The following is a 72,089-nucleotide window of genomic DNA, read 5'->3' as shown; positions in this document are numbered from 1 at the left end:
GTAACTCTTGAGGCAGAATAGGGCATGTTGAAGATGTGAAATGGCTGGCCTATTGCCTGGCCTATCCATTCCTCTCAGCCTTTGAAGAATTCATTTGAGTTGCAGCCAGATCGATTTGGCTGTGGCGAATGGTATTGATTGTGTTGATGGGCAAAAACAATGGATTTGCCGTGTCACAGAATAGTTCATCGTAGATACTGTAGTAGGTCAGGGGAAACTGCACAGTGGTTAGAATCAGAAGATGAAACCTCTTATTCTGACCCTTCCTCATCTTGTCTCATGAGGTCATCAGCTGTACAGCTACATGTAGGTGCCTTATGGGTCATTTGAATATGATCCTGATTTAATCTTCTTTCCAAAAGGTCTCCTAATCATCCTTACAAATGTTATCACCCAAGCCTGAGTATTCAATATCTTCTTTAACTCTCCCCATTTCCTTTATTCTTCTGCTTCTCACCCCTATTTCCATTCTACTTCTGTGCTAACTTCACTGTGTACTTAGGATTCTAACTTAACCAGGGTTTTCCATTCCCACTCAGATCTCTTGTCTGAAAAGTATGTCTTCTACCCCAAATCCTTCTGGACACAACTGTGCATTCCCATTTTACAGTGCCCATTTGCTTGCTTTATTCTGTGACTTAGAAGCTTCCCATGTCCTTACAACTTAGCCAGTAGCACCTTTAAGCATCACCTTTTCCTAGGATAATTTTACATAAGATGACTCAACTTTCTGTTCCTTTTGGTATGGCAGAGAGAAGCCTATACAAATCATGGTTCTCTTTCAGAGCCCATACTTATCAGTGCAAAGTAGTGTAAACAGTGCTGTGTCTGACAAGATGCTTCAAAACTGAGTGTGTCTTCGCTAGACTTTTCTTTCTTCTGATGGTTAGAAGAAAAGAATCTGAGGCCTCAAGGAAGAGAGAAACTCCCAGATGGAATAATCACACTGAGGAAATACACCAAGCATGAATATGCATGCTCCATAAACCGGAAACATCTGATGGTTTGCACCACTGAAATTTTGAAAAATGGGAATTACCATTCCACTTTCTGTCTTTTTATCTTCCCAGAAAACTATTTATTTTTCTCCACTAATCTCAGATTTCCCATATTTATAGATTTAGTTCAAGCTTCATTGCTAATTAACCTTTCTTAATTACCCAAAACCAATTTGTTGTCTCTAGTATTTGAGTTTCTTCACTACTGGTTTTCTGTACTACTATTCAATTCTTTTATGGTAATTATCTTTCTGTGCCAACAATTATAGAAGTAAAAATCTGCTTGGCTTCTCATTACTATTAGACAAACTTGAAAGATGTATATGTCCCTTTCCCTTGAGGAGAGCACGGACCTGTTGAAGGAGAAATAAGGAGTCCGCTCCTTTATTGCATTCTCCAAATTGCTTCATGGGCAAGGTATTATTACACTGTATTGTTTGTATTTCTCAGAGTTGGGATTTTTCTGAGAATAAATGTGCTACTTAAATTAAATTAATAAAAGTTCCACAATGACTCTAAGACACTAGTGATCGATGAAAGGGCTACCTATTGAATTGTAGAGAGGGAACATTCATAACGATTGTGGGAAGCAGGCTTGGAAATCTTCCAGTCCATCTCCTGGCTGGAACTTAGTGGTGGATTGAAGATACACATAGCTAGGAAGCAAGAGATGCTATTCCCAGTCTTCACAGATAGGATCTTTTAAAAACGGAATATTTTGTTGTTTCATTAAATCATAGGAAATCCATATTTTTCTCTTTAAGATAAAATAGTCACTAAACACAGAGAAAAGTTGGATTTTAACTTAGACTTTTAAACTATCAGATTATTTCCTATTATTAAAAATGAAGTAGGTGGTAAGAAACTTGAGAATATGAAAGACGAATGCTTTCTTTATTTCCCTGTCTTATGATATTTGGATACCAATGCTCTCCCTTAAAATGACTAGATAATGACTGAAATTGCCTTTTTATCTTTAACAATATCAGTACTTTTCTCTTTCTTTTTTATAAGTTTTTCATTTTTACTTTTGTTGTTGGCTGACATTGAAGACCAATTTCGTTTTCTTAAAAAGAACAATTGGAACTTTAGTGGCACAAATGCTGTTAGAAAAATACAATTTAATAATGTGGAGCCTGCAACAGAGTCATGTAAGACTGAACAATGGAAACTCTGGCTCGAATCTGGAGAAACTTCATTTCCCAGTGTAGTATAAAGAGGTACAGAAATGTCAGAAAAATCTCTTCCCGATAAAACTGAATGCTGGTGACAGCGGATTAAAAAGTAGATCTAGCTTCAGTGAGGCCATGCTGCTTGGAAATTCTAGGAAAACTGGCAAAAAGAAGTCAAGTTTGATTGATGATTAAGTCATTAGGTTAAAAGGTAAATTTGAATTCCTCATATTTGATTAGGCTAATAAGGAACAGTGTGGGTAGAAATGGCAGAGCAGTTGAGTGAGTTTAATGATGAAATAAGAAAGAGATGAAGAGACAGCTAGATGCCCGCCTCAGAACTGGACTCAGTCCAAGGTGGGTTTTTATCTATTTTAAGAAAAGATGTGTCCCAAACATAAAAGGGAAAATTCAATTTGTTGTGGAGGGCATCATTTCTTTCTGAAATATACTGTGACTTGATTTAGTTTATGGCATGCTTTAATCAGAATGTTAAGGTACTGTTTGTACAGAATTTATGTGGCTGGTGCTATTTTGAATAAAATTGCTTTCCTGTTTAGCTTATAAAAACTTAAGAGTTAACAAGTTTAATCTTTGAAAATAAATGCCAAGACAGTTGCAGACAAATAGCCACTGGGAGTCCTGTCCGCTTCAAACTGCTGTTCTGAGACGGGGTGGAGAGCCACAGTGGCAGCTGAGACAGCAGTGTCCTTGGGACTCAGGCTGTCGTCATCACTTAGGAGGGATCATGCCAGTCCCTAACTGATCCTTGTGAAAATGAACCAATCTGCTCTGTTTGAAGAAAAAATAATAGCATTCAGGCCCAAAGCCATGTAGCTGCATCACTTTGCATATTTTCCAGAGGTTTTCAGTTAGGGACAATGTCTGCCTCTTGTTCTACCATTTATGGCAATGTCTCTGAATGGAAAGCTCAAGACAGAACAGTCAACTTCCATCTTCTTTTCTGAAAAATCTCTACTGCCATGAAAGGTGGACACACCATTCACTCCTGATCACCACTATCCCCAGAATGGTAATTTTAGGCTTGGATAGTCTTTATTCTTTTAAAAAATATCACACATTTTCAAACACTGCCACTCTGCTTCTTGGGTCATGTCTCTAACACCTCCTGGGATATCCTGTTGTGTAGTAAGAACTAGACTGGAAGTCCTCAGGATACCTCCATTTATCTTGAACATGAAATTATTCCAAGAGTGAAATACCACTAAAATATTCGGTAACAACTCTTTATCATTTAGGCAAAGGCTTCCAAATACTTTCCCAGAACCCTGAATCACACTGTTTGTCAAGTCAAGGTTTAATCACAACATTAATGTATACACAACACACATGTGTGTACACACATAATAAATGCATTTAATTGTTTTTGATATTGTTGCATACTGTTGTCTCTCTGTGTGTGACTGGAAGCTTTATACTCCCTGAACAGAAGCTAGCAAGGGGAGACCCTGAGCAGACTGAAACCCACAACATGAGCTGAAGTCACAAGGTTGGATGGAAACCTGTTGGTTTTGTGTTTCTGACCTCATTGTGAGGAGTGTCCTATAGAAGCTGTAGCCCTCTCTTGTGGAGTTAAATCCGACACCCAGACCAGGCCACAGGGAAGCTGATGGAGGAAGCATGGAAGGGAGAACGTTCATGAGTCCAATAGCTGCTTCACAAGATGAGTCACCATCAGCCACAACGGTGGTATCATGCCTTTTCTTCCTTTCTTCCCCCAATCCATAAGCCGTGATGAAGAAATTGGCCCTAAACTGGTCATGGAGGAATGGAGGTTAGGAACACAAAGGATGCAGCTGGATATGGTTAAAGTCTTACCACAGCTCTGAGAGAGGAGAGGTGCCCTTAGCATCCAATGCAATCTTGAGTTGCTCATGTGAAGGTTTTTTTTGTTTTGTTTTTGTGTTTTTGAGACGTGTACCTGCTCATTACTGGCTCACCTGTTGCTCTGTGACTCCACCCCTGTGCTTCATCCGGGGCCAAGCATGTGGATTCCAGCAGAGACCCGCGTCTTCTTGATGAGTGTGGTTTGAAATAGCTGACAGAAATTTTAAGTCAATAATGGAAATAGATTAATGACAATAAAATGTTGTGGTTGCCCTTTGTAATACAGCTTAAATTTAGTGGCTGATTTTCAGAGAGAGAAAATGGAATTAGGAAAAGTAGATGAGATTGATTTTTTTTTTAAGCATAAGGAATTGTGAAGAAAGACATGGCCTGACTGCTATAAATGCCACTTCCAGTAAATCTCATTTCTCTTAGCCGTAATTATGAAAATCCTCTTGAGCGTTTCAGTCTGCTGTAAGTTGCTTTGCTGTTTTTCACAACAGAGACAGTTTCGGTTATCTCAGAAATCTGAGGCTGTCTTCAGCCCTATGCCCAGAAGAACCTGCAAGTACTGCGCTCAGGGTCAATTGTTGCTTAAACTACTTTTAGAGTCTATTCAACATGACAAGCAGATCAATCTTTTCAATTCAGAACTGATGAAATTCTACATTTTAGAAAGCATCGCCTGGAGAGTAGGAATTCAATAGCTGCTTTTTAGGACCATTTGGTGTTTCTGTCGGCTCTCTTACTATGGCTTCTCTGGATGCAGAAAGCTAAACTCACCTGGGGTTTTAAACAGGCATCCTTCTCTCAACATTTACATACTACTGCAGAGCACAAAGATTCATTTTAGTGTATCATCACATAGTGCGACCAAGTGTTGAAACTGACTTCAAGTAGGATGTCTAGAGATGGAAATTGATATTGTAGGTGTGGGTATGCTTTATTTTTAAAATGTATCTTACCCTGAATGATGCATAAGAGAAAACTTTGTGAGGGCGACATCACTCTTTTCATGCCACGCCACGTAGCCGGGAAACTCACGCTGCTCAGATTTGCATTGGAATCAAAATGAATTCACGTTCTAGTCACACTAAGTGTGTCTGGAAATGTGGGTGTGATGGTTTATCGAGAAGTGTCCCTCAGAGGGTTGGCTACTTGAACACTTGGTTTCAGAGGACGGTGCTGTGTCGGTGGGTGGTGGTCCTCCGGAGTAAGTACTTTACGGGAACAGACTTGAGAGTTCACAGCCTCACCCTGATGCCAGCTTTTTGAGTGTGTTTGAAGATGTGATCTCACAGTGCAAAACAAAACCAACCAACCAACCAACCAACCAAACAAACAAACAAAAAGCTATATAATGAGTATAACAGCAGGTCTACTTTAGGCAAAAAATTGAAGGGAAAGAGGCAACTGTAAGAAAAATGATCTCAGTACTGTAATAAACTATAAAGACCAGCTTAGTACTGGGATGTAGCTCAATGGTGGGGCACTTGCCTAACATGCATGAAGTCCTGGCTGGGATTGGTCCTCAATCTCTCTCTGTCTTTGTCTCTCTGTCTCTGTCTCTCTCTCTCTCACACACACACACATACAAACACACACATGCACACACACATATACACACCCCTTCATTTTATGTATATGTAGCCAAAATAATTATTTATCCTAAATTGTGATGTATTTGATTTAATGAAAGAATTTAGGGAAATTGAATTTTTGGTGTGCCTGCTTGCATGAATTTTAATTGACTCATGAACCTATATCTCTTTTTGTAGTTTGGACTGAGCTATGATGTCATTTAAAGGATACCCTTGAATATGAAGTAGAGATAAGTATGAAGCTAAAGCCATTTCTTTTAACACAGTGTCCTTCACTTCCATTTGTGTCACAGCAGATCACGTTTCCATCATTTTCAGGGCTGTATAATATTTCTATGTGCATGCATATCATGCTCTGCCTTGCCTGTTCAGTTTTTAATGTACACATAGGTTGTTTCCATATCTTGGCTATTGAGAATAGTGGACGGAGGAGGGCAAGCATCCCCTCCTCACACTGACCTCACTTCCTTTGACTGTACACATGTTGTTGGGATGGCTGGGCATGTTAGTTCTATTTAGTTTCTCGAGAAGCCCCCATGCTGCTCTCCATCCTGACTGTACTATTAACATCAGTGCTGTGTGAGAGCCCCTATCATCGCAAAAATGAGCTCATTTTGGTCACAACCACCATTGTGAATGGGGTGAGGTAACATTTCATTGTGGTTTTGATTTGAGTTCCCTAATTCTTTTATTTGCCCATTTTTAGAAAACAAGCTTTGTGAGTTGTGCAGAGCAGGACAACCCTCTGATTTTGATGTTAGACATTAAAAAGTTTTAATGTTTTTCACAAAGATGCCTTGGTTGTTTGCTTTCCATTGTGTTTAAAATGTCAGTGGGAAAGCATGAAGTGTGTGCTGAGCACCCCTGCCTGTGGGGATATCAGGATGGCAAGCTGGCCTGTGCAGGGGAGGATGCCCAGCAGCATTTATTCTCTGCACTGTGATTGGCTGAAGATCTGGCCGCCTTGGGCTGCTGAGCTTGCAAAAGGAGTGTGGAGAACTAACCAGCCACTGCATTTTGAAACATGGAGGAGGTCAGGGAAGCCGGGTTATTACCATCTCTCAGTAAGCACAGGAAACATTAAACTTTCTCAGTCTCATTTTTGCAACAGAGATTTTGACAAGAGCGTAAAATAAGATCCTCACAAATTCATGCTGGTGACAATGATTATCCCAGGACTGGGGAATGGTATAAATGTCAACATTTCTTGAATCAATTTGAAGATTGTGATCTTGCAGACCTCTGCAGACACTGTAAATGATTAGAGGAGAATTTCCCCACTTATGATTATATCACTGGGAGAAGTGAAGGGATTTCAATACAGCCCCTGTCAAAAAGGAATGTAAAACTCACCGAGGGATTCTGAGGAGCAGTCCCTCAGGCTCCAGGGCCTTGTTTCTGAGCCCCGTTGAGGGGACAGAAAACAACACCAACTGTTTTAAAAAACTGTCTGTAATAACAATGACTCAAATTAATTTCATGATTCTTGTGGTTTGAAACATCTTACCCAATCCTTATGTAGTAGTGGCATGTGCTATTAAACATTGACGTTTGGCATCTCCCTACAGATGACTTTGTTTTGAATCACGTTGGCTGTATAATAATATTCTTTCTTGTAAAATAGCCACACTTTTCTTTGGGTATGGTAATGAAGTCAAGTCTCTTTAATCCTGTGAGAGAATCACCAGATTAATAGAAGCCAGTGTTTTGGATGAAAATTGTATCAAAAGGAAATTTAAATATTAAATAAGCATAAAAAAGTCGAGAGCAAACACTATCCTAAATATTGACTTCTTATATCAAATTTCTTAGGAGAAACGTTTTTTTAAAACGGCTTCTTTGAGAGCCTGAATCAAAAGAACCACTAGGTGTCGCTGTAAGACAGTGTCCTATACACAGCGCAGCAAAGGACTTTATGGTCTTGAGATTTCATCGGTCATTATAATTTCCTTAAAAACGCTAAGATTAAATCTGAGGCTTAGAAAATTAGCCTTAAATAGTATCATGATCATCTATTAAAATACGAATTTCCCTGACACGTGAGCCCCTCCCCCTCATCTCTGAGCTGCCTTGTAAACGAAAGTCAAATATAAAACCCTACGCAATACCAAAGCTAGCATTTATTTAATCCTAAATAGCCAGGCTGAATTTGACCACAACTGCCTGTCTTTGGATGTTTAACTGTGTCCCAATAGGTGATTTGCTTGTTAATTACTGCCGTTCCTACACTGAGGTATTCTAGTATCAGAGGAGTGGAATTGTTCTTATAGCCGAGGATTTTATAAAAATAATAATAAAAAAAAATAATCTTGCAGGGAAGATTCCTCTACTGGACTTTTGGATCTTGGTAGTGTGACATAAATTCTCACTTCTTCTCTCTTAATATTCCAGCAACCCATCTGGTACTCTGTGACACTTGGCATACACACAAAATGACTTTTCTTGGTTCATTGATGTTTCTCCATAGTTGAAAATGACTCTGTGCTGTAGCCTGGCAAATTTAGACTGATATTTGCAAAAGCTAGGATGAGGCTATTAGAAATGTTGTGCTATAAAAGTGAGACAAGCTAGACCAGCTTTGGGGAAGAAAGTGAATAAGGCCGGAGTCCGGGAAGAGATTCTGAGGTTCTGTACCATACAGGGCTCTCAGGTTCTGTGAAGGAGAAAAGGACAGAAGAGATATTTTAGTAAACAGAAGATGGATATGACATTTAAAATGACCAGTAGCTGTGTCTTTGGACCTAAGAATTCAGTTTCATATCTTTTAATTAATTATGAAGGAATAGAAAATTAAATTAGAATGGAGCATAATGTCAATTCCATTCCATTTCATTCCTGGAAAAGCTGTTTTAAAAAGAGGCAGTGAAGGTCCTCACTATCGTCTTTGGCTAAGATCAGCTACTGAATCAGGACATCAAGGTCCTACTCTTGCTTCTCTGGGAAGCTTGTTGATCCAATATGTTTTTTATAGCGTTGATGGTGTGGTACAGCGTACATTAATACAGTTTTCTTGAAGAATTATAAAATGGGAAGTTACAACATGAAAAGACTAGATTTCTAAACCATGCCATGGCTTTGCCATTTGTGCATATCAACCTCATTAATGTTTTTGGGGTAAAAATATACAGAAATGCAGTCCCATATCCATCTTGGAAATTGCTTTTATTGAAGCCTCTTTGCAGACAGGGAGCTCACCACACTCATGGAGTTTGCAAGGAAACAGCCTCTAGAATAAAAGATCTTGAGCCAAACTTCTAAGCACTATTTCCTAGCAAGTTAACCCCTTTAATGCTTCAGGGTCTCAGCTCTTAAACCCGGAAACTGACAGTAGCAGGCAGTCTCAAGATGCTGTTACAAGAAAGAAAGCATCAGTTCTGAGCTCAGTGTCCACCTGGTGGAGAATGTCCAGTAAACATCATCTGGGCATTTGTTTTTCCTTTTTCTTTCTGTGGGTCTATGTGTTTGGACTTGTGGGTCTTTAGTGCACCCCAGAAGTGATCGTTGCAATAACTGAAATTTATCTCCTTGAAGGCACTAAACACTGATTCTGCTTTACTCCTCAATATGGAAACCCTTGAAAATGTAGTCACGTGTCTCAGAATTCCTGTCAGCCACACCAACCACTCCAGATACTGCAGGCTAATGGGATGGAAACAAATCATAATACTTTTGCTTTGGTAAGATTCTTGTTCAGGCATAACTAGCAAAAGTGAATCTTTGCTCTTCTGCCAGGCAGGGTGCGCCATACTGATGTACTTTTGGGGTCCTTGTATTTGTTTTGCAATACTTTTTCTATAATTTTTTCCTATGTAAAAATCAGAGGGCCGGGCGGTGGTGGCGCACGCCTTTAATCCCAGCACTCGGGAGGCAGAGCCAGGCGGATCTCTGTGAGTTCGAGGCCAGCCTGGTCTCCAAAGCGAGTTCCAGGAAAGGCGCAAAGCTGCACAGAGAAACCCTGTCTCGAAAAAAACCAAAAAAAATAAAAAAATAAAAAAATAAAAAATCAGAGGCTAAGAGGAGAAACAAGACAGTGTGTACAGACTCCAGCGGGAAACTATTCTTGTTTGGGAGGCAGAGGCTGAGGTGTAGTGTTAGGGAGCTGGGTCTAAATGTAACATGCTGGCTTCTGGTGTTTTCTGAAAGATCTTATCACAGGCAGAAGTAGGGCTTTATGCTCCTAGAGAGAAACAGATTTGAGCTTCTGAAGGGCTGTACCCACAGCGTAGAATGTTGATGGCTGTTGCTCACAGACTTTCAATCCACTGCATGTCAGTATCTTTGCAGTCACAGACATTCTTGCTGATCATTCATGTTACAATCATCATAACAAAATGGGCTATTGAGAGCAGCGTCCTCTTTCAGCTTAATTACCTACATCCTACTAGCTTTCTGGGAGGCTAGACACATCTTTTTGTCAGAATATTCTCTTAGAAGAAAAAAGGGAGAAAAGGAAGCATGATAGGTAATGGTTACTTTGAAAGCACTCAGAGAAGCACTAATAGTTTGAAACATGCATCCTCATTGATTTCATTCATGCTCACAGCGGCTTTTGTTCTTGTTTTGGATGTTGGCTGTGTTCGGGATGTCAGAATGAAGGAGGCTTGGCAGTGAGACCTCTGAGGCAGTGAGCTGTTACACTCTTGTCTTGTTGGACCAGGCCTGAGAGATTTGAAATTCTCTGTATTAAATGAGAAGACACTGCCATTGTCTAGAAAGGCAGGGCCTCTGTCTTTGAGCCTCATGTGGAGCCATATCACCATTACCCTCCCCTTTCTCTCTTCTTAAGCCTCAGGGAACTTCTGGGCCTAGACCATTAAATTTTTTTTGTTTTTTTGCCAGAGTCCTCTCTTTGAAAAATTTCCTTCTTTAGTAAAATGTATTACTCAATCTCTTTCTTTAGATTGCAGTATTAAAAAGAAGTGTTTGAGTGAACAAAAAATATGAGATGCCAAGCCTTAGGACTTGAGTGTGATCATCAGGACCCACTTGTAGAAAGGAAAGACTGACTCTCCAAATTATCCTCTGACCCTGACATGCTCCTAAGTAAATAAATAAATATTTATCATTTTGTCATACATCCAATTTAGGCACTTAAAGCATTTCAGCTTGGGGCTAGAGAGATAGCTTAGCAGTTAAGAGCACTGGCTGCTTTTCCAAAGGACCCAGGTACAATTCCGAACACCCACATGGCAGATCACAGCTGTCTGTAACTCCATGTAGGGCCCTGGCCTTGCCATACTGGGTAAACTGTTGCCTGCTTGCCGACCTTGACCAGATGTCCTCCCTAATGCTGATTCCCTGCCGATTTCCTTCTTACTGAACGCTCACTGGAGGTTCTTTGTTTGTGTATCCTGCATTTGGTGTAAACAGCTTAGATGCAAGAATGTAGAACATTGGTAGTGAACTTCTGCCCTCCGGGGATCCTCCATTGTGCTGTAAGCCTGTATTTAAGGTTTCCTCCCTCCTTCAATAAACGGCATTCCGCATTCTGCTGTGGCGAATGACTCGCTGTTTCTTTTCTCTATTTTTTAATCCACAGCCCCTCGCTCGGACACAGTGAATGGGTGGCGGTAGCGCAGGTGCTACCACCACAACTCCAGTTCCAGGGGATCTGACAACCTCACACAGACATACACATAGGCAAAACCTCATTGTACATAAAAAATTAACAAGTCTTAAAAAAATTTTTAGCTATGTAACAATGGAATCGTTACACTTGATGTTGAACTATGTGGAGATGAGAGGTAACTGGGCAGTGAACCAATCCATTTCAGCTCTACAGACGAGGCAGGGAAGACGAGTCCTCTGTGAAGATCACGTTTGCTGTGGAATGTTCTGTATGGCAAATGTGTTGCTGATTAGTCAATAATTAAAACACTGATTGGCCATTGGCTAGGCAGGAAGTGTAGGCGGGACAATGAGGAGAATAAAGCTGGGAAGTGGAAGGCTGAGTCAGAGAGACACTGCCAGCCGCCAAGATGAGAAACAGCATGTGAAGATGCCGGTGGGCCACGAGCCATGTGGCAAGGTATGGATTTATAAAAATGGATTAATTTAAACTGAAAGAACAGTTGGCAAGAAGCCTGCCATGGCCATACAGTTTGAAACCAATACAAGTCTCTGTGTTTACTTGGTCGGGTCTGACGGCTGTGGGACTGGCAGGTGAGAGAGATTTGCCCTGACTGTGGGCCAGGCAGGAAAACTTAAGCTACACACGTTTTTTATGTGGGTCTCATCGCACTGCTACACAAACTGCGATCTCTCATCTGGACTCATTTCTTCATCTGTTTTTCATCCCCAGGAAATAACTGCACATCCTGGCCCTCAGAAGTTCCTCAATCTTTTGAGTTCCATTCTGTCCCAACCAACTCTTCTATTTTCCTTCTTACTAGTTGAGTTGTCTCTTCCCCTGCTGGGGACATTTCCCCCAGTCTTTGTTCTACATACATTCCCTTTCTTCTCTGTTGCACTTGACTATGACCCTGAAGGTCCACATGCTGGAAACTTAATCCCCAAGTCACTAGTGTTGGGAGAAGTGACCTTTCAGAGGTGATTGGACATGTTCCACATTCAGGAGTAGAGTAGTGACGTTATTTGGGGAGTGGGTTAGTTATCCTGAGAGGTTTCTGTAAAAGTTAGTGTAGCCCCTTCTTGCTCTTGCTGCTTTTTGCCCTGTGATGTTTACCTTGTGCTGTGATGAATCATGAAGTCTTAGCCAGATGCAGGCCCGTGACTTTGGACTGTCAACCTCTAGAAGCACAAACCAGACTCACTTCTGTTATCAGTCTTTCTCTACTGAATCCTTTACAAAACACACATTTATCTGGGTTCTATTGGCCAAATCTGGGCCAATTTAAGAGTCAAAGTGTGAGATTAACCTACAGAATAAAATAAGATTAACCTATGGAATAAAATAAAAAACTCCTGAGTACAAAATTATCTAAATCAACACGTGAGAAAATAACTAGTATAGAAAAAGCTATATATTAACCATTAGAAGGCCAAATTTAATTAGAAAATCAGAATTTAGCAGATAACTTACTAAGCAGTTTAAATAAAGGTCATATGTGGATACAAAAACTAGAATTCAAACCCTGGCTTGTTAAACTCTGTCATGGATTTGGGGAACTATGTGGCCCACTTTCTTTGAGGATTTATCTGCAGATAATGGTTGATGGGGAAGGGGAGGTATTGCCTTCAATGGTGTAGACACAAATATGCACATGTTTCTTAAAACACACTTCTCTTATTCCTGTAAATAGTAGTAATGGTACTCATTGGGTCATATATTTATACACTCACATACGTGTACACACACAAACACACAAACAAACACAGACATGGAAGTAGAAGGGGGATAGTTGGAAAAAGGAATAAATTAACAGGAGCAAATATGATTGAAGTAAATTATGTGCATGTATGAAAATGTCCTAATGAAACCCATTATGATGTATATATGCTGATAAAAGCATTAAAGTAAAAATGTGGAAAAATTTTTTTTAATGAGTAATAGCATATTGATACATTATCTAGGAGTTTTCATGCAGGACATAAAGAAGAATGTATAAACTCTATAGCACAGGCCAAAGCCACCTTCACAAAATGATCCCAGTTGGCATTAACAGCAATTGGACAGATGGTGTCTGTGTCCTCTGACACAAGGCACACAGAGCACGTACCTTACTCTTGTTTTATTTTTCTGTACCAGTATATAAACTCAATCTGCTTAAGAGGAAACCTCAGATAAGTTTAACCATTTCAGAATATTTGTTTACACTGTGAAGATGTGTCTTTGACAAGTCACCTTCTGATTAGTTTAATAGAGTTAAATGACTAATAGCTAAAGAGGAAGAGATTAGGCAGGACTTCCAGGGATACAGAGGACTCTGAAAAGAAAAAAAGGCAGAGAAGTCAGGAGATGCAGAACAAGCAAAGTGTGCAGGAGGAGAGGTAACAGCCACAACTCACATGGCAGAACACAGATTATTATAAATAGGATTTAAGTTATAAGAGCTAGTTAGGAACAAGCCTAAGCTACAGGCTGAGCTTTCATAATTAGTAAGAAATCTCTGTGTCTTTATTTGGGAACTCGTAGGGCAGAGAAAGACTCATTACATTTAACATAAGGAGCAATCTAGAGAGGTAAACGACCTGCATTCTTTAAAAACTGTCATAGTTGGGAAAGAGAAAAAAGTTAGGCCATGCAGATCTTCCAATGAACTACAAGCTTGTGCAATTCTGAGATTGAAATTGAGTTTGGAATAGATTTTAAAAACAATTTTATTAACAGTCCATTAGTAGACAATAGAAAATGACTTGTTTGGTACAATGTTGTTATCTAAGCCACACACCTCATACAGATTGTTTTGTCTGTCTGCATGGTACCTACCCATGTATTTTACTTGCCTACTTGCCACCTCTGTGGCTACATTCACGCTGGGCTACTCCTAGCCTGGCTCCAGAGAGCAGCGTCTCGTCCTAATCCATTCTTTGTTTAACTGATTCCTTTTGTTTCCCTTGTCGCCCTATGTGAATCTTGTTTCAGAGTCCCCCAAGGATAAAAGCCCTATGCAAAACTTGGTTCAGGAAACCTGGAAAACCGTGGTACCTGATGAATCAAGGAATTTGCACTTGGCATTTTATTCTGGGGAGCTTTTTTCAGGTTGTTTTGAACATATGGAAATCAACTTGCTAAAGTGTAAATATTGAGAAAAATAAAAATGCCTTGGGCAAAGGGAGAGTGTTTCAGTCCTTAGAGGCTGGATTTCCCTGCAGCTGAGAAAGGCTAAATTCATTCTTAAGGTGCCTCTGAGTCTTCTTTCCATGGATCTGTGAACTCACACACCTGTGCCGCCACACTTCGTGACACACCTCAAAGTTAAATTACTGACTTCAAGGAGACCAATAATTTTCCAGTTAACAGAAGCTTCTCAACACACATATTTCATTTATTTACTTTTACTTGTGCATGAAAGTGCCTGCATGCATGTCTGTGTACTAGGTGCATGTCCAGAGCCTATGGAGGGATGGAATCCATAGTGAATGTGTATTATTAACAGGGACCAATGCTGCAGACCCATGGGCATTGGCAAATCCTTCCTCTTGGTAAGGCTCAGAAGCCTGGTAAAGCCTTTGTCTGGTCCAAGTCAGGTTTCCACCAGGCTATACTGGACATGGCAATGGAGGAGGTCAGAAATGGGTATTGGAGTTACAGATGGATGTAAGTTGTCATGTGGATGCTGGGAATTGAACCTGGGTCCTCTGGTGGAGTAGCAAATGTTCTTAACCATAGAACCACCTCTCCAGCCCCCCCACCCCCAACCCAAATCTCGCTCACTCCATGCCACTCACTAATTTACTTCTAACAGTTTTTCTTGTGTGAGATTCTTCTAATTCTACATGTTTCATCTTTTTCCCTTTCCCTGTCTGTCCAGATATTCTCTCCTCTGTATGTTGGGAAATGCTGTAGTCTGTCTACTTACCTGAATCAGAAACCACTTTGACCCTTTTCCACTTAAATAAGCCAGTTTCTACTGTCCTGTAAATCTCTTTCATGTCTGTCCTTTGGTCACTATTTTCATTTCTATGTCTATTGCTTTAATTTAGCTGTTTACTATCTTGCCTCGGTTGCTTAGCTCTGCTATGGGTTTTGGATTACAGATCTGTAAAATTAAGAAGTTTGTTGAGTAATTGTTGCATCCGCATTTGCATGTGATGAAATTGTTGGGGGAATGTTTTTGGAATAAGCACCCTGACACCAGTGAGCATGGAAGAGAGGAGATGTCATCAGAGGACCAAAGCCAGGATAGCCCCTGGCTTGTGTCGGGTCCAGCTTGCATTCTCATTTTAAACTTCCAAAGTGCAAGGTGGGGTGGACAAGCAAGCAAGACCTTACAGAAAACAGCGCTTGTTTCGGCTCCTTCTGCAGGTCATTCTGTTTCAGGGAGCCGGTGAAGTCATGCTTGGCACACAGACAGTGCAAGCAGTGCTCTAAGTAAATCACCAAATAGATCAATAAATAGTATCTAATAATTCATCTTTTCTACCTTACTGTGCTTCAAAACCTTATCCTAAGGATGATGATTTCAGGAGGTTGGGAGTTGGAGAGGTGATTAGGTCATGAGGGGAGAGCTTTAATGGGTGGAATTAACCAATTCTCACCTTCTACTGCATGAAGATGCCGTCAAACAACACAGCAAGAGAGCACCGTGACTCCTGTAGGCCTACCAAGTTCCAGTGGATGGTCCCTCACATGTGAACACAAGGGCGGCACAAACTGGACTTGATGGGCTAGTGAAACAAAACAAAACCACAACAAAAACAACCAAAGAGAAAATGCCCATAATCAATGAAACAGAAAATGAGCTCCCACTAGATGCCCAGACTCCTGCCATTTTGATCTTGGAATAGTTAAAGTGTGAAAGGTAAGTTGTGTCTCATAAACTACCCAGTGTAAAGTATTCTGCATAGTGACCTAAATGATCTGAGTGTCATCACATCCCCGAGATTCAATTTCCCAATTTGCCAATACAGGCATGCTAATGTATACATAAGGATTTTTGTGACTATCTGATGAGGCAAGGAGTCAATGGTGGCTGTGGGGGTTCTGTCGATGCTGATGTATTTCCTACAGCTGATCTACTCCATAGCAGTGCACTTTTTATGCTGGACTTTTGCTTCTATGGAGTACATCCTGCCAGTGTGTTAGGAAAGAGTGTGAGTGTGCACAGATACAAGGACTCAGAACATTGTCCGTCTGGATAACCAGTCTTTCTGTGAGCACAGGATCTCCAAATGTATTGCCAGTGTCTACCGGCATTAAGCAGTAGATAACTGTGTCAACTACACTTTTATTTACAATGAAATACAGCATACAACAAGACCTCCCACAACTCCTTTTTGTGTGAAAGTAGCTCTTCAGCTCCTCAGCATTTTCCCTGGGTTTACCCAGGAGCAGATGTGCCTTGGTGGAGAAACAGTGAGATCAATTGATTAGGCATTCCTTTAAGCAGCAATGGAGGTAGGAGGAAGGAGCTGTGTCAATGCCTTTCTTGGGCAAGACAATCCTCTGCACTTGCTCATCTACTAAAAGCACAGTCATAGTTTGGTGCTATGTTTGCTGAAAGACTGAGTGGTTATTTTGCTGAATGGATGTTGCAGCTCTCTCTCGTTTCAGGTTTTATATAGCTAATTTAATTGTTGCCAATGGCAACAGTGGGGGGCATGTTGGCTGCTGATGCCATTTATGCTGCTGAAGCGAAGTCTGTGCCAGAACTTCCATTAGAAATCTCTGCAGAAAAGAGTACTGATTGAATAAAGAAACGAGTGGCATGGAGTCCTGCACATACCTGTGCTTACTAATGTATTCGTCAGTCAGGTGTTTTTGAAACCCATACTATGTCCAAGCTAATAAATTACTAGCAGTTCCGGCCTTAGATCTCCATGGAATTTGGAGTGTGCACTGGAAGACAAATGCCCTGTGTGCAAGAAACAAGCAACGCAGTTCCTAACTGGGATTAAGAACCGTGAAGGAAACAAGCGGCTGAAGGATGACGTTTAACTGAGTAAGGAAACTACAGCAACACAGAGCTGGTTCATGGATACCCAGGTGAAGATGTTCAAACTGAGCCTCAGTGAAGGAACATGTGATGATGCTGTGTGAGTCCTAAGCACACACAGAGGGTGTGGAGTGTTCAGAGACACCGAGCTAGTTTGGTTGGCAGCATTGGTTGCTTGTGTTTTAGTTCACAAATTTATAGTGAGGTCAGTGTGTCCAGCTTTATTATTTTCTCTAGCACCATATAGAGACAGGGGTGAGGCTGTAGACAAAACAGACACTGGGTTCATTCAGACTGAAGAAAATACAAGAGTGTGATGGCTAAGAGGGAAGGAGGGGCTTCAAGCGCAAGGAAGGACAGAGGTTAGTTCTTGAATCTATCTTAGAGTGTAAAATGGATGGTTGTTCATGCTGAAAGGATGCTATGAATTGAGTGTAAGCAGCAAGGAAAATGCACCAAGGCTGCACCTGGAGAGGTAAAGACAGCATGCAAGTACTGGCTGTGAGAATGGGCATCTAGGGTAGTCAGGAAGCATGGTAAGAGGAAGTCCACATCAACTACCTGCATGGCAAGATACAAGTAAAGGTACCAGAAATGGCACTCACTTGTTGTTGGCAACCAACAGCTGTCTAATTGGATGTAGGACCCACTCTACAGGAGGGAAATCATGCCTGGTACTGGAAACGTAGGCAGCTTCCTGGGGCTAGTGAGATGGTGGACCTTAGGAAAGAGTCTACTGGTGCCACTTGGCTAGACCAGCATAATTCCTTACTTTATTTGAATCTTATCCTTATACCCACAGATAAGTGTAGCTAACACTCCTCATCAGAGAGATTTCTCTTCAAATGACTAGACAGCTAGAGACATCGAACACTTTAAAAATAGTTATTTTCCATTTGCATTTCTTCTCCTGAAAAGTATTCATTCATTTCATTAGCTCATTTATCGATGGGCAGTTTTATTTCTTGGTGTGTAGTTTCTTTGTAGGTTCTGGATAGTGTATCCACTGTCTGAAGTGCAGTTGGGGAACATCTACTCCCTCACTGTGTGCTCTTTGTGTTTCTGCTGGTAGTCTCTTTTGCTGTGCAGAACTGTTTTAATTTCATGTGGTCCCATCTGCTATACTCAGGCTTAGTTTCTGTGTTTTCGAAGTTCTTTTTGGAATGTCTTGGAGAGTGTTCCCCTTGCAGTTTCAGCATTTCATGTTTTAAATTAAGGTATTTGATTCATTTCAAATAGACTTTTATGCAAGGTGAAAAATACAGATCTAACTTCATTCTTCTGAAGGTGGATCTCCAGCTTTGCCAGCACAACTGGTTTTGTCTGTGAAGTATAACATTGAGATATCATTTTAATTGAATAATGAAGTACAAAGTATAATGCATGTATAATATTAAGCAAGGTGACCCAAAGTAAGACATTGACTCCTCACATTCACTTCATCTATGATCCTCTGTGTGTGTGTGTGTGTGTGTGTGTGTGTGTGTAAACAGGTGTAAGTATGAGTAGAGGAAAAATATAGAAAGAAGATCTAGAGAGGATAACACAAGGTGACGAAAAAGGGTAGAATGTGAACGGGCACATGGGTCATAAATGAAGATATCCAGCTGATTTTCTTCCAGCTTCCACTCTGTGATAGTCTTCTGTGTAACTAGAGTTTTCCTGCCTTGCCCACAGTCAGGACAAATCTTTGTCACCCGCCAGTCCCACAGACGCTCAAACCCAACCAAGTAAACACAGAGACTTATATTGCTTACAAATTGTATGGCCGTGGCAGACTTCTTGCTAACTGTTCTTATAGCTTAAATTAATCCATTTCCATATATCTATACCTTGTCATGGCTTACCGGCATCTTCACATGCTGCTTGTCATGGTGGCAGCTGGCAGTGACTCCTTCCACCTTCCTGTTCTTTCTTTTCTCCTCTCTGTTAGTCCTGCCTATACTTCCTGCCTAGCCACTGGCCAATCAGTGTTTTATTTATTGACCAATCAGACCAATTTGACATACAGACCATCCCACAGCACTTCTGTATATGTTGGATACATGAATAAAAGGCGATTGATAGTGACAGGGTAGCCCCAAGGAAGCTCTGTGATTTTAGAATGGCCCTTGCTATGGAGAAGCTCACTGACGTTAGGGTTTGGGACTGGGTAAGGGTTTGAATGGTTTCTCTAATGTAGTTGTGTAGCTTTATTTGTGAGTTAATTACAATATATTGATTTTATTTAAAGAAAATAAACACTTAGAGGCACCAAAAGGATGCTGTGCCTCTAGATACACGGGCAGTTTTCTTTCCTCTGAGTTTGCTTCACAGATCCCTTAGGCCCTTGCAGCTTGCCTTGTCGGCTCTTGGCTCCCTCAGTCCCCATCGTGCAGCCGCCCCAGAGTCTGCCCTTTCAAACCCTAGGAGCCTCTTAGAAAACCAGTTCTCATTAAAATTCGTTTCTTTGCTCTTCCCTGATCCAAATAACCAGCTGATATGTTAGTTAACAAGAGAAACAAATTCAGTTAAATATTAATTTGGGATGATAGTTTAATTTATTATTCCAGATAACACACTTGCATTTTAGTGAAGGCTTTTATTAACAAAGAGCTTCATATAGAAATTCAAGCCAGAGAGAGAAATATTTTGGTGTAGAATGGTGTTTATATGGCCTAGGTGTCAAACCTTGTTGTTAGTGACTTAATTTACTTATGTGTCACCTCAGTCTTGAAGGTGACAACACAGTAGAGTGACTCTTTTCAATCGGATAGAAGCACAGACACAGTAGAAGCTCAGTCTTGTTTCTCAATTTGGCGGGAATGCAACTAAGGAAACAAAATGATTTGCCTTGTATAGTTAATGCTTGAACTGGTCAGCGACTCCAGTTCCAGTGTATGATACAGAGGGTGCAACACACTTCTCATCCACCAGAGGTGTTCAGATTAAACCTTCACAAGTGGGTAAATCTTTGTCTTGCTGTAAAGGACATTCTGAGGTGAAGGAGTCCTCTAAATAGCCCATCTAGTGTTTACTCATCTTTAGTGCTGGGACATGACCCACTACAACTCAGCATTGGGCTGTGGAAAGAGAACTGGGTTTGTTATGTTCCTGGCCATGGAGGGCAGCCTTTCAGATGGGCACCAGGGACCGTCACTTTCTCACATTCTCACCTGTCAGTTGTGCCCTCTGTGGAGTATAGGGTGGGCCTAGTGACTTGCTTCTAATAAGACTACAGAGAAAGCAGAAGTGTATTGATTATGTTGTTAGGTTATAAAAATGTAGTGACTCCCATCTGGGGAACCCTTCTCTCTCTCTCTTAGATTGTTTCCTCAGTGGAAACAGTGGCTATTTAGTGTGGCAGCATCTGGGTGGATCAGTGTGGAAGCAGTGGCTATTTTGTGTGGCAGCATCTGGGTGGATCAGTGTGGAAGCAGTGGTTATTTTGTGTGGCAGCATCTGGGTGGCTCTATGTGGAAGCAGTGGCTATTTTGTGTGGCAGCATCTGGGTGGATCAGTGTGGAAGCAGTGGCTATTTTGTGTGGCAGCATCTGGTTGGATCTTTGTGGAAGCAGTGGCTATTTTGTGTGGCAGCATCTGCCTGACTCTATGTGGTGAAGAGTCAGAGCTTGCCAGAGCTGAGCTTGGGGTAGATTGCTCCTTTTGTCTTCTACCCTAACTTGTTCCTCTGAGTCTTCAGATGAGGTTGCAGCCCAGATTGAAAGTTCAGGTTTATCACACACTCCCGAGAAACCTAGAGTCAGAGACACCCAGCTAACTCATTTCCCTGTTCCCATCAGAAATAGGAGATACAGGTATTTGTTGTTTTGTGGATGGTGAATTTGTGTCTTTATGTTGAGTCCTGGTCTTTCTATGCCTTGTTTTTTTACTTGTATGTGTTCACTAATCATACTAGACCATCTTTTATATATATAAAATCATCTAAAATCCTCATGTATTAGCATAAGCAAATTTTACCAATTCTGACTTTAATAATGATGAAAAGCCATAATTATTAAAAAAAATCTTTCAAATATTAAAAGACAAGAATGCCTACTGCTTCCCTTCCATCCCATTGTGTGAGTGTGTGAAAATAACATAGAGCTTTGGTGTCTAACAATTTCCTGCTGTTTCATTTGCTAATGCTAAATTTGTTACCTTTAAACAATAACATTACATTGTTAATATCTGTTCAACCTAAATATTATTATTTATAAAATGCTCTAAGAAAAAATATAGATGCATTTTTGTTCATATAATTTGACCGTGTCTTTAATTTGAAGGAAATGTTAGGTTCTTACTTAATGTATCAGCCACACAGACTGAGCCTACCCCAGGTAAATTAAGAGTCCCAAAGGCGATTTCAGGACCTTGTTCACACTGACAAGGAAATCTACATTTTCTTTGTCTTCTCAAGCAAGGCATTTCCGACCTGGAGATGGCCATGTGCTCACAGAAGATTCCCTCTGAACTTTCATCAGAGGTCTTTCTGCGAACACCCATTCCATGGCCAATATGTTCTGTTGATTCATTGATCTTGGTCCCAGCATATGTTTTCTGCACAGAACAGAAACTACTCGGTGGGTATGATGGAGGAAGAAAGCCAATTAGCCCTAGGAGAATCCTGGCTCCATTCTGTTGTCTAGTTCTATACAGCAACTCATTAAAAATAATACGAGTGCCATGTAAAACCCTCTCCGGGTATTGATTTTTGCTTCTCAATATGTTATATTTGAATCGGAGCCCTTATTTCCTCCACATCGAGAGCTGCCATTTCATCTGTGAAGCCAAAGAAATGTGTTTGGTTTGGTGTGTGTGTGTGTGTGTGTGTGTGTGTGTGTGTGTGTGTGTGTGTATGTGTGTGTGCTCCCTCTGTGTGGCACAGTGACTAATTTCCAAAGGATAGATTATGGTGTGTGTCATATTAACTTTGCCATTTCTTAAAACAGCTGAAGTTAGCCAGGGATCACATTATAAACAAATGTTTATAATCATTAACACCAAATTGGTCTCAAAACAGATATTTCAAAGCCAAAAATTACAAATATAGTCGGCTTTCACGAAGCAGTACATTCTTTATTTTCCAGCCTCATTTTCCATTTCTCTGAAACCTTTTAAAGATGCGGGGCCATAGCCACCCAGGTTCCCACACTTCCTCGATTATTCAAGCCTGTGATTCTCTCTGTGAGCTGCAGAGAGGCATGTGCTTGGCCGGCCTGCTCCTCACTCTGTGCTGTGTGCTCCACCTCCAGTGCGAGCTCCAGCTGGCTCGTCCTTGACAGAGGCCATGGACCCAGAGCGCTAACTGCTCGCTGTGATGGCTCGGTCAGTGCCGAGGTCACCTATGGCTCAAGGCTCAGGGAAGACCCCCAGCTGCTCTCAGAGAGGTCAGCGACCAGCTGTCAGCTGGGAAGAGAGTCTCGTCAATGCCAGCTTCGGGGAGCTTCAGAGTGCTAACCTGAGGGGAAAGGGCAGAGCTGCTGCTCCAGGCTCGCCTTCTTTGTGTCCTAAAGACAGAGTGCAGGCGGTTCGGGGAAGCCGCCCTTGCCCCTAGATCGCCACCCAGAGAGGCAGATGTATGCAAGGGGGTGCCGACCCTGCAAGGCAGAGTTTCCCCTTGTTGACTCACTGTCGGATGGTAATGTCTCTCTAAGCACCGCAGCCTTCCTTTATTAGAAAGTGTGGCCTGGGCTTAATTCGGCATTTCTTTGGTTTCTTTCTCAGACTCGGTCTCATGAATCCTTCAGCCTGATAGGTAATTTGAAAATAAGAAAATAAATAACTTGGGCTTCTTTGCAGAGATAGAGAGTAGCTTTTAATCTCATAATGTTTTCCTCGGCCATCACCGAGCTTAGGGAAGAGAGCAGCAGCCTTAAACACAGCAAGCTCTGCTGTGATTCTGCAGCAGCGGGCGTCTGAGGGAGAGGCTGGGAGCATCGTAAACAGCGGGGAGAGGCACACCATAAATATGCGGGTAGTTATTTATTACAAAATAAATTATGTATTGACATGAGGAATTACACCATAATTTTCTGTTTGAGATGGTACCAAAGTAAATTGGTTTCTATCTAAAAGGTCACATGGAATGCTGGCTTTGTGTTCCTGTCATGACATTGGCCTTATTGGCATTCAGGTGCACTCCCTCTGCTTCGTGCAATCACTGTCTCCTTTCACTGTGTTTACAGATAATCCAGCAACTTTGCAGGCCAAATGGCTTTCTGAATATGAGCCCACAAAGCATCGAATCAGACAAGCTCCTGCTTAGAGAGCGCTCTGCCCGGTTCAGCCATAAGGCAAACATCAATAATTGCTTTAGAAGGGAAAGTGACAGGAAATTGTTCATAATTTGCCATCACAATAATTAAGAGTGGCCAGGACTGTTGCAACCACCATTTAATTTTCCCTTTTTTAAAATTAACTCTGTTATTGTCACCAACTGCTCTGTGGTGAGACCCATTAACACTGTTTGTCTGAGGGCTTCTATTCCCAGGGACAAATCATTCACTCACCTCCATGTAGAATCACCGACGCAGTTTGATCTAAGCTGTTTTACATTTACAGTAGGGACCTGTGTGAGCTCTAAGAGAGTAGCCCAAATGCTAAGGTGTCTCGGAGCTCTGCTCTGCAGGCCTCTCCTGAAACATACGGTACTGCATGTGGCTTAGAACAAACAACTGTGAACGCTAAAGCCAGGGGGAGAATGGGAGAGAAAGCATTTGAACCATTGCTCAGTGGTTTTCATGCCTGATTTGGTAGGTAAAGGTTATCAGAGAAGCCGCCAGTTCAAGTGTGCTTAGAAAGCTTAATGACATCGCCCAGCTCCTTTGGCAGGCGTCTCATGATGGGAAGCAGATGATCAGAGAACAAAGTCAGAAATGCCATCTTTGGTAATTGGACTGCTTAGTGTCATCCTTGTCTCCGCTGCACTTAGCCAGCATGGCTGGACACTCTGTCCTAGGTGCCACACTTAAAGCACACTGTGCACTCCAAAATTGCGTGCTTCCTGCCTGCTTCTCATGGGGCAGCATATCCTACCCCTTCTTGAATTAATTTATGTACTGACTTCATCTCTTTTATTAGAATTTGAGTAGTCAAAGTTGAAATTTTGAATGGTCATGGTATCTTCCAGGTAGCATTAAAAATAGGTGTTAAATCAGCATCTGTTGACTGGCTGACTGAGTGGCTGGATGATTGGCAGTATTCCCATTGCTCTTTCCTGTAGGTCAGCGTGTGCTCTGATTAACTGCCCCAAATTATGAGCACACTGGCTGTGGAACAGGAAATCTGATTCCTTTAATAGCATATGGAAGCCTATCATTGCTGAAAGTATTATTTTCTAAACCCCTCATTATTAATTAAGCATCATTTGTTGAGTGTCTAGCAACTTCAAGGCAGTGTCTTTCCGGCATTGAGATTTATTGGTGGACAGAACAGTTCATGCCGCCAGGGAGCTAAATGCTAGTGCAGGCAGCCAGACAATGAAAGAAGAGGCACAAGCAAATCTCCTAAGATGCTGGAACAGACGTATGCCTCGGGAACAACAGGACAGAGTAGGTGTGAGCAGAGGGCTAAGCCAGGTAAGGAGGTTGAGTAAACAGTCTTTGCATGACCGGCCCTACTGAGATGGCAGCAGGCAGTGGAGCCGAGTGGTGCTGTGTGGTGCTGTGATGAGAAAAGCTAAGAAGCAGGAGTTGCTTGTGCAATGGGCCTTAAGTTGAGAGCGTGCGTGGAGTGTTCAGGCAACATCTGGGGCAGCTGGCTCGGGGTAAATGACAGGGGTGCAGTAGGAGATGGGGTCACAGAGGTGATGCAGCACCTGATCGAGGTCTTGGTAAAGCACTGTAAGGCTGTGGACTTTCACACTGAGTGACAGAATTAATTTAGCTCACCCCCTGCTTTGTACTTGGGACTCCCACAGCACGTCTGTGCTTATATCCATTTCAGCCAAGGAACACATCGTGTTCAACTGTTTGTGTCTTTTTCTCCTGCTAGACGCTCTGGTCCTAAATGTTATTTTCCAATCTCATTCTTCTCCGTACCTGGCCCAGAGAATGAGTACACATTATAAACACTCCATTATTGTTTGTGGAATTGAATTATAACAATAGCCAAGTCACAGTGGCAGGAATCATACAATATTGTAAAATGAGCGTAACTTAGACTGTAGATGAATTGTGGGGCAAATGCCTTGGTGTCAGAGTGCTGCAGCCTCAGCTACAGGCTGGTGCTTTCCTCCTAAAGACACCATTCGTTCCATAGCCCTATCTCTGCTCCTACAAGTCAGCTGCAATCCTATGGTGACTGTTCCCTTCTCTTGAGGGCACCTCTTGTAGTTAAGCTGCTGGTCTCATTAGCTATGAGATCTCAAGCAGAGATGCCCCAGTGGAATCATTGGGTAACTTTAAAAAATACAGTGACCTCGTCACATAACAGTTGAGCCAGAAGTTGTGAGTATGGGACACTCGGTATGGGCATGTCCAATAAGCCCATCATAAATCAAAACTGCAATAAGCTGAAAATGTGCCTCCTGTTCTCAACATCATAATTTAGTAATACAGTGTGCTGCAGAGACTTGGCGATTACTCTCATGTTTGTGTGACTGACGGGGAGCTGAGGTTTGTTGCTACTGTTCTGAATCAAGAGAAAGAGTAGGTAAAAAATTGGTAGTCTGAATAAAATCCCAAATTCAAATTGTATATTCAGTTTCTGCTAAGTGCAGTTTCCTTTTATACTGCCATAAGGTCAGAAAATCATATTGAACCATGACGGGCTGGTCCTAACTGTGTTCAACAAAAACTTTCTGGGGCTGGTTAGATCAATCAGTGGATGGAGTTGCTTGCCACTAAGCCTGATGGCCTGGGTTTGATTCATGGAATCCGTATGGTGCAGGGAGAGGCATATATTAAAGTGTAATAAAAAAACAATTTTCCATGGGATCCCCACATCCAGCTAGGGTACAGAGCCACTGATCTGGGATTTGGGGGAGTTTTACAAGTAGCCCAAGTTCTTCATGAACATTTGAACTACAAAATAAGATATGGACTTCTCCACTAAGCCCTTGCTTCCTGGCAGGAAGGTGACTTTTGCACCACACGATCAGCTCAGTGCTTTGTGTCTGTGTGTTTGTGTGTGTGTTGTAAGAGGGTATGAGGAAGGCTATCAGTTCTCTAGGATAGCAACATGTTTATGGATGTTGGATATCCTCAGGATATTCACTGAAACTGAATCAAAGCCAGCTCCCAGGTCCTCTCTGAGAGGAACAGGCAGTAGGTGGTTCTGTTAAAGTCAGTGTCCATTATGGAAAGCAATGGAACAGTTTCATGTGCTTGTGGGTGAATGAAGCAACCTCATACTTTCCTGGTACCCACTACTCAGTGGACATTTTAAAATAGTCTAGACAAAGGTAAGGGAATGTATGCCTATTATCCCCAATTTAGGCAGACTATATTATTTAATTGTACTTGTCTTGATTTCCTTTAAGTGGTAATCTTCAACAACTGTGGTTATATGTATATGTTCACCTCACAAAATGTTAACAAGCTTTTCAATATACTTGGCAAAATATTTGCTTTCTTCTTTCCTTTTTTTTCTTCTTATTAGATAGTGTCTCACTCTGTAGCTCAGGCTGACCTGGAAACCACTCTGTAGCCTGAGATAGCCTTGAACTGATAGTCTTCTGCCATTGCTAGCTTGGTTCTCTCCCTCCACCGTGTGGATTCCGTGGATTGAACTCAGGTCACCAGGCTTAGTTAGAAGCTCCCAGGTATTAGAATTAGAAGCACAAACCTCTACACTTTGCAGATATTCTTTCTTAATATTTAGCTTTCAAGACCAATTCTTTACTGGAGTAGGGCCACACATTATAAGATTATACAAATAGATGATGAATTTAATTCTTTCATATATTGATTTTTCTTTCATTTATTTGCCATTAAACATGTCTAGAGTTTTGACCATGTACTTTTCTACGTCCTAGGAATATAAAGAAAAATGGACATCTTCTTTAAGCTTACTTTCTACATGAGGACATGAATATATAAACAGATAATCAAAATGTAATACATAAGTCCACCAGATAGGGAGGGGGTTGGGGAGTAGAGGGAGGGATTGCAGGCTATAAGGACCATGATGGGAGGAGACAAAGGGAAAGGGGTGAGGAAAGCACATCCGAGTGTGAAACACAGAAGTGGGTGGTGATGGAGATAGGGCTGCAGGCAGAGACTGGAATTAGATTATACGGCTTCATGGCACACTAGAGAATGTGAACCTGGTCTAGAGAGGTAGGTGGTATAAATGGGATAAAAAGATAAAGAGAAAAATTGGATTGACAGTGACTCTTCCATCTATTAGTTACTTAGTATTGTACTGATAATGGGACATAACTTTGTCTTTGCTCTTCATATGCTAAAATGAACAGGAAAATACCTCGTTTACAGAGCTAGCATGGCAGATATATGGGACCTCGGTAGGTCCTAGAGTTATGTCATCCAGTACAGAAGCTGCTGCATGTCACCGAAAGTTAAGTAAAATTCAAATCAACGGTACAAACACTGATTTCTGAGGTGTGCTAGCCACATTCCCAGGGTGCAGTAGCTAGATGTGGCTGCTGTGTACTATAGGAAAGGACCCCAAAGAACACTTAGGTCTTTAGAGAATTACACTGGACAATGCTGGTATAGAAAAGTGTTTCCCCTTGCTTTCCTGAAATCATAAGCATTCTAGACCACGTAGTTCATGTACTGATAATGTGCATTTACGAAGACTGTAAAACAAAGTTTGGGAGTGCACTTGGATAAAAATGGGATTTCCCTTTGGGGTGTCAGTCAAGCTCGCAATCCTTTGGTGCTGCCCTACACTGACCACATTGCTTGCTGTTGCAGCTACGCTGCCTTTCCTGACTCTCAGCTTGGAATTATATTTGGTTCCCTTGGAGATGACTAGTGTGATAAGAAAACTGCTCCTAAGAGGAGATGAATGATTCTCTGGGGAACTTACCCTGGGATCTGAACCACATTCACTGAGGGATTGCCCAGAGCTCTGACTCATGCCATTTCAAATAACAGCTTAATACATCCTGTTCCCTTTACTAAGATTTTGTAACTCAGAGCATCAGGGATGATGGCCATTTCTGGTGACAGGCAGACACCTGCACTGAATTCTCAATTCACTTCAACTTAGATCACTTGCCCAAGAAGAGTGCATTGACTTCCAGTTTCTACTTAGCTTTATTTTTCTTAGGGAGTTAGCTGAAGTTTACATGTAGTCCTTTACTACATGGAACTGTGTTTTCAGGCTTAGAAAATTTAGAAAGCTTGTTCAGAGGATTGAGGACATTAAAACTTGGTTGGTAAATTAAAATAAATAAATAAATAAATAAATAAATAAATAAATAAATAAATAAATAAATAAATAAATATTTTCTTGATCTCTATGGGAAGAAAGAAGGGTTCTTTCTGGCAACTGCACGCTGTTACTCTATTAACACATAACTTGTTTTGTGTATATAATTGACTTCTATTTGGAGACCAAGAAAGCCATGTGGAAATGTTAAAAAGAGGTCAAATGAGAGATCATCTGGAAAAAATTAAATCCACCATTGTGCAAATATAATAAGAGGAAGGACCTGGCATGTATTACAGTGTGTATGCAAATGTAGGATATTTCCAGAAGCAGGGTTCTCTGCACCTGTAGCAACAGTGGGAATGTTGAAGAATTAGAGTTCTGCCTGGCTATCAGTGGCGACAAATTAAAGCAAAAAGTTGGGAATGTTTTTGGACAGGGTAAAGGAGTACAAGGTTGTAGACACACCTGTCTTCTATCATGAGAAGTAAATCAAGCATCTTAGCTAGACAGGACTATAGGGTGTGAGTGAGAAACACAGGCAAGAAAGTTTAGAAGTTCAGCCCAGGCTAGGTAAAAAGGAATAGGCCTTGAATGACAGTGTAATAACTAAACTCCAGTTGGCTTATTGCATACTCTGGTCTGGACAATAGGCTAAAGCATTTTAAAACGCATTATCTAGCATATTTTTTCCAACAACCCAATGAAAAAGGCATTGTTAATCATGTTTTATAGGCGAGGCAACTTAGAGCAATTAACTCATAGTTATCTTACAGTTCTTTGTACCAGACTACAGGTTTTGTGAGTGTTTGAATGGTAAACATCTTCAAAAATGGGATAATATAAAAATTGGGTTTCACTTTGAGGTGTCAATCCAGACTCTGTAATAGCCCTGTGCTGGCCATCCCTGGCTGTCTTGCATTCATGCTGCCTATTCTGATTTGAGGTTTGTTTTTATTTGGTTCTTGGGAAATGGTCATTGCTACAAGCAAACCATTCCTAAATTGAAATACCGATTTATCTGATGAACTTACCCTGGGACCTGAAACGTATTCTTCTAAAGAAACAGACAGACATATTTATTGTTTGGTATTGTAAGATGAGATGTCTTCCTGACTTGAAGTCTACTGCAAGAGATTCAGTATGTGACCAGTTGCATGTAGAGGAGTCACCTGATTTACCATCCCATTGGAATTGAGGCTCCAGAAACAGAATGACTTAGTATACATTGGCTCCTTACTGTTGTTGCTGCAAGCACTGAAGCATTTTGTTTCTAGCCAGGGGTCTTATGTCTTTTCTCAGCATTTATGGAACTGCGACTCACTTGCAAGGAAGAGAGTTTCCCATAGTGCTGTGGCAGCTTTGCAACCAAGGCAGTTTCAGATCCTTCATAGTTCTGCATAATTACAATGTGATTACACAACATTAAAAGGCCTTAAAAGCCAACCATTCAGTTGTGAGGGCTTGTACTAGAGTGGCTCGAAAGGACAAAATGGGTGCCATAAGTGACAGAGAGGAAATAGAACGAAACAAGATGGGGACAGAATATTCTGGGGTAAAATATAGAGCAAGAGGCAATATTATAAAAGGTCAAAAGAGATATTAAGATTCTGACATTGAACAAATGAAAGAAATTAATGAAGTGTGTACCTAGAACAAGCTCTTGGAAGAAAAGGTAGAAGTTTGTTTTGTACAGTTTGGAATTTTACTTCTTTGAATTTATAAAGCCAAATTTCTTTTTCTTTTTTGAGGGGGGAGAGGATAGGGTTTCTGAGACAAGGTTTCTCTGTATAACAGCTCTGGCTGTCCTGGAACTTGATTTGTAGGCCAGGCTGGCCTTGAACTCGCAGAGGTCCATCTGCCTCCTCCTCCCAAGTGTTGGGACTAAAGGTGTACACTACCACATGTAGCAAAAAGCTGAATTAAAAAAAAATTCTTTGCATAGAATATTCCGGAAGGAGTATTATAAAATAGGTTAAAAGGGTCTGCCCTCTTACATCCTCTCAGATCCGGGTGGGTAGAGTTGGTGACAGGACTCGGGAGGAATCTGATTACTGTCAGCACAGGTGGAGAGAGGGAGAAAGGCTAGAACGATGACCATGCTTCCGGGGGAAAGGGTTGGCTCCCAACCTCGGCAAATGCTGTTTGGCCAAAATGTCGCTAAATCTCCTGAAGGAGTGCCTTCAGTTCTTACTGTTGTCATGGATGGACTTTTGCATCATGAAAGCACAGAATGGCCTCTAGTACTGACTGCTCCACAGAGCCACTTATGACAATGATTTGAATACTTTTTTTCCTTATACACATAGACAATAAAGATGAAAATATTTATTTCCCAAGAAGCAATGGAAAGTAAATTAAAAGAGAGTCAAATATCCACCATTTGAATATCATCATCTCCAAGGCTCCCTGCTCTAATCAGTTGCCAGCACCGAATATCACATCAGGTTATATTAAAAATAATAATTAATACCTCAAGAGAATTCAAGTCAATGGCAGCTGAGAGATATCGCTTCAAGCTCAGCATATTGAGATCCTTAAGGGAAGAGAAAATTGCTCCGTGTTTTGTGTTCAGAATCATTTGCTCATGTGTGTGGGCCTCATCTACTGTAACATTTTTCTATAGTAAAGTGGCAAATTATACAGCAGCAAGATGCTGTCCCTCCTCTGCCCTGGAAGTCGGTGGAGGCCACATTTGATGCATTTCTGACTGGAGCCCAGGTGACTTGAAACATAAGTGTTCCAGTTAGTGTTGGAGTGATTTTAATACTTAAAAATGTGGCCTGGCCTTTGTAGACTGCCCAGTCAGTCCTGAGTGCACAGTGTAGGTGTGAGGCGGGCCTCCCCTCTTTCTTTCCTTGTATGTATCGTTTTTAACATCTCTTGTATCTATGGATAACAGGTTCTCAGGTGAAGCGCGGAGTATGTCAGTGAAAGCCCAGTGGAGTGAAGTGTGAAAAGTCAGTCTGAACATATGCTGTAATGGATTTGACCTCAAAGAGCACTACAGAGGGAAAGTGCAGATAACCATCTGAGCTGACTTCTGAAGCTTGTCATTCTGACTCCTGAGACACCGAGGGAGGAGGGGACCAAATGCATTGGAGAGAACAGCCCAGAGGTCGCAGAGTGAAGATGAGTCTGATTTTCAAAGTAAATAGAGTCAAACAAGGAAAGATTTGTTCTCTAGCTCTTTTCCATGTGCTTTCTTTGGGACCCTACATGCCCTTGACATATAAAAAGCAATTTGCAGAACGTGTCACACTTTTGCCAATGATTTTAGTATTTGTTAAGTTTGGAGTAAACATGTAAACATGTACATGACATGCTTGTCTCTGAAACCTTGCACTCTAAGCAGGTGACATGCTGTGGAGGTGAGGTGGTCTTATCCATTACCCAGGACAAAAGTAGTCTATGTATCAATGGTTTAGGCATAAGACCCAAGTGGTTTCTATAGTGGACCACAGCTACTTGTGGTTGATTCTCAGAGTTGATGACGGAGTGTTTAGGTATCTAAAAAAATACCTAAAGTGGCAGGTATTCGAAACTGTTTGTGTTAGTTCGTTTCCTTGGCTCTGTGATGGAAGCCTTACTAAACAATGGAAAGGCTCCTTTTGGTTCAGTTTGAGGGCAAGACAGAGTAGCAAGACCCCGAGGAAGCTGGTCACATTCCAGCTGTGGAGAGGGGGTGCTGGTGCCTCTCTTCCTTTCTCCTTTTTAATCAGTCACCTAAGTTTATGACTGTGTTACCTACATCTAGCATGGCACTTCCTGCTGAGGTGGGACTTCCTGCTGAGCTAACCTTCTCTGATACACCCAGAGGTTTGTTTCCTAGGCAATTCTAAATCCAGTTATGTTGACAGTGAGTGTTAGCCATCCCAGGTTTCTAAGAATTATTTAAAATGGAAGACCCTATAAAGTATTGTAGTATTATTACACATTTTTACCACCATCATACCACTCTCATTCCAAGATTGGATTGATTTTATTTTATTTTTTTTTGCAGTCTGTGTTTTATATGGCCATTTACAAACAGTAATTAGTATTCACAATACAGGCCATTGGGCCTAAGGCTGAAGCATGTTGTCATGAAATAGCTCTGGGCTAAGTGGATTATATGGAGTCCAGGTCTGTGACCCTGATTTTTGTTACCCAGGCTTTCAAACAGCGTGGTCTAATCAGCTAGGTCATCATAAGTACTTTCATTCAGCTAAACCCAGGTCACAAACACTTCTCTATTTGGAAAGTTATTCAAATGGTGTGGCGAAAGTTATTCAAATGGAGCTGTATTATCTGATTTTCACTATAGTGCATGTACAATTACAAATGTGTACTACACTCTGAGGGAGGTTCGAACTTTAGAGTCAAAAGTCTGTAGACCACAGGAAATGGGATTTTCTGGAGAAGGCAGCAATCGTGTTAATTCTACTGAATTTGAGATAACAATGAACTTCGCCATTTCCCTTTGTTTTAGATTTGTTTCCTTTAGTAGTGGAATGCCTATGTTTCCACAAGAAACTGTTCTGAAAGCACTACAGCAATACATTTTTGTCAGCTCAGATGATAGGCTAGTGGTTGTAGCTGCTCTACTGAACAGTTATTTCTAAACAATGCTTGCAAAATATTCCACTGCACACTTTGTAGAGTTACAAACTTACCGGGATGGTTAGTCTTGGTTGTCAACTTGACTGCCTCTGGAACTAACTGAAGCTGAAGAGGCTCAGTATACCCGTGAGGGATCTTTTTCTAAATTAAATCATTTGAAATGAGAAGACCCATTTTAAGCCAGATCCTTTGAGATGGAAGATCCAGCTTTACTCTGCTACATCTTCTATGGCAGCCCGTGGACGAGGGAAGCTGTTCTCTCTGCCCGCTAGCTCTTGCTCTCACCGGCAAGTCCATTTCTTCACTGGTGTTAGCACCACTTCTTCAGAATCTGGCATATACTGAAGACCAGCAAGACATCCAGCCTCGTGGACTGAACTGCTACTGGATTCTTGAACATTCATTTGGTAACCTGTCATTGTTAGGCTAGTTGGACCACAGCCTGTAGGATACTCTAATAAATCTGTAAATATATACATATATATGAATATCTACACATTCATTTTATAAATTCTCTTCCTCTAGAGAACACTGATGAATACACCTACCTATGACATCCTTTAGAAAAACACTTCTTCACAGTTAACTCCCCTGGTGAAGACGGAGCCTAACGGTTTTTAAGTGCTCTTGAGCCATGATTCCCCGACTCTTCTTCTTGGGCTTCCCTCCCTGTTCTGTAGAGACAGCACAGACAAGGGGCCATGCCAGAAGGGTGATGACTGTCAGCAGGCCCAGTTTACCCGGAAGGATGTCAAGCCCCAAGGCACCGGATTTGTGTTTTGCTTTATAAATGATTGCAGACAAAATGCTGAGTGCACTATTGTAACATGGTTGTTACAATGGTCTTTTTTTTTTTTTTTTTTTTTTGGTTTTTCGAGACAGGGTTTCTCTGTGTAGCTTTGCGCCTTTCCTGGAACTCACTTGGTAGCCCAGGCTGGCCTCGAACTCACAGAGATCCGCCTGGCTCTGCCTCCCGAGTGCTGAGATTAAAGGCGTGCGCCACCACCGCCCGGCTTACAATGGTCTTTTAATAAAAATCCCAGAGTCTGATATTGGGGTAATTGCTGAAAGATCAGAGAGACAAAGGAACAAGCCACTGCCACGTCTTACCTCTAGGACTCCTCAGCCTGGAAACCGTCAGCCGATAGGCCTCTAGCCGAATGAGCTTCCTCAGCCGAAAAGGCTTCTAGTTCCTGTCTCTTCACGCCTTGTATACCTTTCTCCACCCAGCCATTAAAGGCATGTGACTCCCAAGTACTGGGATTAAAGGTGTGCGCCACCACTGCCTGGCCTCTATGTTTAACCTAGTGGCTGGTTCTGTTCTCCGATTGTCAGGCAAATTTTATTAGGGTACACAATATATCACCACACACTATTGTAAACCTGAATTTTGCTCTTGCTAAAATAAACAGTTAAATGTGTTAACCTTGAAAAAAGGGATGTTTTATATGCTAGCCAACAGAAATATTCAATGTTATATAAAACAGTATCATAAAGGCAAATGTATTTATGACTAGCACCATATGGAAAATGTGTGTGCGCGCGTGTGTGTGCGTGTGTGTGTGTGTGTGCGCGTGTGTGTGTGCGTGTGCGTATGTGTGTGTGTGTGTGTGTGTGTGTGTGTGTGTGTGTGTGTGTGTGTGTGTTTCTTGTTTTAGAGACTCAGGGCAAACTACAGGCAGTATACCTAGATGTATTTAAAACTGACAGTTAAAGTTTTTTTTTTAATCTGTTTGTCTTGTTTTTCGTGTCTGAGAATGAGACGTAGCTCCAATAATTACAACTTTGCTAGATTTTAAAACTGCTTTCCTTTGTTTTATGGAACACACCGAACCGAGGGCAACAGTGAACACACTGTGGGGTAGGAAGTGGAACCACTGAACTCTGAATTCGCCCAGTGCTTCAGTAGTGGAGGCCCTGGCGCTGAGTGTGTGCTGCTCCACTGAGAAAACGCAGCGCTCATAGCTCTCTGCCTTTCTCATTTTACTCCCACGGAGAAGAGGCTCCGCCGCTGCCTACTGCTCGCTGCTGTGAAACACGCGCAGATGGTCTAGTTCAAGGTTTTTTAAAAGGCACAAAGGGAAGATACTTTGTTTCTGCTTATTTTTCTTACATTGTGTACATCTATTTCATTTTAAAATGTGTATTATGTACATTTAGCCTGATAAGTTTTTACTTTAATCTTAATGTAGGGAGAACATGAAAACTTTAATTTTTTTTTGTTGTTGTTGTTGTTTTTCAAGACAGGGTTTTTCTGTGTAGTTTTGGTGCCTGTCCTGGATCTTGCTCTGTAGACCAGGCTGGCCTCGAACTCACAGAGATCCGCCTGGCTCTGCCTCCCGAGTGCTGGGATTAAAGGCGTGCGCCACCACCGCCCAGCAATAATTTTTTAAAAGGATTAGATAGAAGGGGTCCGGAAAGATGTCTCAGGCTCAATCTGAGGTTGAGCCAACCCCTCAAACATGTGAAGAATAAGATTTTTTTTTTAATACACTCTTCTGGGTAGTGCTGAGCTTTGTTCACACTTAAGGCAACAATGATGCTATTAAGCAACTGAGCTAGACTGTCAGTTGAACTTACATTGTGATTTTCTGGAGATGAGCAAGTATCTCGATGCTGAATGACTACTCTTTGAAAACAGTGTCAGTGAAGGCCATCGTTAGTGGACTAAAGTAACTAAACGCCAGTGAGATCTCTTCAGACACCACCTTTAAATCCTTCAGAACTTTCTGAAGGCCGTTTGATCCCTGTTTTCAAGGATCTTTGGGCACTTTGTTTTTATTTCATAGCTCATTTGTTAAATGGCCAACCACTAAATGAAAAAAATCTGCTTGATATTACATAAACAGCTTTTGGCAAATGATTTTTATTTTCCCATCCTTATTCCAGTATCCGAACTTATTATTGACAGGGGACATAGCCTTCAGCTAGTAAAGTAAAGCAAACCTCGCTTACCTTTAAGTGAAAAAAGTCTTCTACCAGAAGAAGAGCAATTGTATGCAGATGGTGTCAGTTTTCTGGGCAGAGACGGTTGATGGTGTGTGACAGTTCCATCAAGGATATGAACATGGAGTCTGGAGGCCCACAAATGCCTATATTTGACTGCAGCTTGAAGCACTTCCAACTACTAGAAAGGAGTGTGATGACTAATAGAAAAGAAATGAATGCTGAGTCTGTTGAGATAATCACGTGATTTCTGTCTTTTAGTCCCTTTGTTTGATATACTGAATGGACTGGTTTAACATTTGTTGAACCATCTCCACAGCTCTGGAGTAGAGCCAACTGGATCATGATGAACACACAAAATCATGGAGCAGCTAGGGGTAGAGAGAGCTTACCAAAGCCAAAGTTACAGCCAGGGTTGTCCTGCTCAGCTCTCTTCTCTCCTGTTCAGTACAGTGTTTGAAGTCTCAGCTAGAGCAATAAGATAAGACAAGGAACTAAAGGGGATAAAAGGCTAAGAAGCCAAGTATCCCTAACTGCAGTTGATATGACTCTACACATGGGATGCTGAGGGTGCCACCAAAAACTGCTTAGAGCTAATATATTCAGTGAAATCTTCGGATACAAAATTACCCACAAAGATCAGTATCCCTGTCCAATAGCAATGAGAAACACACTGAAAAAAGAAATCAGGGAAACAATCCCATTCACAGTAGCCACAAAAAATTAAATACTTAGGATTAAACCCAAGGATGTGAAAGATCTCTACAACAACAACTTTAAGGCACTGAAGAAGAAACTGAGGAAGACACCAAAAGGTGGAATGAACTTCAATGTTCATGGAATGGAAAAACTGCTATTGTGAAAATGTCCATTTTACTAAAAGCTGCTGCCTATAGATTCAATCTAAATCCCAATAAGAATTCTAGGGACATTCCTCATATATACAGAAAAATAATCTTAAAATTTATAGAGAAGCAAAAAAAAAATCAAAACCTTGTGGAGTCAAACCAAGTTTTAAGAAAAAGAATACTTCAGGAGATGTTACCACACCTGATTTCAAGTTATACTTCAGAACCACAGTAATAAAAACAGCATGGTACTTGTATAAAAACAGATATATAGATTAATAAAATCCAATAGGGGAGCCAGAAAGCAACTCCAGCTATCCGGCTTTGTACAAACATGTCAAAAAACACTCACTATAGAAAAAACAGAATCTTCAACAAATGGTGCTAATAAATATGAAGTTCAACTTGAATAAAAATGAAGAATGCTATATTAATACTTTTCACCTTGCATGAAATTCAACTCCAAATAGATCAGGGACCTTACCATGAGATCACATATTCTTTTTTAAAAATTTTGATAATATAGTAAAATGTTTACTATTAGAAGGTTGGAATAAGCATTTTCTTACTAGTGTTTTAATTTCTCACTGGTCTACTGCTACCCCCCTAACAAATCTTTGTTTGGTATCTCCGAGGAAAAGTCTAGCCCTCCCATGTGGTGTCAGGGTAGACATATCTCTTCCACAGAGGATTACGTGAAGTCACCCCACCCTCCAGTTCCTTACCTGCTGAGCGTGGAATCACAATACACCCTACCAGCATCATTCTTCATAGCTATGCATGAAGCATGCACAGCTGATATTTCATGTCATAAGAAATAAATTTTACTCTAATAGGAAATATAGAAAAGTTGTTTAGCAAAGTACTTGGTTGTATTTTGAAGATATATCACAAATATAAGACAGTGTCTCTATTTTTGGAGAAAAGCATTCCAAAGTTAAAAAGAAAATCATTAGAATGAGATTCTTTTTTCATTGTCTGTTTGTTTTTTACATCTTGACTGAAGTTTTCCCTCCCTCTTCTCCTCCCAGTCCTTCCCCCTCAACTCCCCTCTCCCTCATCCACTCCTCTTTGTAGCTAGAGTTTTCCTGCCTGGCCCACAGTCAGGACAAATCTCTCTCACCCGCCAGTCCCACAGCCGCTCAGACCCGACCAAGTAAACACAGAGACTTATATTGGTTACAAATTGTATGGCCATGGCAGGCTTCTTGCTAACTGTTCTCACAGCTTAAATTAATCCATTTCTATTAATCTATACCTTGCCACGTGGCTCGTGGCTTACCGGCATCTTCACATGTTGTTTGTCATCATGGCGACTGGCATGATCTCTGACTCAGCCTTCCACTTCCCAGCTTTATTCTCCTCCTTGTTCTGCCTATACTTCCTGCCTGGCCACTGGCCAATCAGTGATTTATTTATTGACCAATCAGCAACACACTTGACATACAGACCACCCCACAGCACCTCTTCCTCTGTTTCTCTTCAGAAAAGGGCAGGCATTCCATGGCTACCAGCCAGCCACATTGATGCCCACATACACATAATTAAAAGTAAAATAAATCTTAAAAGAAAGGAGAAAGAATAAAAGTAAAACTAAAGTATAGGAAATCCTTTTAGGGGTGAGCAGTACAGAAAAATAATTGGGTGCCATAGCTAAGCAAAAATAAATTATACATAGATGTAGTATATGGTGCACACACACATATACACACAAACATACTCAGAGTGAGTGAGAGACAGCAAAAATAAATTATAAATAGATGTAGTATATGGTTAACACACAGAGTGAGAGAGAGAGAGAGAAAGTGAGTTTAGAGTTTCTTGATTATTAAGTCAAATAAATAGGCTTGTCTTTGTGCTTATAGATTATTGTGACAAAAATATTACCAATATATTACTAGATTTGTTAAAAACAAATGTGAATGGGGTGGGCCAGACGAAGACATTTTCATATAAATCATAAAATTAGACTATCCTACTCCATCTCCTTTTTATTCTATTAAAGTTATGCAGATGAAGAAGATAAATTTATAAAATAATTTCATAGATACTTAAGTTTGGAATAAGGTTGAGCGTATTGAAATTGTAAGTGTTGTAAAGTATTTATGTGGAAAGTATATGGTAATAGTTTCTAATATCCATGAACTGAAGGACTCATTAGTTAATAGGCATTTATAGAAGCCAAACACATTGGCACTTTGCCATACATTGTGTAGGATCCAGAAAATTGTAGGTAATACTGTTGTAGGAAGAGATTTCAATCTCTTCCTACAACACACATTAAATAATTCAAAGTTAAATTAAATTGTGGTACTCATTAGGAGAGCAGAAGACTTTAGGAGAAGAAGTACTTAGTGTGATTGGAAGGAGGCAGCTTCTTGTAAACTATAATTTGTTTGGGCTTTCAAAGTGAGCAAATCCAGAATCAAGTAGAGGTAAGAGAACGTTCTGATTGGAGAGGCAAGGAAGGAAGAGAATGTTTGTAGGTGGAGAGGGATCAAGGTTTTTGTTGGTCTAACAATGATCTAAATATGGTTCTTACTCCTGAAGCTTTTGCGTTTGCATTTTTGAGAGCTAAAACATTTTACAGCCAATAAATAAAAACTCTTCACATTGTTAAAGTTTAAATGAAAGAGTAAATTCTAAATGCAGTATGTTAGAGTTGGAAATGGCCTTAAATGTATATCACCCAATTGACATGTGAAATTAGAGAGGTTGGACTGATGAAAGTGATTCACCTTGCTATTCTTAGCCTAAAGACTAAGTGTCGGAGCTCTCCATTTCAAGCTGTGGCTCCTTCTACTAAAGCCTGCTGGAATTTCTTGTATGAAGTGCACAGGCAATTTTGGTCCCATGTTTTCAGGATCCTTTGGTAACTTTTGTGCAAAAGTGAGATTTGGTGGTTACCAATTTTTGAGACACATTCTGAAAAAATTTGCAAGTAGTCATTGATTTTGAGTATTTATGCCCTTAATCCACTGAGATCACACAGGGCAAAAGTTCCCTGTGTTGTTACTTAGATTCTTAATCAAGCAGCCTAAGGTTGTCATTAGAGCAAAGAAAAATGAGTTTTAGATTTCTTTTTATTGATGCACATTGACCTTTTAACTCTGCTGATTGACAAAGTCACCGAGACACATTCTTTGTTGTGTGGCTTCAGCCCTGGCTGTGCTCCAGAATCATGCCAAAGGTGCTTCTCTTTCTGCTGCAACTGCCATTTTTCAGCAGCTGGCAATATGCTTGCTTGTCGGTTAATATTTCAGAAGATGATTAATATGCTATCCGAACCCATACTGAAAAAGGGTCTCCAAACCATTCCCAAATGCACAGGGATGAATTTATGAGCAAGAGGCAGTGACCTCCTATGCTCCTGTGGCCCCCAGAGCACCCACTTTTACCTGAAATAGATGATGATAATGCAAAAACCATACAAGTATGAAAGAAACTACAGTCTAACGTCAACTATCTGTGTGTACTTACACTTTTAGTGGTTTTTTTTACAATTAAAGTTACAGCTTAGAGACATAATAGGTAATTTTCAGAGTTTTCAGTGTCTTTAGTTTTTTATTTAATGTTAATGTCAAGTGCTACGTTAGGGAATATTCTCTCCTGAGCCTGCCCATCTATTATATGACCAGAATGACCTTTTTGTTTCTTCTTCACTGATAGACACTTTCTTCCTTTGGTTTTATTAAAGAAAGTGTTATTTCATATCCTAAGATAGGATTATTTTAGAGAACATTTTATGGGCTGCAGAGAAAACTATGCATTCCATAGGTGTTAGAATAGTCTGTAGATGTCTATCAATTCCATTTGATCTATGATTCAATTAAACTCTGAAGTTCACTTGCTTAAATCCATTATTTTGTTCATTTAATACACCCTAATTTTAAAAGAGAGAAAGAGTAAGTGCTGAAAAACAAAGTTCAAATTGATGTGTTTAATCTGAAACATCTTATGGACACTTCCGTGCTCTATACAGAGGTGACAGTGGTCCCCAGATGACACGTCACACCCTTGAGTGATGCTACAGACCATTTAAGGATTGAAAAGTGTGTTGTTTTTAATAATTGAAAATGTATGGTAAAACTATTTTGCAAACCTTACAAGACCAGAATGTTACATTTTAAAAATGTTGGTAGCAAGGATGATGGTGTAGTGAATAAATATTTTCCCTGCCAGCATGAGGACTAGATTAGGATTCTCAGAAACCACACAAAAGCTAGGCAGGTATTGCTTATCTGTGCTCCCAGAACTTGGGAGGCAGATACAGGGGATCCTGGAGGTCAGCTGGCTAGCAGGCGTAGCCAGAATTGGTGAGCTCCAGGGTTAGTGAGTAAGACTTTGCCTAAATAACAAGGGAAGAGAGACCGAGGAAGATACCCAACATCAACTACAGGCCTTTACATACATGAGCACACACATTTTCATACAGACATGTACCCATACCCATGTGATCATGAATATATACACCTATGCATGCCACAAGCATGTACACATAAAAAGTTTACTTTTAATTAGACTAAGTGCTTTGAAATATTTACTACTGAATAAACTGAGGAATTACTGTGTTTATTTTAATTCATCTCAGTTGACAAAAATCACTTAGTTGCTTTCCAGTCAATAACAGGAGCTGTTAGGTTCGCTGAGAAATGAACTGTGTGAAAGGCATGGGATGCGTCATCCTTACTGGTTACATGGCTGCATACTTCACTTTGGAATTTATTGTTATATTTTCCTTTTTAATATGTACGAAGCACATATGTTTCCGAGCTGAATGCATAGTAAATAAAGACATGTCTTGGGAACATATCCCAACTCTTGTCCCAGAAATACTGCCATAGAGGAAAGTATTATGCTTATTTAAATCCCTAAAGCATTCAGTAATTCTTACTTTCTTGATTAATGTAGTGATTGTATATATTATTGGAGTATAGTGTGATATTTAGCACTAGGAAACAAATTGGGTGTTTTTAGAGTCATGGTATTCTAGAGGAGAAGAAAGACTCCCTCTGTATTTGTTTTAAGAAAGATTTATTTGTGTGTGTGTGTGTGTGTGTGTGTGTGTGTGTGTGTGTGTGTGTGTGTGTGTGTATAGATGCCATGCCTGTCCAATGAAGAGGCCACAAGAAGGTGTTGAATACTTTGAATACAGAATTACAGGGGCACTTGACTCTTCATGTGGGCATTGGGTTCTAATTTTGGTCCTTATGATTGTGTTGCCTGTGCTCTTAACCTCTGAGCCATCTTTCCAGACCCTTTCTTTAGTTTTCATGAAGAGCTTGGCTAATTTCCAGTACACCAACTTTCTGACCTATAAAATAATTTCAGAAATTTATGATATATAGGTATCTACAATGAAAACCACACATGGTTGATATTTTGAAGTTTAAGATACAGACAATTAATTCACTGATGTTAAAGTAATCTGGAAAAATGTCCGACTATTTTACTTTGTCTTTTTGGGTAAGGTGGGTGTGGGGGTTAATGCTAGGGCTCTGTGCATACCAGGGCAAGTACTCTACTGAGCTATATACACCAAGCCCAGGTTATTTTCAATAATTATTTTTTAATATCTGAAATGCTTCTTTTTCATGTTGGCGTTTTCTTCCTCTGATTTTCTAGTATCCACATTGCTCCTGCCTTCCAATTTTGTGCCTTGGATTTGATGTTGGAAGCTACAGGGACCTCCTTCTCTAGGGATGCCTCATTGCCTGTGTGACCTTTGCCCTCCTCATTGACTTAGGTACTTTTATAGTTTCTTACTCTAGTGCTGTGATAAAACACTCTGACTAAAGCAAGCTAGGTGTGAAAGGTTTTATTTGGCTCACAATTCCAGGTTTCAGTCCATCCATACAGGTAAAATCAAAACGCCAGGAACTTGAAGCAGCTAGAGACATTTAACCACAGCCAAGAGCAGCAAACAGTGAATTAATGCATCTGTGTTAGTGTTTGGCTCACCCTCTCCCTTTTACACAGCCCAGAATCCCATGATGGAGAGTGGGCCTGCCCACAATTAAGATGTGTCTCTCTGTATTAATGAACTGATCAAGACAATCCCTCACAGACATTTTTAGAGGCTAACACTAATCTAGATAATCTCTCAAATGTGGATGCCTTCATCCTTGGTATTAGGCTGATAGTTAATGTTCACCCTCACAGTTTAATCACACACTCACTGCATGATGGGTCTGGTGACATATGGCAGCAACATACTTAAGGATATGTCCAGTCTTCTTTGACTGACACTCTTGGGTTCTGACTTAAAGGTTTGCTTTAAGATATTGATCACTAGACATGAGTTTATCATCTTTTAGTTTGTAGGAATTGGATCTAAGTAGGACGTGTGTGTTTGATTGGGGAGAGGAACATGTGAGCATGAACATTTTAAAGTCAGAGTAGGCATCCTGGGTTTAACAAAATATATTTCACAAACCCAGAGATTCTGGCTCTACTATCAATCTTGTGAATGATAGGACAGTGACTGTGCATATGGTACACATACCACATTTTCCCTGTTTCTTCAGTGGGCTTTGCCTGTGATAAATTATGTAAGAATTGAAGGTGTGCATGCAGCACGGCTTGTCTAAGGAGGATACTGAAGAGCCAAAAGAAAATCGAGATTTGTTTTCATTGTTGCTTTTGCTGTCCTGACTAAATCCATTACTTTTGTGAAAAACTGTTATAGACATTTTTTTCATGTATTATTCTATTTATTCACTAATTTAGCAATATCTGTTGAGCACCAACTATAAATCAGTCACTGTCCATGGTGCTAAGGACACAGTTAGTGTCTGATAAGACCACTCCAAATCTTGTTACTGTGGGAATGAAAGTTATTGGGCATAGAAGATGCAGTGATCATGGGTCTTTTGGTTAGAGGCTGTCATTTTCACTTAAAAGTTTGGTAGATCTCAGCAAAATAGCCATTTGTTTATTTTATCCATCACCATTATTTTGGGAAACGCTATATATTAGACACTATATTTTTTTCTTCTTCACTCACATGAGTTGTGGACTCATGGAGAACCAATGACAATCATTTTTGAAGGTTCATCAGATCATGTAGACTCACACAGGAGATGATTTGTTTCTGTTTTGTTCATTTAAGGGAGAGGAGATAGTATGTCACACCTGTGGGAGCCCTGAAAATCAACAATGACAAAAACCATTCTGACAGTAGATGAGAACTTCTTTCTTCAGTTTCTTGATGCACTTAGAATACGCAGAGGAGTTGTGTTTAGATACGTTTCTAAAGTTTCTCTCTGTGAATTCACTAATCCACTTGTTGAGTTAGATGTTTGTTATGTAAAATTTAAGATGCACAAAATGTGACATTTTACACGTTTTTACATTTATATTCACAATAACAGAGCAGCTGTGGACACACTCCTGTGCCTGGGAAGGAGAGCATACCCAGAGCCAGCTCAGTTATTTCTGTCTCTTTCCATTCTAAGTGATTTGATTTTATGTCCTTGCCCTGGCTAGTTTTATATCAACTTGACACATGCTACAGTCATATGAAAGGAGGGAACCTCAGTTGAGAAAATGGTTCCATAAGATTCAGCTGTAAGCCTTTTTCTTAACTAATGATTGATAGGGGAGGGTCCAGCTCTCTGTGGGTGGTGCCACCCCTGGCTGGTGGTCCTCGGTTCTATAAGAAAGCAGGCTGAGCAAGCTAGGGGAAGAAAGCCAGGCAGTATGCAGCACAATTCCATGGCCTCTGCGTCTGCTCCTGCCTCTGGGTTGGGTTCTTGCTTTGTTCCTGTCCTGGAACCCTTGTGGAAGTGTAAGCCAAATAAATTCTTCCTTCGACAACTTGCTTTGGTTGTGCAGTTCTGCCGTGGCAATAGCAAGCCTGACTTGGACAGTCCTCTTGTTGCTAAATGCTTCAGATAAATATCTCCACCATTGCCACCTCTCGTTTGAAAATGCTATTATAGGTGCCCCTGAATATGTATAATCTTTGGCTCCTTTTCTATATCTTCCTCCACAGTAACAAATGTTTATTTTTGTTTTGTTTTGTTTTGAAATCATGGATCCTAGCTTGCTGTGGTAACACACGCTTGTAACTTCAGCACTTAAGAAGCCAGGGCAGGAGGTGTTTGGGTTCGAGACTGGCCTGGGCTACATAGTGAGTCTCTATCTCAGAAGGAAAAGCTAAAGGAACAAACAAAACACGGCACACAGTTCACAGATTCTGCACGCATCTGTGTGCAGCATGCCACCCTCACTCAGGTGCGAGGATTCGTGGGGAATTCTCTGTGCAGCAGGGGCTTGCTCTGTGTCAGTGTTCAACAGCGTCATTTCCGTCATCAATCACATTTCTTTACACCATATGGTCTGCTTCTGGCCTTCCCATTCTATTCTCCTGGGTCAAATTTTGTTTTGTAATTGCCTCCTCTAGCATGACATTGCTGTAATTGTTCTGTATACGTGTTGGCATCATACTTGAACAAGGATCCCATTTTGTACTTATTTTCTGGTGAGTGTCTTGGCAGTTCTTGAGCTGTTTTTATTCTGTAAAAATTTTAAGACCAGTTTTTAAAACCACTTGAAACAAGGTTGGAAATTAATTCAAATTGTGCTCAGTTAAAAAATAATTTTGGAGAAAATGGATGCTTATAAAATGATGCATTCAATAAGAAAAAATACCCAGCAGGAGATATTAGGAGACATATTGCAAGGTATAGTCTTACAGTGTCATGGCGCTGTTTGGAAGGGCAGATGGAACTCTGCTATATTCACACATGGGATTTCTTCCTTGGAGGGTGTCCACTCTATTAGGTAAGAACACTTTGGACTGGTAGAACGAGGCCTACCCTGGATATGTAGAATAGCTTCCTAATTTAAGTACTATAGACTCATAAAATACTTTCACACAAATACTTAGTTTAGGATCTGATTGGGTTACAGTCTTTAAGACTAGCCAGTCTGATACCTAAAACTCACTTCATCCTCACACAACTCTCAAATGCTGTCGTTTTTCTAAAAAAAAAAAAAAAATGTATTTTTACATTTGCTGGTTAGTCTTTGTTAACTTGACACAACCCAGATATACTTGGGAAGAGGGAATCTCAGTTGAAGAATGCCTTCATCAGATCGGCCTGTGGGCGTGTCTGTCAGGGCATTTTCTCAATTGCTAATAGATGTAGAGGTCCCAGTGCCTTTTCTGAACAGGTGGGACTGGATTGTTTAAGAAACAGTGAATACCCAAATGGAAGGTCTTTATAAAAACCCCTTCCCTATGTGCAAGAGGAGGCAGAAAGATTTTAAGAGACAGAGGTGATGGGTGACTCCCAGGGAGCAGTGTCTTCCAGCGCAATAGGACTGAGAGACGTGAACTCCAGAGCCTGTGACATCATGCACAAGGCCAGCACAAGCTCAAATCACACAAAATCCAAGCACTAGGAAGGGCAAATGGGCACAGCCCCACCCTTAACCAAGAACCTGTTTGCAATTCATACCTTTTTGGAAAAGGAGCATTAGTTCTCTCCAATGGAGTGTCACTGGGTATACTCCAGGGCAGACCTGTGTCCAGGAGTAGGTGGCCAACAGGAAAAGGACTCAACGTTTTACTCTTCTTGTTTTGTTTTGAAAATTTTTGTCCTACTATTTTTGTGTGTGTGTTAGTTTTGACCTTTGAACACACACACACACACACACACACACACACACACACACACACACACACACACATTCATTATGTTGTGTCTGGAAGACATTGGTCCCTTGCCAGTTATCTACCACCTCTGGCTCTTAAAATCAAATATATATGTATACACACACACACACACACACACACACACACACACACACACACACACGATATTTTGTGTGTGAGAGAGAGACTGTGAAGCTGGATGGATGAAGGGGTAGGGATGATATGGGAGGAGATGGGGAAAAGAAAGAATATGATCAAAATATACTATATGCATATATATATATATTTCAATAAAAAAAGGTTTATAAAATAATGTGGCTGAGCAGATCCTGGAAAGCAAGGCAGTAAGCAGTGTTCCTCTTCTCCAGCTTGCCCTGGGATGTTCTGTATGTCAAATGTGTTGCTGATTGGTCAATAAATAAAACACTGATTGGCCATTGGCCAGGCAGGAAGTATAGGCGGGGCAAGGAGGAGAATAAAGCTGGGAAGTGGAAGGCTGAGTCAGAGAGACACTGCCAGTCGCCATGATGACAAACAGCATGTGATGATGCCGGTAAGCCATATGGCAAGGTATAGATTTATAGAGATGGATTAATTTGAGCTGTAGGAACAGTTAGCAAGAAGCCTGCCATGGCCATACAGTTTGTAACCAATATAAGTCTCTGTGTTTACTTGGTCAGGTCTGAGGGGCTGTGGGACTGGCAGGTGATAGAGATTTGTCCTGACTGTGGGCCAGGCAGGAAAACTCTAGCTACACCAGCTCCTGCTCCATGTTCCTGCCTTGGCTTCCCTTGACGATGGATTGTAACCTATAAGCCAGATAAATGCTTTCCTCATTAAGTTGCTTTTGTTTAGTGTTTTTATCACATTGATAGAAAGCAAACTAGGATGTAGTTAATGTATTTTTATGAACAAAATTTTCTCTATAGTGATCTGTTTTTAAATTTGTATATTCTAGCAGTAACATCTTTGGGTGTAAGGAAATACAATTAATTTTGTTAAGGTCTTAATAATTCAGATTTTTCCCATGGAAACAATTTTGCTTATTTCTTACATGTATTCATATTGCTCATAAGAAAAGCAATTAGTTTTCCCCTTCATTGCTTGTGTTTTTAAGGTGAATTTTAATTTTAAAATTACGTGTGTAATAGTTCTCTTTGTGCTGCACAGCGTTTTGATACGGGCAGTGTGTAAATTCATCCGTTCACCACTACAGAAAAATCAGGAACAGTTTCTGTGGCCTCAAGAATTCATCTGGGGCACAAAACAGAAGCCAATTCTCCACTTTCTCACAGATCCTGGGACACACTGATCAGTGTTTCACTTTCCCTAGAATGTCACACAAATGGAAACTATATACACAGATGAGTTATTATTTCTCCTTAATGAAGGCCTACAAGTGTGTGCTTTACTTCACCAGAAACCTCGGAATGCTCTGTGTGTCGCCCTCCCCGTCTGCACCCTCACAGGGGTCAGATAGGGAGGTTGGTTTCTATCACTTGCATGCTCAGCTTCGACATTTCTTTCTCACTCATGTGTGTGTCTTTTACCAGGTACGTAATGTGCGAACATTTTCTCCTAGTTCAAGGCCTTTTCTGTTTCTCAGCAGCGTCTTTTGAAAAGTAAAATATATTTTATTGATAAAGTCCCAATTACTCACATTACTTCCTTTTCTGTTACATGTTTTTGGGTCTAACTGTAAGGAAATTTCTTTCAAATCTATGACACAATAATTTTCTCTTGTGTTTTCTTCTGAGTATTATACCGTTTTCACACTCATAATCTATGATGTGTTTAAGTTAATAATTTGAATAAAATGTAGAGTCAGTATTTTTGTCTGTGGTATATTTTGAATTACTAGTTTGGGTAACATATACACTATGAGTTGAAATTCTTACTGTTCTGTTTGCAAATAGACTGGAGAGTCCTGGATAAGCATGTGTGCATGTTTTAGGAACATGTTTAGATGAAAAAAGAGAAATACACTTGTTTCAGTTACTAATTTGGTGAGGTAACCTAGACCCAGAAAGACAAATATGGCATATATTCACTTATAAGTGGATAAAGTGGATGTTGACTGTTAAGTAAATGATAACCAATGATCCACAGACCCAAGAGGTTAGGTGAAAAGGAGGGCAGGGGGCACATGGGTCTTCCTGAGAAGGAGAAATAGAATAGATTTTGTGGGTGGACTATGGACAGGTGGGGACAAGAGCAGGAGGGATCTGGTTGAGAGGGTGGAGAGAGAATCTGCTGGCAGAGACAGCTGGAATTGGGGAGCATTTGGGGGGAAATGTGGAGACCTAGAGCAGTGGAAACTCCTTGGAATCTATGAGGGTGACCCTAGTGAGGACTTCTAGTAATGGAGGATATGTCATCTGAACTGACCACCTTTTGTGGCTGTGCAAAGCTTTCAGTGGTGGGACTTGGTTACCACTCGGTTGAGTTGTTGGCCAAGGGCATCCTGTGGCAATCCATCAACATCCAAGTCTGATACTAGGATAGGGGGTCACTGTCAAAACTGACAGTGGGGCCCCATGTTTAGGACAATATTCACACAGCCCATTGAATGTAGAGAGGTCAAGCTGGTGCCTGTATACACTCTTTCATTCTAGTCTCTTTGGCACAAGAAGATACTCCAAAGGCTATAGAAGGAGAAACATGGAAACAAATTTAGCCACAAACCCTCCACCTACAATCTGTCCTGCCTGCAAAATGTACCAGGGCAATGATGCACAGAACTTGTGGGAGTGGCCAATCAATGTCTGATTTAACTTGAGGCCCATGGCATGAGAGGGAGCTCATGCCCTATACTACCTAGATGGTGAGGAACCAGAGACTGGATAGCCCAGAGACCTAGGGATGAACTAAACACAACTGGACAAAACATCAATGAAATGATTTCTAATATGATATTCTACTATACCCATAGATTGGTGCCTTGTCCAGTCATCATCAGAGAGGCTTCCTCCAGCAGCAGATGGGAACAGGTGCAGAGACCCACAGTCAGATGTTATGCAGAGACAGAGTCAAAATTGGTGATCTCCATCGTGTCTCTCCCCTCAGAGTTCAGAACGCCATGACAGAGGAGGTGGAAAGATTGTAGGAGGCAGAGGGGATGGAGGACCTCAGGAGAACAGGGCTCACTGAATCAACTAAGAAAGGTGCATATGAGCTCACAGAGACTGAAGCGCAGGGCCTGCATTCATCTGCACCAGGTCCTCTGCATATGTATTATGGTCATCAGCTTGATGTTTTTTATGGGACTCCTAACAGTGGGAGCAGGTGTGTCTCTGACTCTTTTGCTCTTAGGACTGTTTTCCTCCTCTTGGGCTGCCTTGTCCAGCCTTGATATAAGGGTTTTTGCCTTGTCTTATTGTATCTTGTTTTGCCCTGTTTGTTTTTTGTCTCTTGGAGGCCTGCTCTTTTCTGAAAGGAAACTGGGGGGTGGGGGGACTGGATTTTGGGGAAAGGTGAGGTAGTGGGGAACTGGGATGAGTGGAGGGAGGGGAAATTGTGATCAGAATTTATTGTATGAGAGAAGAATCTATTTTTAATAAAAATTTTTACTCATTTGGAATTTAAGCCTTTGCTTGTGAGGATTGAAGGAGAAAAATGTTAATATTTAGTCCTTCACACAGGAAGAGCATGGGTTGAGCCCCATGTGGATGTCCTGAATACAACAGTAAGACCTACACATGTCTCTGATGTGCTGTGGTTCCTGCCAGGGATATAGGACTGGAGTATGGATTGCCCAGAGTCCAGGAAAGATGCTATATCCAGCGTGGGGTATCTGAGGGAAAAAAAAAAATCTATGTACACTACACTCTTACGTCTGTTAATTTTATTCCTCTAAGACAAAATTCTATCTTTACAGCTACAGCTCTGTCAGTCATTCAGGGCAGGAATAGATCTAAATACACTAAGCTCTTTGTCCATCTACTTTATTTCTCTGGGATGAAATCCTGTCTATATAGCTTCAGTTCCATCCTGACACTCAGTTCCTCTTTGTCCCCTCATTTACTGCCCTCTCATAGTCCTGCTAACAACTAAGCTCTTATGCTTCCAGCCTCATCTTCACCCTCTGTTTCTTCACCCTCCATCTCTACTTGCTCTCTATTCCTGGCTCTGATGAACTCTACAAGAGTTCTGCCTTACCATCTATAAAACCTCTGTGTTCTTCCCTTCTCTCTGGTCATGCTGTTCTGTCTGCCTCTACAGAAAACACCTGTCTCTTCTTCCCCTGGCCACACAGTTCTCTGCCTCCTCAGGAATGATGCTCCACCCTACCTTCCACCTTGATATGTAAAAGCCTCTTTTGTTCTCAGTCAGTTGCTCTGGAGAGCCACTAGGCCTCAAGGCAAGGGGATGGCCTGAGCTTCATTTGCACAAGAAACAAAGCTATGCATCTACCTCCTGCTTGACCTTATCCAAGTACTGGCCAGAGCAGGAAGTTCACACACACATTCTATGAGAATTGTGAGCACAAGAATTTCATAACAAGGCACAGCTGAATATTAAGCCATGTAACACCAAATAGTCCATGCTAGATGTCTTCCCACTTGACTGACCCTTGGACTGGTCAAGGTATAGCTGTAATGTACAGCTGGACTCCTTATAACATATCCTTGTGACTCGCCACACTGGGGGAAAGTGCAATTTTACATCACTCTAGGGGAATTTCCTGTTCTATTCCCTACCATTGAAACTGTATTTTATGATAAATGGTAATTTCAAACTAATTTCTAGGTAAAACAGGCAGAATTTTATCTTGTTTGGGCATTGGTGACATCAGGTAAAAGAACAAGCTAAGTGTTTTCCTCTAAGAGGTTTGCAGTCAGGGGAGCCCTGATATTGTTCACCGCTGACTTACAAATTCCCAAAGGTTTATGTCCACAAGCAAAACTTTTCTTCAACATGTTTAGAGATAACAAAATGTTTATACCTAGATCCAATGCCATGGTGTGAAGGGTACCAATATTACTTTTTCTACTAAATGGTACCATGGAATGCAGTGTTTTTACATAATTTGAATTCAATCTATCGTCACATGAATACAGAGGGGTGTTAGGATCCTGTTTCCACACTGCAGGAGATAAGCTCAGAAAGCTGGAGCCCAATTAATCACACACCTAGAAAACAGAGGTACTGGTTGTGCCCAGTTATGCTTTCAATGTCTACGTGGAATCCAGGGCTGATTCTACTTGATAAATGTCTAGTTCCCCTTTTAAAAAATAACAACATTCTTGTTGTTATTGAGAAATCTCTCCTCTTTGCTTTAGAAAGCTCATGGTTTAGGCCAGAGTCCTCAGTACTAAAGTTTTGGTTGAAATGTGGAGGTTGGTTAGGGTCAGCTTGTGTTTACACTCTTCTGGCCAACAATTACAGCTCTGCCAGGCCATGGAGACACAATGGCCATGGCACTGATGTAATGAAAGAGGACTAATGAAGTCCCTGTCTCCTACAGTCACAGAGGAATCTACCTTGAGGAGAGCTATAAAAAGACACACAAAAATCAAACAACTGAAAGTCGGGCTTGTTTACTCTCAGCAAGGAAGATTGATTTTTACTTGTTCTGTTTGCAATTAATTTACCTAATTTAACCTTTAGAAATGTCACCTTCTCTTTCAACCTCAGTAATAAATATAATTTTTTTCCTTAATTTAATTTTAGAAGCCTCTCCATTTACTTTCCACAGCTGCTGCCCTTTTGGGTTGAGTTGGGAGAAGGTAGAGAAAAAGGAAACAGATATGAAAAGAAAGCTTTATGGACACGTGCTTGTCTTCAGTTAAATATTGCTTCCGGAGCATGCTGCTGTGTTACGTATGTACAGATGTGTTCCTCTGTGTTGGAGTTCAGGGGAAGGGGCCGTGGAGGAAAATAAATCAAGGAACACGTAATAAAACCAAGCACCACAGCAAGAGCTGCAGAGGAGTTAGCGAGCTTGAAACAAGTGATCCGGAGGCTGGAAACTGCCTTTGCTTTGTTGCTGTCCGAGTTAGTTATGAGCACATCATACTCTCGCATTGGCTGAACAGACGAGGGCTGCTCAGATTTGCACCTGCAGCCTCGCCCCTTGGCATTCTTGCTAATATGCAGATGGGATCACAAGGTGTGGGGTGGAGTTTAGGAGGTCTGTGTGCTCCTAGGTGATACTGACCCTCAGCCTGCCTTCAAGTTAAGGCTGTAAGTTCTCAGATCTCTGCATATGTAATCTTTTTAAGGTCTCTCCATGTAAAACTGGGCTTTTTTTTAAAAAAAAAAAAAAAAAAAAAAAACATTTGGTTTTATTTAAAAGATGATTCACTTTGTAGCTCAGGTTGTCTGCAAGCTACTCTGTTGCCCAGGCTGCCTTCAAACTAGTATTTCTCCTGTTTCAGCCTCCCGAGTACTAGAATTTCAGGCATTTGCCACCATACCTGGTTTAAAGTTTTTGGATTGGAGGTTTATATCATGTATTTTCACACAGTAAGTAAAACATGAATTGATGAATACATATGAACAAGCAATTTGCAAATATTGTGGTATTTCTCAATTTTATACTCTTGATGAGAGCTATAAATTACTATGCACATCCTAGATGATCTAAGGACTAAACTCCATATTTCAACATGGCAACACAGAGAAAAAAGGATAGAGAGTGCTTTGCATCTTTGATTGTTTCCCTTTAGAGTCTGTGTTGATGATTGTCACTAACTTCTTATGAAATGAAGAGGAGGGCATGAAACAATCTGATATGAGGCTCAAGCAGTCCTCCATTTACTGGATGACCCTGAGAACTGCTATGCCAAGTTCCTCATTTGAAAATGGAACGATGCTTGCTCTGCTCTTCTGTCTATGCTGAACTTCAGAAAACACACACACACACACACACACACACACACACACACACACACACACACCCCAAAACTAAAAACTAAGTTTGGTAACCTGTGACTGAACAAAGAGGTGAATTCTTCTTCCTGGCTGTTGCTTGTCCACAATAGACAGAAGTCCTGGAGAGATTAGGCATACAAGGGACACACCTCAACATAATAAAGGTAGTTTACAGTAAAGCTATAGCCAACATCAACTTAAATGGAGAGAAACACAAAGCAATTCCACTAAAATCAGGAACAAGACAAGAGCATCCACTCCCTCCATATCTGCTCAATACAGTACATGAAGTTTTAGCTAAAGTAATAAGACAGCTGAAAGGGATCAAGAGAATACAAGTTGGAAAGGAAGAAGTCAAAGTTTTGTTATTTGCAGATGATATGATAGTATACATAAGTAACCTGAAATTTTCACCAGGAAACTCCTACATCTGATAAAAGCCTTTAGCAAAATAGCTGGATACAAAATTAACTCACAAAAATCAGTAGCCCTCCTATATACAAATTATAAATGGACCGAGAAAGAAATCAGGGAGACAACACCTTTCACAATAGCCTCAAATAATATAAAATATCTTGGGGTATCTCTTACCAACCAAGTGAAAGACTTGTTTGATAAAACTTAAAGTCATTAAAGAAAGAAACTGAAGAAGATATCAGAAGATGAAAAGATCACCCATGGTCTTGGATAAGTAGAATTAACATAGTAAAAATGGTCATCTTACCAAAAACAATCTACAGATTAAATGCAAACTCAATCAAAATCCCAACACAATTTTTCACATATCTTGAAAAGAAAATCTTTAGCTTCATATGGAAGCACAAAAAGCCAAGCTAGCTAAAATAATCATGAATAATAAGAGAACTACTGGAGGTATCACCATTCCTGATTTCAAGTTGTATTACAGAGCTATAGTAATATAGAACAGCATGTTGTTGACACAAAAACAAACACATTGATCAATGGATTTAAATTGAAGACCATGGCATAAATCCACACACCTATGAACAATGAATTTTTGATAAAGATGCCAGAAATGTACACTGGAAAAAAAAACATCATCTTCAACAAATTGTGCTGGTCAAATTGGATGGCTGCATGTAGAAGAATCCAAATATATCCATACTTATCACCTTGTACAAAACTCCACTCCAAATAGATCAAAGATTTCAACATAAAACCAGATACAGTGAACCTTATAGAAGAGAAAGTGGGGGATAGCCTTGAACTCACTGGCACAGGAAAAGACTTCCTAAACAGAGCACCATTCACACAGGCACTAAGATCCACAATTAATAAATGGGACCTCATGAGACTGAACAGCTTCTGTAAGGCAAAGGACAATGTCATTCAAACAAAGTGGTAGCCTACAGAATAGGATTTTTACAAACTCCACATTCAATAAAAGGCTAATATCTAAAGTATATAAAAGACTCAACAAACTAGATATCAAGATGGCAAATAATCCAATTAAAAATGAGGTTCAGATATAAACAGAGAATTCTCAATAGAGGAATCTCAAATGGCTGAGAAATACTTAACACGTTCAACATCCTTAGCCATCAGGGAAATGCAAATCAAAACTACTTTGTCATTTCATCTTACACCTGTCAGAACAGCTAAGATCAACAAAGCAAGTGACAGCTCATGTTGCCAAACATGTGGAATAAGAGAAATACTCATAAATTTTTGGTTGGAGTGCAAACTCTTATAGCCACTATGGAAATAAATGTGGCCATTCCTCAGAAGGATGGTAATCAATCTGTCTCAAGACCCAGCTATACTACTCTTGGACATATACCCAAAGGATGTTTCACCGTATCACAGAGACACTTCTTCAACCATGTTTATCTCTAATTTCTTCATAACAGAAAAGAAATTGGAATCAACATTGATGTTCCTCAACAGAAGAATGGAAAAAGAAAATTTGGCACATTTACACAATGGCGTATTACTCAGCCATTAAAAAAAAATGACATCACACCACTGAGGTCCCTGGTACATGCTGATGCCAGAGGCCTGGTAGATGTCTGTGGTCCATGTTGTTGCCAATACCATGGGAGAAATCAATGATCTGTACTCTCGCTGACTGTAAAGGATAGGGAAGCTTCTCTTGCAGTGGTGTCAATGATTGTAGACTCACAGTTGAGAAAGATAGACTTTGAAGGCTTCTGTGATGACCACCCCTGACCCCAATCCCCATCCCCCAAGTAGTAACAACCTAGACAGGAGTTCATCGAAGAGAACTCTTAAAAATTGTAGTAAGGACACTGAAGTATAGCTCTCCACATAGAGGGCTACTGACAAGGGTGGGGGGTGGGGTTGGCCACCAGGAGTTTAACCATATTCCAGTGACTACATGGACAACACAAATTCTATAAATTTTTTTGGGGGGGAGGCCACAAGAATGGGGGTGCAGACCTGGAGGACTAGGATATAAGGGTGATGGGGGTGCATTATGTGAAACTGGCTAATAAACAATTCTAAACCTGGAAGCCTGGGCTCTCTAAATCCCTCCTCAGAAAGTATTAGCTCAGTTTAGGGATTTTTCGCTCTTTTTTAGTATATAACTGAGGGCCAGTCAGTTGTTTGACAACATTTAGATACAATGATGTTGATGTGAATTATTTTGGGACTCAACTTCTGTGAAATAAGGTACAATTTCAGGCTGGTAGTTAATGAGATGTTTGCTCAGCCAGTGTACAGTATTTTAGAGGCCTGTGCTAGGGAAATGTGACCTGCAGTCAGGCATTAGCAGCCCTTGCAAATCTCAGAGGTGAGGAGTTATGTGGTCTGCTTGTATGAGTCAGGGGAAAAGCAAGACAGAACAGAATAATTTCCTGAGCTCCACAGGGAGAGGTGAGAAGTAAAAGTTGGTCATGATTGAGTGGAGATCCGGAAGTCAGACAGTTGCTTCCCAGGAGAACTGAATGACTCAGCAGGGAAAATATGAGGACAGGCCATGGCTTTTTGAAACAGTCAGTGATTTAATCCTGTCAGTTTGTACAGCTGCCACCTACCACCACATTTTATTCCAAAAAAAAAAAAAAAAAAAAAAAATTCCCTCGAGATAGGGATATGTATCTCCATTCTACAAATGAAGAAGTTAAGCAGCAGAGAGGTTCATTTATTTCCTCCTGAGGTGGGAAAGCTAGAAACTCTAAATTCTGTACATTTCTTGTCATGCTCTGGAGCCTCTTTTGAGTCAGATATATTAGAATTAATTTGTTCACCAAAGCAATAACACTATCTATTAAAATTATTTCATAGATACTTTCTCAAAAAAAAAAAAAAACCTGCTTATGCTACTTGAGGTTCAGTCCTCAAGTCTGTGGTAAGAGAAATCAAAACACCTCTCTCCCTGAATTTGAGTTCATATCCTATGGCCATCTAATTCTTTGCTGCCTGTTAAGGACTGGGAAGAATACTGTGATTTTGCTGGGGAGGAGGAAAGAGTTAAACCTTCTGGTCCTCAGGGACCATCCCAGAATACATTTTGCACTGTCTTGACTAGGGGGTTATGTGGTTACAACAAATCTTCTGTGGTTTGACTGAAATTGTAAGATACAATGAACAATATACAAGAGAATAATGAAAAGGTAAGAGCCAGGAGCTGGGCCTTCATGTGCACTGTCCAGGGAGTGTTTGGGGAGTTTCTCAGCAGCACTGATTGTGCAAGTTACTTCTGTCTACATTAGGTTTTACTCTACTTACTTGACATCTTCCTATCTTCCGTTTGGTGCACGTCAGTAGACTGAGGTTTCTGGAAGAACCGCTTGATGGGTGGGTCTGTGTCAACAACCAGCAATATCCTTGTCCCCTGTGCTGCAGTTGATGGCTTACTGATATGTAAGCTGAGGTACATCTGTGCTCTGGATTATAAGAACCAGAGGGGATGGAGGACACCAGGAAAAGAAGACCCTTTAAATCAACATGAGCAAAGCTCATATGAAATCAGGTGATTTCATATGCACAGTGTCTGCACAAGGTCTTTGTCGTGACTTCCAGTTTAGTGCTTTTATGGGATCCCTGAGTGTGCAGATTAGTGCACCAAAGAAATCTTGAATTCAATTAGAAAGAGAGCTATAGAAAAATTTTATTGTACTTAGATCAGATTTACACACAGGATTCTGAAACCACGTTAGCCACTAAGCACTTTAAGATATTTTGACTACTGCAATAGTGGCACAAAGTTTGATGGACTAGCTGTAGCTGAAAGTTTTCCTGTGTCCCACCCAGTCCACAGCTGCTCAGACCCAAGTAAACACACAGAGACTTCTATTAATTAAAACTGCTCAGCCATTAGCTTAGGCTAACTGCTGACTAGCTCTTAACACTTAAACTCAGCCCATTTCTGTTAATCTATATGTCACCATGTTTTCCATGGCTTTACCTGTGTGTAGTTACATGCTGCTCCCTGGACAGCAGGCTGGCATCTCCTGACTCAGCCTTCCTCTTCTCAGAATTCTCCTTACCTTCTTATCCCGCTTATACTTCCTGCCTGGCTCCTGGCCAATCAGCATTTTATTTATCAACCAATCAGAGCAACACATATTCACAGCATACAGAAGATCCCACAATAACTGACTGATAATATCTGATTGGATTCAAAGACCATTCCATGAGACAGAGCCCATCTCTGATACTGCTTGGTGGCCTTGGCTTAGACTAGATAGACCAGGGAACTAGAAGAAAACCAAGTACCACTGTTCTGCTGAAGAAATGCAGCAATAAAATGACTCCTAATGATATTCTGCTATACTAATGGATCAGTGTCTTGCTTAGCCATCATCAGAGAAGCTTCCTCCTGCAATAGATGGGGATAAATACAGAGGCCCACAGCCAGATAATGCATAGAGAGTGAGAGACCTTGGAACATGTAGTCCTAAATGAGATGTCTCTATCAATTCCTTCCCTTCAGGGCTCAGGAAACCCTGTGGAAGAGGAGGTAGAATGATTGTAAGAGCCAGAGGGGATGGAAGGACACTAAGGACACAAACCTTCTAAACACAGCAGGATGGCTGCACATATGAACTCAAGGAGGCTGTGGTAGCATGTATGGGGCCTGCACAAGTCTGTGCCTGATGGGATCCCAGCATAAGAGAAGTAGACACAAGCCTCCATCTCTCATCCAGAAACCATCCCCAGCTGATAACTGCTAGCAAATGCAAAATTAGTTTTCTTCAAAGGAGTCTCACTGGGTATATAAACCACTCTGAAGGCCAGGTCCCAGGCCCAGATGGCCAACACAGAATGAACTCAGTGGCATTTTTGGAGGTTCTTTGTCTCATAATGCTTTATCAGATCTTTTTTCTTTTTCTTTTTTACCTTACAGGTCCTTTGCATGTGTATTATGGTTTCTAGTTTTGTGTTTTTATTGGATTTTGTGTGTGTGTGTGTGTGTGTGTCTTTGTGTCTTTACGTGTTTCATAAGTATCTTCTTTGGTTCCTTTTCTTCTGTTTGTTTGTATGTGCTGTTCTAGTTTACTTTTACTTTACCTAATTTATTGTTATTATTATTATCATTATTATTTAGATGCCTGTTTGTATCCTAATGAGAGAGAGAAAGCAATGGTGTGGATTTGAGTGGGTGGGGGAGTGGGGAGGAGTTGAGGAAGGAAAAACCATAATCAGAATGTCTATACTAAAAAATCTATTATCAACTAAAAAAGATGTTCTGACTTATAAGTATCCATCTTGACACAGCAGAAAAAGCCTTTGTCTTTTAACGCTTTCCAGCTGCTAGTATGATATATTTAGTGAGATTTTGTTTCATAAAGGACAAAAGGGGAGAACTGGATACGGTTCAGTTCAGTGCAACTGTTTCCCCACATCTGTGCGGAGTGAGACCCAGATGTCAAGATTCAAGAAGGCTGAAATCTCCTGTAAAACATAGAGCAGTGTTTGTACATAAGGTTCATGTATCTTCTATCTTGTTTAAATGAACTCCAGATTATTTAATAATACTTAGCACAATGTAGATGCTATATAAATAGTCATCATAATTGTTTAAGGGGTAATGACAAGAAAAAGTCTGCACATATTTAGTGTACTTTTAATTTTTAACAAGACATTTTTGATGTAAAGTTGGTTGAATTGAAGAGGAATATGATATAATATGATATCTACTGAATAATATGAAGGGTCTACTGAATTATTGTAGTATGTTTTGCAATTGCAAAGATAAAGCATCAAGAGACTAAGGTAATAACAGTGTCTTATGTGACTGCCGGGGCTTGGACTTGGAGGAGGCCTAAGTGAAACTTCAGAAATAACATTCCACCTTGATTGTGGGGTGATTGCATGACAGATACATGCTTAGGGGGTCACTTAGTGTTAGTTTTCAATTCTCTATGTATGCTATACCTTTATCCAAAAAGGTAGAAGTTGCTTTTAAAGGCAAAAAAATATTTTTTTTTTAATTTAAAAACTAGTGATGGAGAGTTGACTCGGTAATTAATAGCACACAATGCTCTTGTAGAAGGCTGAGTTCAATTACCAACACCTATACTGTAACTCTAGCTTCAGGGTACTCCTTCAGCCTCCACAGACACCTGTACTCCTGTGCACACATCCCCTCCCCACACACATAATTGAAAAGTAAAGCATAAAGTTACTTGAAATGAATTAGTTGATCTTACCTGGAAAATAGTAACTTTCTCTTCTCTTATTTGTTTCTTCCCAGTCACCCACTTTCTTATGACCTATAGAAAAATTTCCACAGCAAAATGAAAAGAACACCCCGTAAGATATTCTGAAATGAGATAAGAAAGGCTTGGTGCAATTTAAGTGCAAATAGGTAATAAAAACTGATAAGAAAATATTAATATTCTAGAATTAGAGTGGTAAAGAACAGGAAATGAAATTTCACCAGAGGGAATTCAATGATCAACAGACCAATGAAAAACACGTAGGACTCATAAAAAATGCACTACAAATTAAAGGTGATAAAATTTTAGTTATCAAATTGATAAACAAGATTGAGAGATTTTAATATGTAATATAAGAGGCAATATTTTTGTATTTCATATATTTGAAAATGATTAGAAAAATATGCTTTTCAGAAACCAACACAACTGGTGAAATCAAACTCTTTGAGCTCTATTATGGGAGAAAAGTCACAAGGCCCCACCTCAGATGGAGAATGACAGACACTTAATGGCTCCTGATGAAGGGAGAATCAGTTTTGTTTTAGGGACAAGTTCCCAGACTGGCTTCCCAATCCTAACGAGTCATCCCTAAACATATAGAAAAGTGGGCAACACTACAAGGACTCACAGGACTCAGCATGTTATATATAGCTGATATATATAATATATAACACAATAATTATAGAATAAGAGGTTATGAATTTGAGATGAGATGGTGAGCAGAGATGGTAAGAACTGGAGGGAGAGGAGGGATGAAGTAATACAAACACAGTGAACCCATGTATGAAATTCTCAAAAATTAAAAAAATATTTTTCATTGAATTAAATTTCTTGGCCTGACACATATTAGAGTTTTCAATTCTTAAGGATTTATTTGTTTTACATTTTATTTAAGTTTGAGTTTCTTGTTATTTCCCTAATGTCCAGGTGTTGAGTGTTGAGTGGCCAAGTACTCCTGATTTGCTGGGCTGGGATACTATTCTATAATATACCATTTGTCCTGGACACCAGAGCCCTATTCCTAGGAGTTGTCAGTGCTTATTCCTTCAGATAAAATTGCTGGCACAATTTACAATGGGTATGTAGAGGATTCCAGAAGTGCAGCAACCTCACACTGGTGTGTTAAAGAAAACCAGTATGTCATGGGCATGTCTAGTCACAGCACTGCAGATAAAGGCAGAAATCTTGTGCTCATGACATGGTCATTGTGTCCTGGATTCCTTTCCTTAACTGTCTCAGGCATGCTCTCCTCCCAGAACAGCTTGTTTCTCCCAGCACCTTTCCCTTTCCCCTGCAGTCCACACAGCGAACTGATCTTACAGGAATCTGTTGGATGTCAGACATGGAGTCGGGGCTTCCGTTACTGCTCTGCCTGGCATCCTCCCAAGAACTCACACGGCTCTCTGCACCTGCCTTCTCTGCTGAGAGCTGTCACTGTGCCCCAACGTCACGAGCATGAGCCATGCATTGTTCACGGACAGTGTGTTACTCAAGTGTGGTCTCAATGACAGTCACTATTTTGAATGCCTAGGGTTTGAGTAAGTTAATGTATATTTATGGAATGGGTCAGAATAATTAAAATCATACTGAAGACAAAGTGGCAGAATAGAAAGGACTGTGGAACGAAGGATAGGTATGCTGTGTGTTGGCTGCTGGGTGACCTGGGAAGTTGTTTAATTTCCCTGAACTTTAGTTTCTGTATATTCAAAATGCAGGCAACAATCTACCAAATGAATGAAAAAGAATGAAACAAGACCAATGAGAGAGAGAGAGAGAGAGAGAGAGAGAGAGAGAGAGAGAGAGAGAGAGAGAGAGAGATGCAAAAAACGCCAACATTTGCCTGAGGCAGGTGGGAGAGCTGTCTCTGAGGTCCTAAGAGCAGGAGAGCTGCTCCTGTCCCTCATCTGCCACAGCACTCAGGAGAGAGGCCCCTCCACCACACCTGGGCAACACTGCAGACCTGGCTCTGAAGGTGTAGGTGTGAGAGAACAACCCTGAGGAAGGGAAAGCAGGAGAACTGGCCCTACCCCTTGTTCGTCTTTGCAAGGGGTGAACTCACCAAGGCAATGCAGGAGGTGAGGACAATGCAATGCAATGGTGAGGACAAGGGAGAGCTTGTGGGCTGACCAACCCTGTAACTACCCAGGCCCAGAAGCAGGGTTATGGGTTAGCCCCCCCCCCCCCAATATCCACACCATCAATTATCTGCTGGAGCAGGTGGAGGGACTGGCCTGCAGACCCAAAGCTGCAGGATCTCCATAACCCAGGGCAACAGCAGGATAACCAAGAAGAGCCCTAGTGAGGGCCCCGCTTAGATAGTGTAGCAGATATCAGAGACATCGAATACCAGAGACATCGAACCAGACCAATGACTCTGCAATGAACGTTTACAAAGGTGTGGGTACTCAGTGATGGGAAATGAATGGGATTGAGATGCATAATGTGAAAGACACAAAGAATATATTAAAAAAAGAAAATTCAAACAAACAAACAAAAAACCCACTAGTGTTTCAATAGAACTCTCCTGCATTCACTTTCACTTTTCTCACTCTCAGGACTTTAATTTGTTTTCTTTTTGTAAATTATCATGAGTTTGTGCAAAGGTAAGTCTGCAATGTTTTCAAATGGACACACACACACACACACACACACACACACACACACACACACACGTGCACTCACACACATGATGGGGGGCTCCAAATATCATTTGTTATAGACTATTTCTACTCTCAATCTATCTTTTTAAAGATTTACTTTATCTATGATTATGTGTATGTGTGCACATCTGCGTGAGTATGTACATATGAGTATGTGTGCCTATGAAGGCCAGAGGCCACAGATCCTTCAGAATCTGGAGTTAGGGGTGGTTGTGAGCTTCACATTGTGGGTGCTGGGAACTTTTAAATGACATCTAGAAAAGGATATCAATGTTAATTTAAACTCAACTCAAAAGATCAATAATTTATAATATAGTTTGGGCTGCAAAATGATTTGGGGAGAGCATTAATTATTATTTTTCTAATTCAGATTCTCAGGTGTTTGCCTCACTCTTTATTCATTGTTTTTTTTACAACATACATTGTCCCAGTGTTCTCTCCAGTAAGCCATTCTTCATCTGAACATTTTTATTATACATTCTGATTCCTAACCTTGATGGTTTTGAATAGAGCTATATAAATTTACCTCAAGATGACATGAAATATTACTACATCGTCTTCTACACAAGTCCTTAATTCCTTAGAGTAGACACAGCAGGAACTCAGAGCATGTCACATCAATGCTTGTGCTGGTTGGATGAGATTCTTATGTTTAAAAATTTAAAAACTATTTTTATTTTATGTGTATAAGTGTTTTGCCCACATGTATGTCTGTGTACCACGTGTATGCCTGGTGCTGAGAGGTCAGAAGGAAGCATTTAGTGTCCTGGGACTGGAGTCACAGACCCTGTGGACTACCATGTAGGTGTTGGGAACTGAGCCTAGGTACTCTGGAAGAGCAGTCAGTACTTGTAACCACTGACCTACCTGTTTAGCAGCCAAGATTAAAAAAAATTTTTTTTTCTGCATTTCAATTACATGGAGTGGGATTAGTTCTTATTTATGATTGGGAGTTTAGTAACTGAAGATGCAGACTGCCACGCATAATCTTTAAGTGCTTTTGACATGGTGACCTAAGAAAATCTGTTAAAATTTTCTAAACTATTTCTCTTTGATAAGCTGTAGCGTGAGCCATCTTGGCTCACTTGACACCGTTGTTAAGTTTTTACGTGTAGAAATCGGGCTTCTGATTATAAATTTTATTCTTCTGATGAATCTTGATTTCCTCATTGTCTATTGTACTTTCTATTCTCCCAGTCACTTTGCCTGCATTCACACCACTCCCCTTTGCTTCCTCCCTTCATAACGTGGGCAGACACTTCCTATGAGTCCATTCTTCCCTTCCCGCTTGCTCATCTGACAGCTTTGCTCCTCTGACTCAGGTTGTGACCACCGGCTCTCCTGGAGAAGGGACCATTTTCCCCCATTCGTTTAGTATGTTTTGGTTAAGTTCCTTGTAGGCGCTAAGTAGGAACAAAGTGTTAGAACACAATAACAATGTTGCTGGATTCTTAATATTCAACATTTAGTGGGGCATTTCCATGCAGGAGTGCCTGCTCCTTACCCTGGGCCCCAAGTCCTGCTCCACAGTCCTTTTGCTGATCGCTAAGTGGTTCCCTTAGGCCTTGCTGTCTGAAGTGCTCTTAGCTGCATTCCCAGGAAGTCTGATGGAGATGCTCCGCAGCAGCACTGAATTTCCTGCAGAACCCCAGGTGGAAAGAGGAAACAGGAAAGCCTTTCCTGGTGGAAATCCCCATTGCAAGAGTGCTGGCTTCACAGTCGGTCTTCAGCCTCTGAATTCTAGTCTACCTCTGCTCCTCAAGTGACAATTCGGTCTGTCCTCAGTGGCCAACTGACGACCCTGTCATTCATCTACCTGTGGCTGCATTCAAAACCACCAAGGATTATTTTCTTTTCAGTTTTAAACTCTTCCCTTCTTACATCTATGAATCCTCCCATCCTCTCTATTTGCTTCTCTGAAATTTCATTTCTGATTTTTTCTCTTTTTTCTCCTTTTAATCACTACATATAGGATTTGATCGAAAATTTTATTGCACTTATTTATTTTTATGTGAAAATGGAGGATGGAGCAAACAAAAATCTTGGGAGTAGATGCTGGTCACTGTGGCCTTTGGACTAAGTCAAAGGAAAACAAATAATTAAACACATAACTTTCTTATCTTCTGTGATCTAGAACATTGGGTGGTATTAAAATGTAAAAGGTAAAATAAGAACATCAAAATGAAAACTATGGAACACACATGATATGTAGCCCATATAATCTACAAGGCTTACTTTCTGGCTCCATGAAAACTATTCGGCAATGCTGTCCTAGAGGGCAAAGCCAAGGACCTTGGACGACAGACAAATGCATCACTGCAGGACAGCAGAAGAGGGTGGCCAAGAGGACTAAGAGCTGTTGCGCACTGCGGCTGCACAGCCATTTGCCATTGTTGACCCAATCGGTGATTCCCTGTGTTCCTCCCTTTCCCACGTGGGCCTGATCAGCATGCTTATTTCATTTCTGCTTTCTGTACTGGAGAACAGATAACTCATCATATTTACTCTTTCCATAGATTTCTAAAGACTGAAAATACACATTAGGCACCATGAGAACACCATGTCACCTTGATATCCTGAACTCCAAATTGGGTGTAATGTCATAATGGACTTTGGGTTACCTCCCTGTGGTGCCTTGAGTGAGAACAGCCCCCATAGGCTCCCATGTTTGAACACTTGGTCCCCTGTTTCTGAAGAATTAGGAGGTGTGGCCTTGTTGTAGGAGGTATGTCATGGGGAATGTGCTTTGAGGCTTCAAAAGCTCACACCATCCCCATTACTTGTCTCTTTGCCGCATGCTTGTGGAGGGAGATATACGCTCTTAGCATGTGCTCCAGTGACATGCCTGCCTGCCTGCCTGGTTGGCTAGAGGGAGTATTGAGTACAAGCCAGTATCAATTCCCCACTTTTAATTTTGCATGGCAGGCACCTCCTGCCATGGGAGTCATGGGATTTAACCCTCTAGAACTGTGGGCTCCAAATTAAATGTTTTCTTTTATAAATTGCCTTGGTCATGGTGTTTTATCACCTCAATAGAAAAATAACCAAGAAACTCCCTTAGGTAGCAGCTGATTGTACACTATGGAAAGAAGTGAGAACACGGATATTTGGTTGGCATTACTGAGGAATTACTGAGTTCAAGCCAGTGTCCATTTCCCATTTTTTTATTTTTGCATACTGAATCCTCCATGGTTTTTCTGGGCATAATTGCATATTTATACTACTTTCCTCACCCCTCTTGAAGCTGTAATTTGTAACAAATCATAGAAGTATGAGATCTGAGTGAAAGCAATAGCACATGTTTGACATAAGAACTTAGAAAGACATGTTCTCTGTGAATATTTTATCCTTCCCATCTGCTGAAAAATGTCAGTCTGGAGTGACCATGGGATTTACAAGTTAAGATGGTGGTATTTTCCCTCTAGTTCCGAATCCTTACAGTAAATGCTGCATGATAAAATTATTATCTCATCCATAATGCTTTTGTTATTTTCTCAATTTAATGCAGTGTGTGTGTATGTGTTCAGTGTATGTACATGTATACATATTATACATATATCTCTCTTTGTGTACATGTGTGTGAAAGCCAGAGGTCAACATCAGGCATCTTCCTTAATTATTCTTCACCTTATGTATTTATTTTATCTTTGAGACAAGGCCTTTTCTTGAACCGGAAGTTTTCCCGCTTGGCTGGGTTGGTTGGCCAGTGAGTTCCAGGCGTCTGTCTGCCTGTCTCTGCTCCTCCACAGCTGGGATTACAGACATGTGCTGCTGTGCCTGCCTCTTGACCAGGATGCTTGGCTCACACTCAAGTCCTCGTGTTTGTGGGGCAGGCACTTTGCCAGCCGAGCTGCATCCCTCACCCACTAGTGTCAGCTTATCTTTAGGCCTTCAATAGTACTTTGCTTTTTTCTTATAACATTTATTATGCTTTGCTTAGGATCATTTTATACTCCTCTCTACAACTAGATCTGTATTCTTTAGAGGGCAGGCACTGGCTAAAGGAAGTCTAAGTATGCACCGAACTTGTGGTTTCATACAGAAAGCTTGAATTTCATAAGTCATCAAATAAATATTTGCCTAATTTGCATGACTTGTCATTCTCTCTCTCTGTATATATATATACATATATATGTGTATACACACATATAGTATGTACATATGTTCTCTAGCTGAATGACTATTAGTGGGACAATGAATCTAAGTCAGAAATGTTTCAGAATGAGATGACAGGAATATTTTCCTATGCCTTACACATCATTTTCCTCCTTGTGGTGCCTTGTCAGCCACCAGTGATGGATACTACTGCTGGATATTTTGGCTTCTTGAATATACCGGATTTTATTACTTTGATTTTTTTCAATAAAAAGATGACAGCTTCAAATCATATCATGGGTCTTCTGAATAAAAATTTCATCTACATCAAAAGAACATTTTTTAGAGTTAAATTTCTTTAGACAGTGTGTTTCAATGGTTATGAACATGACATTTGGAACCAAGTAGTTCTCAGTTTGGAACTTGACTTTGCCAGGTACTACCTGTGTAATCCTAGGGAAGGACCTCATGTTTCCAAACCTCTTTTCAGAAATAAAATGAACAAAAGAGCATCTATTTTTATGGAGTATTCAAGTGATTACAATGACATATAAAATATATTAATAATCTTGAGGTAAATCATAGATGTTAATTTATCCAGAAGCATTTCAGCATGTGCCACTAAAAGACAAATCTTGCAAAAACACAAATGGAAATCATAATTATGTCCTCTAAATTGACAATTATTAAGATCAAGTAACAGAGTTCAAATTTTATATTGTTCACAGGGTTTCTCTGTGTAGTTTTGGTGCCTGTCCTGGATCTTGCTCTGTAGACCAGGCTGGCCTTGAACTCACAGACATCTGTCTGGCTCTGCCTCCTGAATGCTGGGATTAAAAGCCACCACCGCCCAGCACAAAAATGTTATTTTAATAGTTTGCTTTTTGGGGAAATGTTATAAATTATATATTGTGAAAATATATCATGCAATTCACAGATGAGCTAGACTTTTGAACTTCTAGCCCCATAAGAGTGAACATATTATTCTTTTGTATGTATGGAATGAAACATTCCACATCTTATTCCCTTACTGACTTGGGTTATGACAATTTGTCAAGATGTACATGTGGAAAGTTCCTGCCAGAGATCACAACAGATTTGGTGCTGAAATCCCTGTACGTTGTTACTTCTGTTTAAATAATTTAGTTGCTGCCTGCTGCTTATGTGGTTCCATCAGTCCTCAGCCTCTTTAAAGATGACACTGTAGATACTGTTAGCTTCTCCTGGCATACCTCTGCCACTGGTAAGATTAAGGTTTATAAATGATTATCAGCAGTTACATTTTGAACTTCCTGCCTCTACCCCAAGTTAGAATCTTATTTTGAAAAAATTCTGACTTCGGTTCATTTTTCCACCAATTCTCATATCTATTCAGGCAGTATGTGTGTTTATATGTGCGTCAATGTTGCTTAGAAATCACTAAAGCATCAATCAAGTTAGGTGAAAATTTATCTGGTAACCTTTAAAATCCAAGCCTGTGTGTAAATCTACGAAGTCCAACATGTAAACTGGTCATTTCCTTCCCCATTGTCTGACCACCACCCTCTTTGAGCATTTATTACAGGGGTGGTGTTGGTGGACTCTGGGCTGGAATACATAGGACATAGATGTGTCCTTGTCTTCTGAGGAGCTCATCCCTCACTGGGGAGAAAGCACACACATGGAAAACGACAATAAAAGGTTCCCAACGGACAAGGCAAAGAACCAACCGAGTTATTGAGCTCTGATGCAGTATAGCCACCCAGAAGGTCAAAATCAAGTGGGTTTAAGTGGAAAAGGCTTTTGGAATAGGGGATCTTTAACTCAGTTTGGAAGGAACTGATACACATGGATTTGAGTTGAATGAAAAGGGCAGTCTAGGTGAGAGGAAAGACAGCAGCAGCAATATGGAGTCATCAGCTGAGATTAAGTCTCAGATGAGAGGGTCTTGTATTAATCAGTTCTTATTGCATTGGTTTCAATCAAATGTATAATGTATAGTGAGGGAAACACGAGCTATGAAGGGATATGAGTTATGTAAATTTGTAAAGCCATCACTTTACTATTACAGGACTTTTCAAATGTGTGTCTGCAGGAATGACTGCTGTGTAGACATGATGCTCCAGAAGCCAAGATGAGGCTGTCATAATAGCCTCCAAAATGAAACAGGCACAACATCTGGGTAACGCATGCAGCGTGGAGGAAGCTGACAAATTCCAATTCGAGTGTGCGATTTGGTGACTGATAAGATTTTCTTTACTCATCCTGGGGGTAGATAATGGCAATAGAGCCATAGACATGTTGAGCTCTGGGTGTGACTGTATTTCAGGTGCACGTAAAGAAATTACGAATTACTCTGTGTGTCAAGTTTAATGATTATGATTCGAATTCATATTTCTCATAATTTATTTTATTCTTCATTTCACTTGACTGATGTGCTATGAGTGCTGATTGGGTTCCAGTAATCAGAAGTACTTGTATGAGATTTCAGCTCTGAAGTAAGCAATTTGGAGGGAGAGGCTTGTGTGCATGCCTTTTTCTGGGAGAAGATGCAAAAGCCCTGAGGTTTGCAGGCAGCGACATCTGTAAGGCAGAGGCTCTGGCCAGAAGAGTCACAGTTGAAACCTTGCAGTAGAATTGAGTTATTGTCAGGATGCCATAACAAAATACTACAGAATTAAAGAGTCTGTTGTACAAGGTATCTTAAAGGACAGATGTTTTCCCTCTCACAATGTTAGAAGATGGAATTCTAAGGTCAAGGTAAAAGTCTGGCAGGGATGAATTCCCATCTTCTTGCTGTGTATCTCTCTCTGTCTCTCTGTCTCTGTCTGTCTCTCTCTCTCTCTCTCTCTCTCTCTGTGTGTGTCTGTGTGTCTGTGTGCCTGTGTGTCTGTGTGAGTATGTTCTCATTTCCTTTTCTTAAAAGTACACCAGGCATGTTGGATTAGAGATGACCCTAGTGACTCTTTAGAGACTGTATCTCCAAATGACGTCACATTCTGAAGTACCAGGGCTTAGGGTTTCATCCTGTCAATTGTAGGACACTTAATTCAGACCCCGAGAGTATCTGAATTCCCTTCCTGTGTGTTTGCTTGCTTGACCTCTGGTGGTGGAAGTTCTGTGAGAACAAAGCTCACATCTTTTAAATCTTTTCATCCACAGCATGTAGAAAGGTCTGAGTACATAGTAGGCATTTAACATGGTTGCTTTTTGAATTATATCCTTTCTACAGCATAATTCACATTAGATTTTTAAAGCCTACTTAAAATATAAATTCTGCCCTGAGATTAAATGACCAAGAGCCCTGCTATCATTTATTGCATGCACCAATGATCTGTGCAGCATTTCCTCTGGTGCCTTCCTGAGCTGGCAGGAGCCAGCCATTCATTTAAATTGGCAACAGACATGGAAATGAATTTGTGTGCTGTCTTACTTGGTAATAAAACTCAAAGTGCAGTGTAATTTGTGATGGTTTGAAGCAGTGATGCAATTTTGGCAAGTGTGCTATATCTCTACAAGACTTACTGTTTGAAGATTTTCAAATCAGTGGGCTATAGACTCTCTTCCTAAAAACAATTGATTAAGGCCATCTCCTTCTGGACTTGATCCAACCCCCACTAGAAATAACTAAATCATAGGTTACATTTTTTGGTTGAAGTTTTCCTGACCAGATGGAGTTGGCCTGTTTATGCAGTACTTTCTCTGCTTTGCTTTTATAACAGGTAGACCCATTCTCTCTTAATCTAAGGAATAGAAGGTAAGAAGAAAGATCTCCATGAAAGCTGCAATTGGAATTGACACAGCAAAGGAAATACACTGTGACCCAGGAGGCAAAATGATGGGGGAAATGCCATAAAACCATTTCACCTTTTCAACTTTCTCTATTTCAATAATTCTTATATTCTTCAATATGTAAATAAGAAGCAGTTGGATGCCTGTATGATAGATTTGATAGCCTTTCAATAGCTATTTTTACCTGGAATTTTAAACTAGGGATGTAAATATTCCTACATGCAATATCACTCAATCCAGAATTTATTTCAATAAAGTGAATTCTAAAAAAAATTTCCTTGCCTCTAATAACAGTTTTTCTTAAATGATTCCCCTGATTTCTGTTGTGTTCATGCCTTTAGTTCTAATGATCATTCTTAAAAATGATTTATGTCTTAGAGTAGCAAACCAAGTTTACTAGAATACATCCTTTACTGCTGGACAAAATGTATTAGCTCCTATGTCATATGCTTGTGTTCATCATTGGGGTAGATTTATGAGCTGCCCTGTGGTAGTAACTTGCAGTGACAGAGTAGTTCTGGCAAGGAGTCTCTTCTGGGAGATTTACAAAAGACAGCATGCAAATATTACTTGATTTCATTGGACTCATAAACATAATATCTTTAAGAGATTAGCTTTACCGGGGGTCTACAAAGTCATAATTTTCATTAGGTACAAGAAAGCAGTCAATACAACCCTTCCAGCTGCTCAGCTACTTCCCTGGTTTATCCCCTCAGCTTTCTGCCCATACTCTTGCAGCCCGTGTCATAGCTTACATGAGAAGCCTTAACGATGAAGGGCCCAATCATTTTAGTTCCCATCTTTTCCTTCCCCTCTTACATCATATTATATAAATAGCAGTGGTACAATTTTAAGCTATCCTACCAAAATACTATTAACCAGAAATTTCTCATTTAATCCTTGACCAGCTTTTCTTCTATTTACTATGATCACAATTCTAACCTTGCATTAAATTTCTCTGTAGCCTTAATTTCACTTGATCCCAACTCTATCACATTTAGTTATTGATTTTCCTATTTCCCATTAGAAAAAAAGTAACAGTAAACAGAGGTGATGAGATATGAACTACACATACTTCCATCCTTGACCATCCTCACTTCCTGCTCATGTCAAAGAATAAGGTCTTTCATAAAAGCTAATCTCTACTTTCATCTTGAACTCTACATTCTTTCCTTCCCCCTTTTAATCCTTAAGCATAATACCTCTCCAGTCTGTCTTTGACATCATCCTCTTTCATCTGGGCAAGCCACTCCTACCCAGAGTAGTCAGTAACTCTAATGACAAACAGTGACGCTCAATATCCATTCACCATCTATGGCTGTACTTTCCTTCCCCTTTGAAGTTATATTGTGATTTGCTCTGGGCAATAACTAGCAAGTAGAGTGATAAGTTTTGCTGATAACTGCAAGCTTTGAGGACCAAGGTGATGGAGCCTTGGTGCCCCTATGTCCCTGAGGCCTGTAATGATCAGGGCAGGT

At 40.6% G+C, this 72,089-nt stretch overlaps 1 long non-coding RNA gene across 1 annotated transcript; it reads right to left on the bottom strand.

Annotated features, from left to right (window-relative positions):
• Positions 1-17,159: 17,159 nt before the first annotated feature.
• On the bottom strand, positions 17,160-36,203 carry LOC128118635 (uncharacterized). Its single transcript, XR_008221287.1, has 2 exons — positions 36,057-36,203; positions 17,160-18,500 (listed from the first exon to the last, which is right to left on the bottom strand). It is a non-coding gene; the product is annotated as an uncharacterized LOC128118635 (long non-coding RNA).
• Positions 36,204-72,089: the final 35,886 nt, after the last annotated feature.

Source organism: Peromyscus californicus, unplaced genomic scaffold, assembly GCF_007827085.1.
Source record: "Peromyscus californicus insignis strain IS unplaced genomic scaffold, ASM782708v3 Scaffold_22__1_contigs__length_63687245, whole genome shotgun sequence".
Taxonomy (NCBI): Eukaryota; Metazoa; Chordata; class Mammalia; order Rodentia; family Cricetidae; genus Peromyscus; species Peromyscus californicus.
The sequence above is the reverse complement of the archived record's forward strand: the minus strand, read 5'-3'. Positions and strand labels throughout refer to the sequence as shown.